Below are 53,399 nucleotides of genomic sequence, written 5' to 3'. Positions count from 1 at the left end.
AGGCATCAGGTGGAAAGATGGGAGAACACCTCCCACTCTCGTCACCCACAGAAGTCAACGGATGAGAAAAGAGTGAAAAAAACGTCTCCAGAAAGAGTAAATCAGAAACCGTTCAGTTCAGGCAAATCAGAAATTTCTATTTCGGTTTGAGAGCCAAATTGTAAAAACAATTGCTCATACAGTTGTCCCTGCAACCGAGAAAGAAAGCAGCTGCAGAGGGTTTGGTGGTTTTCTTAATGTGAAACCGAGCAGCAGAAGTGTGAACAAAAACCATGCAGAGCCCGAGATTTCGCATATTTACATGTAATTAGGAAACTCCTGGCAAGGTGTGTGTTACTAAGTATTCCCCCACCATCTCTGGGACCTCTCAGGCCAGCTTGCAAGAGTTGGGGTCTTTGGCACCTAACAACGCGTACGGTGACTCTGAAGTGCCATTTGGGGACCACCATCAGCTCAAGGCTGAGCCAGAACCTTGGTGGACACTTAGGGCACCTACCTCCCCCTTGGGCACGATGAGAATTAAGCACCCTGGGGACTTGGCTTCCCCATCCCAGCTCTTGCCCTCTTCCCATTTCGGTCCCTTCGAGGGACCCCGCCGGCGGGGCTGCCACCCATCTCCCACCGGGCTTCGCTTCCACCCCAGGACCATGTCACACACACACACACACCCCCCTACAAAGAGGGGCCTGTGCAGGAGCTGGGGCTCTACGCCGTGCCGTGAGGAATCATAAAGCTCCTTTTAAGCTGGCCAGCACAAAGCCGAGCCTGTTCGGCCGCAGGTCGGGGGCCGCCGCCGGCCCTCCCTGCCTCTGCCAGGCACTGAGTCATCCCCCCCGACAGGGCTGCCAGCCCCAGCACTGGCCAGAGGGCTGGGGCCAGCGGCCGAGAGAGGGGAAACCTGCCCTGCTAACCCCTGCGACAGCCAAAACGTGTGCCTCGAGCTGCTGCTTTTTCCCCCCGGAGTCACAAACAGGAAATATCATGGAAAAGACCCGGGTCTGCCAGGGAAAGGGGCAGCCACGTGGAAGGGGTCACGCGCAACCTCCCTCGGGCTTCTATCTTCTGCCACAGATCCCTCTCAAATCTCTTTTCGACATGAAGAAAGAAGCAAGGGTTTCTACCTGCTTCCTCTTACAAGGCAAGGGAGGGAAAGTGGAAGATACTTCCCAGCTTTCAACGCTCGCAACTTTTGCGGTGGGGGCTTCTCCCTCAAAGATTGGGCACCCAGAGTCAAAGACATCTCCACCGTTGTCTAAAGCGGCACAAATGCAAGAGACACGCAGTCTTCTGCCCACAGAGAGAAAAAAAAAAAATCATGTAAGAAGTAGGTCTTGGCACTTTTTCCAGTTTTTAAAGCACTTTTATGAATCCGAGTCCCTCTTTTTTTGACACTCTGAGCTGGCAGCAAAGCCATGCTCACAGGTCAGGAGCTTTACCGGTGCCCTAGGGATCAAAGTGTTGGTTTTCTTTAGCTCCCTTGAAAAGTACAGCCCGGTTCCGTAAGGGTGAATGCAGTGATCCATATCATTAGCAGACAGGGAGGAGAGCTAGAGATGCATATCGTGATTTCAGTCTACCATCTCTCAAGTCACAGCAATATAATAATTAAATAAAAGGCGGGATAAAGCTGGTCCTGCTCAGAGCCAGGGATATGAGGTGGGCTGGAGAAACATACTCCCAAGTCCCTTTACCCGTGACCCAGGTACAAACTTCCCTTAAAAAGGCCAGTTAGCACCAGCAGGAAAGAGGAGCAGCCAATTTAAAATTGAGGGAAATAGGAGACTTAGAGCCAAAAAAAGAAGAAAAAAAAAAAAAAAAGCAGCCCTCGAGCACCTCACCTGCACCCAGCTGTGCAAGTTCAACAGCTGGGAGCCCCGGGCAGTTGATGATGCTGTGAAGGCTGAGTCACACTCCCAAATGCATCCCAACTGGCTGCCTTCTCTTCGTAATTGCCTTTTTAGATTGAAGAATGAAAAACCGGGGCAGGGGGGGAGGGGGAAGTCAAGACAAACAGCTTAGAAGCCTGCGAGTTGAGAGAAAAATAACTTCAGCACAGGGAGGGGAAAAAAAAAAAAAAAAAGACTCAATGCAGGCAGAAGATTCATCCTCTCCATTTATTTTTTGTCTTCCCGACTCTGCTTTTTCTCTCTCCTTCTCTCTTGCAGGTTATTCAAGGCATACTGGCAGCAAAGCCTCAGCCAGGGTCACCCTGATGCCCTTCTGAGAACCTAGACCCAGGGCAAGTGCCAAGGACTGATTTGCGAATTGGCACCAGCGCTGGGCAGGCTGATGAAGGCTTCCCACACCTCCGCCTCGCGCTGAAGCCAAATTCACCCCCTTTCTGCCTCCACAAGACATCGTGGGCATCGTCCAACAAAGAAATTGTTTTTCGTCTGACACTCTGGCTAACCATACCGTGATCCCGCCTGGACTCACCCACGGGTCCTGTTCTTACAAGCATCACAGATTTTTAGAGTTGGACCTCCCTGGTCACAGCAGGTGGATCACCTCCAGCTTTTATACATGTGCTGAGCTGAACTGAGTGAGTGCATTTGCTCTCCAAGAAAATCCTGTGGTCTTGACCAGCAAGCAGAAGGCTCTGAAGGGATGAGCACAGAATCACATGGGGACGGAAGGGACCTCTGGAGATCATCTAGTCCAAACCCCCTGCCAAAGCAGGTCCACCTAGAGCAGGTCGCACAGGAACGTGTCCAGGTGGGTTTTGAATGTCTCCAGAGATGGAGACTCCACCACCTCCCTGGGCAGCCTCTTCCAGGGCTCTGCCACCCTCAAAGTCAAGAAGTTCCTCCTCATGTTTAGGTGGAACTTCTTCTATTCAAGTTTGTGCCCATTTCCTCTTGTCCTGTCCCTAGGCACCACTGAAAAAAGACCAACTCCATCCTCCTGACACCGTCCCTTTAAGTATTTATAAGCATTGATCAGATCCCCCCTCAGCCTTCTCTTCTCCAGACTAAAAAGACCCAAGTCCCTCAGCCTTTCGACTCCCTCAGCTCAGACTTAATCACTGCTTGAAATGGCTTTTCCACTTGGCTTCTCGTGCCAAGGTAGGCCAACGCAGGACATTTCAGCCATGCCAACCAAAACTCCAAAGGTATAAAGGGAAGGGGTCAGACTCTTAAAAAAAATTAAATTAAATTTAAAAAAAAAAAAAAAAAAGAAAAAAGGCAAAGCCCTGCAGCTACTGCTGACAAGTGGCGAGAAGAGGCTCCCCTCCCCTGCTGGGGCTGGCCGGTTGCCCCTGCAAAGGGGATGGCTACCTTGGGCACATTGGGACACCCTGGAGATGTTTGCTGCTCTGACTCAACCTTGCACACAGCAGCACCAGGCACTGCTTCTCCGACCAGTGACCACAGGGCAGCCCCGTGCCTCTGCCCACCCTCAGGTCCAGGGAACCAGGCCTTCACACACACCCCCACACACACACTTTTTTTTTTTTCCCCCCTTAACTGAATTAGCTGATTTTTGCAGGGATGCAGGCTGGAATGGGTCTCACTGATGAAGCTATTTTGAACCAGGCTTCCCTTTCGTTTCCAAGGGCCAGCAATTCCCTCCTCCCAGTAGGATGCTCTGCCCACACAGCCCACAATGAGCCTGAGCACCGAGGCACAATGGGGAGGAAGCTGCTGGGACGGCTGGGACTCCCAGCGTGACTCTTGGCTCAGCCACCCCTCCCCAGCTCCACTGTTTGCTCTGAGCCCTGGGGAATCCTGGCCCTGGCTGGGGACCTCCAACTGCAGGCGTGCCAGCAAGCCCTGCTTGAAGATCTCCTATAGCCCCTCCACCTCAGCCAGCCGGGAACGGTCTCCCCTGAAACACATCTGGCAAATCCAAGCTGGAGAGTTTCAGGCGGACTAAACCAGGATTTGCCGTTGAATAAACTCCTTCAAACAGCACTGACACATGTTGCTGGCCCTCGAGAGCAGAACAGCCAGCTGAAGCACCCCCTGATGCCCTCCCATCAGCCCTGAGCTGGGCTTAATTTGCCCAAGGTACAAATTAACCTCGCTGCAGTTCCTTCCCCCTCTGCAGCTTCTGGAAGTCACTGCGTCCTGCTCCCTGAGCCCTGGCATCCTTCTCTCCCAGGGCTCCTCTTGAATGGCATTTCCTTGCAAGGAAAAGCCCAGGCGAGCCATAGCCTTTCCCTCCCTTTAAACACACTCCTGTTTAACTTCATAACCCTGTTGGGGCTGGCTGTGCTCCACAGCAAAGCCACACGGGTATTCCCACCTCTGGGCAAGGCTTCACCTAAGAGGAATGATCCAGGAGATTTTGTAGGGTGGTCCGTGCTACTTAGAGGCAGGCACTTGCTGGGAGAGAGAGAGAGAGAGAGAGGGTGGTTTCTCAGCTGGTTTAAGCTTGCTCCAGGTGAGTACTTAGTAATCGAGTTTACATTTAGAAGTACTTGATTTTGGTGGCAATTTTTTCCTTTCCCCGGTAATAAAAAGTCAAGCCAACCCCGGCTGCTCAGGGGAGTAAATTTTAACACCTCTCCTTAGAAACGGGCTTACATATATATTAAATTCCAGGCGTACCATAAACAAGGACGTCAGATGGGAAACTGCTCAGGGAGCCACAAGGCACTGATGCCCTGCAAGTCTTCACCCAGCTGAGCCCCCTGGGAGGGCCTGACCTGCAGCCTTCACGCAGCACCGGCATGGAAGCTCTGCCAAGCATCAGTAACCGCTCCTGACAGCCTCACCCGAAGTCTTCGTCAAGAAGTCAGGACCAATTAGTGAGCTTACAGGCACCAGGACAGAGAGCGCTCCCCATGTTGGGTGCATGCAGTCTGCTTCCAAGGCATCTGCAAGCCATACACAAAGCGACTGAGCGACTGCAACCCTCCTGAGATGCTCCAGTAGGACCCTTCAGTAGGGAGACCCTGGCTCCATCACCTACCCCTAAAATCTGTACCTTGCCAGCAGGTAGTGGGGAAAGGACCTGCTGGTCAGCAGCCCTGGGTTTGGCTTCCTGCACAAGTGACCACGTTTTGCAGGCTAAAAGCCACCAACAGACAGGCTCAGCGGTAAGAAACCGCAACATTTCTGTCCAGGCACCGCAAGGGAGAATGAGTTGCCCAGGCTTGGCATTTGCAGAAGCCACCAAGGTGAAGAGATCAATCCTTACTCCAGAAAGCATGTTATCATCTAAGGAGGGAGACACCACCACCCTGCCTGGTCATCTCTCTTCAGGATACCCAGCTGGGAGCTTTCTCCCAGACATAAGTGTCCAAGAAAAGTCAGCCCGGGCCTCAGGGATGAACAAATCTGTTTTCCTGCATCCCACTCACCCAGAAAGTCATTCTGCCCAAAGGGAATATGGGACTCTCACCCAAAGTGACCAAAACTTCCTTCACACCCCATAACACCTCCTCCAACCCTGATACCAGGTGTTTTCCTTCTTCCCCTGCTTTCTCCCCGAATTCATGCAGTCTCAATCATACTCACTAGGACTGCCCAGGCACTCTCATGGGAGCAGGAAACTCCGTCTCAAGCAGAACTGAAAAGAAGCCGTTATATTCTCCGCAGGGGTGTGGAGTCTGATGGGACACATGTCCGATGTCTGCCTGACAGCAAAGCCTGACGTGTGACAGACCTCACCCTACTCTTTTCCAGAGCAGCCTGACTGGGATCCTTGGCCTACAGAGACCTTCCCGCTTAGCCCCTAGGACACGGGTGGCCCTGTTCACAGCCCAGCCTCCTTGAAATCCTCCTTTTGGGCAACGAGCAGAGTGGGATGGACCTCTTTCCAGCTCTGGTCCAGATGGGAGGGGGAGTCAGCAGTTCACCCACCATGAAGATGCACCCCATGCTGTTCTCATCTCCGGCTGGCTGGAGGTGGGAAGGAAGGACCGCAAGACAGTGCCTGTCAGCCAGAGACCCTATCCTTCCACGTCATGTTGACATTGGCAATCATCCTCAGCCTCCCCTTTTTCCTGCTTCCTTAATTTTCCTTTCTCTTTTAAAGATTTTTCTTCCCCTGCCCCTCTCATCCAGGACTCAGATCGCCTCCCTGACTCCTTGCCGGGTGGCAGAGGGGCCTCAGGGGGGTTGTTGAAGGTGATGGGGCAGAGGTGGCTTTTCCCTGCACAGAGGAGTGGTTTTGCAAGCCAGCCCTCGCTTGTGTTTCACAACAGGCCACCAGCAAACGGTGGAGAAAGCGCCTGCAATCCTGGCCCCGGGGAAGACAACGCAGTCAGTTTGGCTGCAGAAGGATCACAGGATATTTTAAAAAGAGCTTTGGTCATGCTCCAAAAGCGCATTGGAGGCTGAGGGAGAGGCTCCTGTTGACACAAACGGGTTTCGGATGAGGGTCGGTACAATTAACCTGTGTGCTTGGGAGCTGCTGCAAACCCAGCCCAGTCCTGCGGTTACTACCCTGCATGTAAGCCGTCCCCTAATAAAATAAAGACGACAAACTGGCCTCCTGTGTTTAATAATCTGTGATGACTAATGGATCGTCTGTGTTTGTTAATATCCCTCTCTTACACAGCCTCCTCTTTCTCTAGCTAGCTGCCCAGCCTGTCCTGCGTTACTGAAACCACAGCCAGCTTTCCTGCAGAAGGTGAATTCCTTTCGGAGTCGCATTTAATTTGCTGCAAGCTACCCCTTTAAATCCAGGCTTTTACATCCAGTGACTCCAGAGAATATGAGGAATGCCTCCACTGGTTTTTCACTGAGCCCATTTAGCCTTTTTTGGACAGAGGGAAGCATCCGAGAGGGAGGGCACATTTTTCCCTCTTTGAATCACAGAAGGGACACCACAGCTCATTCCTCATGTCCAGGCTGCTTAACCCTTCCCATATCCAAGCGGCTACTCCTCTGGTGGCATCAGAGCCTCTCGATACCACGTTGCCCGCTGGCCCCAAAGCCCAGGGAACGTATTAGGTACCCTGGGAAAAAAGAAAAAGACATGGGGTTTTCTATCCTCTCAGGGCTGTAGCCAAGACAGTTGCTCCCACCTTGATGCCATGATACAAACCACAGCCTGACACGCAGCCCCAACAGCTATATATATACACAAAAATATATTTATATATATAAAGCGCCCATCACCATATTGATAAACATTCTTTGGGACCACTCTGACAGAAAACTCAAGAGAGATTCTTTTCTCTCCAAAACAAGGAAAGAGCAGGTTTTGGGTTTTTTTTTTTTTTTTTGCTTCCCACTCATTTATCCGCTGCCACAACAGCTGGTCTCCATGGGCTTACTGTACAAGCCCTCCGGCTTAGCTCGGTTTTCAAGTGCACTAAATTTGCATCCACGCCACATGACCCAGGCATTAAGCCTGCCCACACGGCTGGCAAAGCGTTTGCTGGTGTAAGTTTGGCTGCAGGGACTAACCTTCTGATGATCACAACATGGCTAAGAGATTCCCCTGCCTTCTCCTCCTCCTCACGTTCCCACGGGATGATGCGGCACGCCAGATCGAGCTGGAGAGCAGAGGGAAGGGTCAGAGCACAGGCTGGGTTGTTTTTTTTTTCCCTCCCCTCTAGTGTTTGAAAGCAGGTTAAGTTATCCACGTAGGCAGAGCCAAGGATGAAAGCAAAGCAGATAACAGCTTCTCTCTGCCACCACCCAGAGAGCAACGAAAGCTGGTCATAGATGCTAGGGCTTTTAATATACCATCCTTAAGTTAAAACATTCCCCAAGATGAACTTCAGGTAAGCTGACCTTTAGATGCACTTCTTTAACTGAGATGGTGATGGAGATGCTCGTTTGGTAAAAGCCCTGCTCTTAGTAAAAAGAAAATCCCATGTAACAAAACACTGAAAACATCAAAATCTGACCGATGTGCCTGCCTGAAAGACTGCAAAGTGAAATTCCAAAGCAACAGTTTTACAGTGAAAGAAACAATTGATTTCAGATGCTACAAACCATGGGGACTTAGGGAAATATCACATCTCAGCAGAGCCACGTCAGTACCTGCACCTGCACTCCCAGCAGCGGAGAAGACCCAGTGAAGGAGCAGCATTGCCCACCCTGAGATAGGATCAGACCCGCTCCCCCGTCCCAGCAGCCTGTGCCGAGACACGGGGACCATCTGAGCGCTCAGGCTATACATCCACCTTCAGTAACACAGCATCCGTGCACCAGACCACTCAGCAGCGTAGGTTTCAGGACAGCAGAACATCTAATTTCTACCCAATTAGCCACGGCGATGGAGTTTATGCTGTCGTTGCGGGGGAGAACAGGCGGTACGGGGTCCAACATGCAGTTAGCGGGGCTCAGGGAGCTCCTGACATGGGACAAGGCTCTCCAGTCAGCCTGCCAAAAACATTTAACCAATCTGAACCAGAAAAGTGAGTTTGCATCGGTCATTAGTGCCTTGCGTCACGGGCTAGGATATTTCTTTTTTGATGTGGTTACCAGGAGCCCTGAAACCACAGCCCTGAAGCCCAGGGCACCCACATGGCCGAGGACAGGAGGCAGCACAGGATTCGCCACGTGACGAGCAGCTCCGTTACCCTCGCTTCATTCTGGAGAGCAGGGGTTTGAATTATGGCTATGCAAAGACCACACAGATGAACAGACAAACCTTGGCTCCTCCAACATGCTTCCAGAAAAGCAGAAGAGCCTGAGAAACTTAAAATGTGACAAGAAAAAAAAAAAAAAAGAGCATAAAAAAAAAAGACCTACATGGTTTAACAGTCCCCAGGATGCTAAGACAGCAGCTGCACGAGGGGACAGCAAAACATCTCTAAACCAAGAAGATGCACTTCTGCAGTTGTGATGGTTTCTGCATGTGGTGGAAAGGACAAGAATATTCCGTTTCCCTTGACAGCTTCGTCAGCCTACAGGTGTGCCAGGATTCACAGCCACTCCACCAGAAGTTTAACGTTCTCCTTGTCACCGTGCCCAGGGCCAGTACCCTGTTCTGCAGCACTGTTCAAGCACGCGCGGCAGAGACAGCCCCTACCTCCAGCAGCTCACAGGCTGAGAACAGATGGATCACGTTGTAAGGAATAAATTGGTCTCCTTCGGAGGAGAGCGGAGCATGGCAGGTGTTGACACAAGATTTCTTTGCCCAGAACTGAAATACTTTTGCCTCCGGGGAGAAGTGGGGTGGCTGCTTCTGTAGGGATCTTGGGCACAGCCACGGCTGGAGCAGCTGGTAGCAGTTCGTAGCAAGATACCACAACATCCCAAGGAACAGAGGACATCCCAGCCCAGACACCAGCCACGTTCAGCATTTGCCGAGAAGCACAGGTTCACATGTTCACCAAAGATCTTCTTAGGGCAGAAAATACACAGCAATTTACTTCTGACCTGTAACCGAGGCAGGGAACACATTCCTAGTGGGTCACTGGCCCCTAGGAAAAGCCCACGGAGCTCAGATGGGAATTTCCACCCATTCTACAAACCCGGTTTTCCAAATATATCACAGACTTCCACAGGTGAGCTATTGAAACAGGCCAAAGAGTGACAGACACTCTGTCCCCGTCAGTGAGGCTCAGGCACCCAATTACCTTGTGCTCCTTAGGAAATCCCAGCTCTCTCCTCTGAAGACACACTGAGACACTAATGTGTGCTAAAGGGGCTTTCCCAGCACTTTCCCCTTCAGGAGTAAAACAAGGTCTCCTTAGAATGTTGAGATGCAAGTAGCCAAGAGATTCATCCCTCTCCCGTTCCCACCACTTTTCAAGGATGGGCACAGAGCAACGGAGCTGAGAAAGAAACAAGGAAAATAAAAACAAATGGGCACAGTCCTTCTCCACATCAAACTGTGATATCCCTCGGTGGGTCTGGCTGGTCCGGAGGTGGAGGTGGCTGTGGTGGACAGCAGATATACATGGCCTAGGAAGGGGCAATGGATTCACTCAGCTCAATTATACTAAAAGATGCTGCCCAGCACAGTGGAAGCTATGCTGTTTTCCTACTGGAGAACCAGAGGAGGAAAGGTTATCGCCTCCAGTGTACTCAGAGATCTCCTCTGGAAGAGGAGAACCTGCTAGAAAATGGCAATAGCACTTCCAGCTCTTCCCAAGGGTTTCCGTGATTCCTTTGATACTAAATAAAGCGAGGCTGGGGCTCAACCTCTGGTCAAGGCAGAGATGTGGCTTCGCTGTGCCATGCTAGAGGAGGCAGGAGTCCCTCCTAAACCCGCACAGTGCTGCTGTGGCCCTAATTACCATTTCCTTAACTCATACACGAAGGCTACAGCCCTTTTTGCAGGCAGGTTTTATTGCCCTGGTGTGGGGGTGGGTTGAGGGAGCCAAACCTGGGGCAGTCGGGCACACAGCAGTCCCCTGAGCGGCCTGCTCCACGGTGCGACCTCCAGCCATGCCCCAGCCACATCTGGGGGAGCTTTGCTCGGCTTCACCGGGCTACAAACCAAGCCACGTGTCCAACCAGGCTGGAGACAAACTGGCCTTGTTTCCTTTAGCAGGACGTGCAGACCAGACCTTCCCCACATTCAGGCAAGGGAGATGAGCCAGTTCTCCACCCAGGTCGAACCCAAAAGGAAGGTGAGAAATGGGGAGAATAGAGGAAAAAATAAAATAAGAGTCTTCCTTCCAGTACCCTGAGATAGGCAGGAGATGTGGGCAGAGCGTGGCCATGCAAGGTGAGGCCAGACTTGCCAGGACAGAGCTGTCAGCTGTCCTGTACTGAGCCAGAAGAGCGACAGCCCATTGCTGAGGCACCAGTACCATTTAGCTTCCATCCAGTAAAGCCATTAATAAAACTGCTATTACAGCCAAAAGAAGGAGCACTTCCTGAGGAAGTGGGAATACACAGCTTGAAAACAGGTGAGTGGAGGAGGTAGGGACTTCCCAGTAAAAACAGCAGCTGTCTCCTGCCTCTTCAGGGGCTAGCACTAGCTAATCCTCCTCTGCTGCTCCCTTCTCTTTCGCTATGTTAAAATAAAGTTCCCCATTCCAGGTCAGCATCACACCCCTCAAACAAGGGCAAATGCCTCCCCAACAAGTCAATCAGAAATTAGACCAACATCAGACTCAGCCTGGTGCATCATTCACTCTTATTCTGGCCCATTCTGGGTGTGATTGAGGGTTTGGAGCTTTCTCGCTCTGAAATACACTGTTATTACCTCCAAGAGCTGGCATACCAGGAGGAGCAGCAGCATCTTTCTCAAAACCCTTCTCCCATACTGGCCACCTAGCTTTTCAGACAGAACACAACTGTACCCGATAACCTACAGCAGTTCTCAGAAAGTCCACCAAACTCCTCCAATCATGGCCACAGTGTCACAAGAGGTGTTAGCAGCAACACCTAAACCACCATTCTTACCGGGTAAAATAGAGCCTGAGCTCTATTTTACTCCCAGCCCCACAAACTGATGTTGTGGATAAACAGGGAGGCAGGAACAGGGGGCACGACTTAAACCTGTATCACTGCAAAGAGAAACATTTGACAAACGTTACCCCAAAAAGCTTCTTCAGTTTGAGCAGGGAGAGGGGGTACTCCCGAGCAGCATCAGGAAAAAGGCTCGGAACAAAAAGCCACCATCACACTTGGTCATGAGCTTTGTGGCTGATAACGCGCTCCAGGCTGCTGCAAGGGTCCAAGCACCCATCTGTGTCAAACCAGCTTCGTCTAAAGATGTGCATAGACATGCCCTTAAGGTGCATGTTACAACTTCTACAGTGATTGCAGCATTTTAGGGATGAAAAAATTACCCTAATTACTTTCCCCATGCCTGGCTCGTCTCCTCATCTTTCTCCTTTTTAACACCACCGAGAGCGGGACCAGGAGACCACCACAGTTTAAAAGCCATGAGATATTTTTCAGTACGGTGGAGCGAGGTTTGTCTGGGTCTTTTGGGAGGTGGAAGAGGATGCATCAAGAGGGAAGATGGCCTTGAGCCAGAGCAGATCCCTGGTCCAGACCACCAGGCAGCCACTGAGATCACACGGGTGACATCCCTCATACTGCAGAACTGAAGTGGTGTTGATGAATCCACACACATGACGGAGGGGAAGGTGGTATTCAGGCAGGGGCTGCCGACCAAGGTCCCCAAGGAGTTTAAGGTTGCTGAGACTCCAGAGGAAATCTCAAATCAGAGCCCCATCGCTCCCTTTGCTCCATGCAGCAGCAGATACCCACCCGTTGCAGATCCCAAAGGCGCCGTGGCTCTGCAGGAGTGAGTGCCAGCGAGGGATGCCTGCTCATCTGTCCTGCCATGGGGCGATCGGACCAACACAGACCCCTGGCAAGGCTTAGAAAAAAAGAAACAGTAAATCTGCAACCATTGGAACTAGTTGGCTCAGGAAAGCATTAATAGATGACAGATTAGACACGTCCTTAGTTTACCAAGAGCCCTGTTCTTCGTAGCAGTTTACAAGTGCCGGTGCTTCAAGCTGAAAGCGCCTCTTGTTTTGCAGGCAGTTGCTAGATAAGCTCAGTGACCCATAAATCCCCCGATGCACGTTGCTGAGACCATGCCCCTTGGCAGCATTATACAGCAGAAGGAAGTGCCGCTGCTTCCTCTGCTTTGCTAAGCCCCAGTCCCACCAAGAAGCCTTCCTCCACAGCTCCCGTGAATGGGCCGCACAGAAAATTAATTCCTCAAACACCTGTTACCTTCTCCCTGAGCAAATACCAGGCTGCTGATGGACAAGGGAAGGATACAAATATTTACAGACAAGGCAAAGGTGGGAGCTCTGCCAGACATTGTGCCTGTGGGTGCTGCCAGGGTGCCTGTGGCATGTGCCTGCTGCAGAAGACAGCCCCAGCAAATCCCGGATTCAGCAGCAAAGCATTTTTTTTTTCTTGGGCTGATTTCTAGGCACTTGGTTTAACAGCCGAGATGCTCACCCGGACACGGCTGAGGGTGGGGGAAGCAATCCTGTTAACCTGCTAAGCAATCGCAGGCCCTTGGTTGGATATGCAGGGTTCTCCAGGACATCAGCCTCACCACCACAACAGCCCACACCAGGCACTGGTGCCGTGATGAGCCTGCTGCCCAGCAGGAAAGGTTGGCACTGCTGCAGAGGAGACGAGCAGCCACAGGAACCCCCTACCCACCGCCTCCCAGACACCACCAAATGCCCAAAGCACCCTCCTTGGGTCAGTCTCTTCCTTGTCCAGCAAGTCCTGGAGCTAGAACATCCCCCTGCCCTTATGTGGGCCAGTGAGGAAAAAACAGGCTCCCACCGGGTCAAAGGAATGGGAGACAGTTTCTATATCCTAGGAATAATATATTTAAACATACCAGGGAACATTGCTGGGAAGTGGAACCGTGACTGTGAGGGTGGTGCTTGGTGTGGTTTCAGCCCACACGAAGTAGCTTCATTCTACAGAGATCCCAGATTTGTGAGATCTGTGTGGGCCAGACAGCACCTCCAGCAGGCGGCATGCACGTGGCTACCCTGCTCTGGAGGGTAGTTTTAATAACATATAGACTTGGCCAAACCCAGCCACAAAACACTCCTGCCTACCTTTAACTTACTTGCGGCAACCTAGCCCCCTGCATGCTCAATTCTTCATTTGGACACTTAAGGACGAGCACCCTGGGTCAGGTGGACTCTCTTCCATTCTAGTTTTTGTCAGCTCATTCGTGAATTCCTCTTTGATCTGACCTTTCCAGCCATCCAAAGCCTCAGGCCAGTTTCCTGGGGTTTCTCCTTTTTCCAAGGCTGGAAAGCAAGTTGCAGTGATGAGGGGAACGCTGGCCAGGGAAGCAGAGCCTGCCTTTGATGCTTAAGGGGGTGAATTTCACCCAGCCTTGCCTCAGCAAAGGACTATACTCCTCCCAAATTTACAGCAGGATCTTGTAGTATGAAAACAGACACATTAGAAAAAAAAAACTCCACCTGCTGCAGTGTCCTTGTCACAGTTGATCACCCTCCACTTTCTGCATTCCCCAGCCTAGCGCTACGCTGCAATCACCACCTCAGTGAAACATGCCAAGTTATTTTTCCAATTCCTGTCCTTACCAGCCCCAGGAAATCAGCCGTGATATTGCTTTCACATATCAGATTTCTGGCCTCGCTCATTCATGGCAACAAAAACCATATGGCAAGAACACATCCTGCATAGCCCAAGAGGCACAGGAGGCCAAACCGAGCAGCCAGGCAGGGGTGGACACAGGCCACGGGGAGGTTTGGGGCAGAGTAAAGGTTTTCTTTACCCTCTCCTCCCACCAAGCAACACATCCTGTGCTCCATATGGGCACCGAGTGGCTTGCACACGTACATTCCTCACCTGCAAACACGAAGGTCACAGGTGGGGACAAATCCACCTCTACCTGCTTGATGGGAGGGCTTAAGACACATTATTCCTGCAGCCAACGGGATCCTCGATTCATTCCAACACTGTGGGCAGCACTAGCTGTCTCTCTCCCCTCCACTTCCCCCACTGTGATCAACACTCATTCACCGTAGCGCTGCAAAACTCTTCTCCTTTAAGCATCCCTGCAATTCCAGGCCAAAGGGATAAACTTATTTTCTCTGGCCCAGCTCCGCAGAATTTTCTCCCGTAACCAGCACAGAGACTGTCTGCAGGCAGCTGGAACCCTGGCCAAGCCTCCTCCACTCTCCACCACTCAGCGCGTATCTGGCTACAGAGCCCTGCAGAGCTAAGAGCCCCAGAGGTTCATAGGGCTTGAAAAACACCCGCTCTGGGGACAATGGCTTCAAGCTGGGATCAGGACTCCTCCACGCAAGGTGCTACACAAACGCTAGGAAAGGCTGTTGCCTGTCTCCAGCAGCTTGCAGCAGACACAGCCGAGGGGGAGCTTTTTGTAAAGCCGGTGTAGTCATGATATATCTGTGGTACACAACACATCCAGGTTGAGGCTGTAGGGACAGAAAATGCCTCTTCCAAACCCACCGATCTGCCCAGGGCATTGACTCGTTGCCCAGTTCCTCACTGCACTGGGCAGAGTAGCTTGGACAACCTCTGCCTGCGTGTCAGTGTGTCCGTCCATCACAGCACTTTCCTAACCTCCTTGGGACCCCAAGGGAAACCATCTCTCAGCGCTGAAAAGTCACATTACTGTGCTGTTGAGGAGTGCTGAAACTGGGGGGTACCGCCACACCCCTGGCCGAATCTGTGGGGAACCAGCACCCCAATGTCAAGCACTGGCATCCTGTCCCCTCCTTGCCCCCATCTGGTGGACACCCACCTGCTCATCCCTACATTGCCTGCTTTGCTACGCCTCTGCAGAGCTGCACAACGGCTACTTAAACAAGGATGGTGTCATTTTAGCAGAGCTCAGAGTCACTCAATCAGCAAACATGGCTCCTTGCAGGACTGCCTTACCTTACGGCTTTGGTAGGCACAGAGTGTGCACACATTGGCATATCAGGGCAGACAGAGGGCGAGGGGTGCCCTCAAGGCTCCTCTTTCCTTGTCTCTGTTGCATTTTGGAAAGAATTGGTCCCTTTTCATACCTCCTGCAGTGTCCCAAAACCGATCTACCTCTCCAGCCCATGGGGGAGCTGCCAGAAGACCCCAGACCCATTGCTCCACCTTGCCTCTTACAGAGCATGAGGAGCAAGGAAGAGATGGGCCATCCACTTGGCCTGCTCCCCAAGCCCACGCTGCAGGCTTCTTATCTGCACAACCCACCTTACAGCAGGTTACCAAACACCAAGCAGGAATATTCAATAGCACGATGCTAACGTGTGATAACATAATTCCTACATCCTTCCCACCACGGGTGAAGCCGGAGGAGAAAAGAGAGGAAAAAGCTGTCACCACCTCCATCTTTCACCAAAGCAATCCATCGCTCACCAGCCATCACTCCGGGCACCTGTCCTCCCAGTGTCCTTGCTCCTTTTTTAGCTCCTCTGTAACCAAATAGAGCCAGGTGGTTTATTTACAAAGATTTCTCCACTAAGACACAGGGATGTTTGTCTCCCACAGAGCACTCCCTGTTTGCATTGTACCTCCCTCTGGTTGTGCGCACTGAGGAAGCGCTGGCAGTTGAAGGCTTGTGTACTCACACACCACACAGCTTCTACAATTAACCGGTTTCTGTAGACTGAATTACCCTGCCCGAGGAAAAGTTTTTCAGCCAAGCACCATCTTTCTTCCTTCAGCGCAGATTCTCCAGCTTGCAATTTCACTCAAGCAGGCAAACATTACGTGCAGGGCTCCAAGGACAGCAAACAAACATCGCATTTTCCTTCTTCCCCTCTACTCAAGGCTGAGCCACACGCAGCATCCAGGTGCCGCCTTACATTTTGTGTTTGGTTTAACGTGGTTCAAAGGATTTTCTAAGTTCACCCTCTCCAGAACCCCTCAAAGGGTCTGCCAAAGGAGGGCTCGTAGGTGGGCACATCCATAATGCAAAAGATGAGCAGACACACACCCCCATCAGTCCTTTTCTTGGAGCACTGGCTCCATTGGCATTGCCTCCTCCTGCAGAAGACCAACCTCTGGCTGTCCTTTTCGCCAATCCTTGCCACAGAGGAAGGAGACATTGTCCTGGAGTCTACTGTAAGAGAGGATTCATTCGCTCTCCCCTGAGCCTTAGCTTCTCCTTTTAACAAAAGGATGGCCTGGTCCCTCTAGAAAGTAAGAGGGAGACTCCATGCTGCACACAGTTGCCAGAATTGGTTGTCACTGACAACCGAATGGAAGATCAGGGAGATCATCTGTTTTCATTTACTGCCTTAAAGGCAATATTCCCCCCTTTTGTTTTTCCCTTTGCACACATGTAAGAGACAGGAAAGCCTTTTTCACATTGTCTTGTTGACATCATTAACTGGTTTTCGTGTCACCTGGCAAGTTTTACAGGCCATAGTACTAGAAGGACTGTGAGGACCAGGCAGCCTTAAAGAAACCCAGCCAGACTCTACACCAAAGGGCCAAATGGTGCCAGCCCAGCCCCAGAACACCAGCCCCCCACCAGGGCTGAAGCAGGCTTTCTGCAATAAATGAATGCAAAGCCTAAAAAGCCTAGTCTCACATCAGGGCAGAGAAAACCACACCATGTCAAGGTGAAGAAATCCAACACACACACACACACACACCCCGCCAGCGATCAACGGGAAAATAAAGCAGCAGAGAGGGTGGGACTTGACTTGTGCAAATATACCTAGGGAGGGCTGGTATAGAAAGGAGGAGGTGGCCCTCTGTAGTCAGTCATAAAAGGAAGATGTGATTCGGGTCGCTGCACGTTGACTCCAGACAGACGTCACAACCCACCACACTCAGGGCTAGGCAAACACGGCCGGAGAGCCCTATCGGTGTAAATCAGCCTTGCGTTCATGCAAGTCAACACAACGATGCCAGGTTACATCAGAAGACACTCTCCCAAACATGAGAAGAAACAGTGCAAGAGCGTTGTTTGAACTAAGATTGCATCATTCTGCACTGCATAAAAGCTGGGCTCTGGCAAGTCCACAAACAGCTGCCAAGGAAATCCTGGAGCAGCTTCAGGAAGGATCCAGGAGTTTAACCCCCACATCCAGAGCCTGGGATTTTGATGCTGTTCCCATCACACTGGGTGCCAAAGGTGCCTCAAATCCACCTACACCATCCCTATGGGCAACTCCCAAGAGGTATCCCCCGGGGGCCTCACTGCTGATTTAACAGCAGTGGCGTCAGGAACAACACAGGTCAGTTAAAGGAAGTACCACACCATGTTAAAAGCAACAACGATGGGTGTAGGATGAGAAGTTAAAAAGCAGAGCTCCCTTTCCTCTCCAGCCAGGACACCTCCCATAACGCCATGGTCTACACGGATACTCCAGAGTATCCTCTGGAGCCTTGAAACAGCAAGTTCAGCTTCATGAGTGTCAGCAAGAAAACTTGGCCCAGAAAACATCACCAAGCAGAGGTTAAAGCTCACTGAGTCAGACATGGCTTTCTCTGTTTCTGTTCAGCACCTAACACAACTCAGGACTGCAACAGTATGGACAGACAGGACAGCAACAGGACAGAACCAGACCTGAACTAGACAACTGACATACCTGTCTCCGGAAGAAGGGAAAGTCCTAATCCAGTGGTCCATCTACAGGTGATCAATAATCACTGGTGTGCACCACTGGTGGTCTGCTCATCTGGCCTCTGAAGCAGACCCCAGGGAAGAAGGACAAGTACTGGTGATGGGTTAGGCATTCATGCCTAGCAGCAACCAAGCAGTTCAACCTTTACACAACTTGGTGACATTAACAGCAACAGCTTGACAAAGCTGATTAACCCACCACAGGCTCAGCTGGTCTCAGCTCCTGAGGGAACTGGATCCTCTCACAGAGCCTGCAGTAGAAAGATGGCACCAACATGTCCTAGAAGATCTTCCTCAAATCTCACCTCTTCCCCATCTCATAAGGATAGGCCTGCTCTAAGCATCTAGGTATCTGCAGGAGCAGATGGCCAGCTGCTAGAGCTGCACGCACAGCCTGACCTGCTGTTCCCACCTCCAGCAAGAGCAGCCAGGACACATCTCAGACTGCCAGATGGGGAGCACAGACCCACCACAGCAGAGAGGCCTCCTACTCTAAGAGGTCCAAGGGAAGAAAAGGCAGAGACCTTCCTCTTCAAACAGTAGAGGGAAACAGGAGTAAGAGGAGCTGCAGAGTTAAAAGGAGAGGCAGATACTGTAAATTTGCTAAGTATCTTACTCCCAAGCGAAAATCCCTCCTGCTTCTCACATTAATCAGGGCACTTAAAACTAGTCCTAACCAGCTGCTCCCACTTCCTTTGTCCAGCTCTTCTTCAAACGCACAAGCAGCCCACTAAGAAACAGAGCAAATACGTGCAAAGATTCACAGACAAAAAAAATGAGACCTTTGGAAAACACCCCGTAGAAGCAAGCACCCCTCTCCCAGCACAGAGGCAGCTGTGCTTTACAGTAGGACAGTTTCCAATGTTTTCCTTCTCTGTGCAGACGAGGGATTTCCTGTCCTCCATGGCAACAACCTTGCATTTTCTGAAGGAGGCCGTGCCAATAATCTCCACAGCAGAATGTAAAATTTTAAAGTGGCACTGCCTGTTAGCTCAGGGCTTCAACTTGCTGATGTTTTCCACACCCATGGTCCAAAACCACTCTGCTGCCCTCCTTAAAAGGTTTGTGAGTGGGGGTAAATCTCCAGTGCTGCACTGCCCACACAAGGGGAGTTATTAGTTCCCCAAGCACCAGCGATGGAAATCTTTCTGAAGAAGTCACCAACCACCACAACCTCCCAGCAAGAGCTGACTACACACCTTCCAAAGGACAAGGTTTTTTCTAATAAGTAATGGTTCCCAGTTCAAAGTTGGTCCCCACCATGCAGACAGCCTTGGATTTAGATGGCCCAGGTCTCCCCACCACAAGTTTAGAAGTCATGACAGCCACGCTCCCCGAAAGGAAAGCACTTACTGGCCCAGTGCTAGCCCAACAGTTTCAAAACACAGCCACACTAAGCTAAGCCTCCCCTCTCCTCTCCACCCCCTCTGAGTTGCCCTTGCACAGGACTGTGTGCTTCTCCGCTCTAGGAGCACAGATTCAGTGCACTGACTTGGCAAAAAGCCCGTCTCCATTTTGGCCCATCTCCCTTTTGGCCCATCTCGTGCCATTTTAGTGAGTTACATCAGCTTGGCACAAGGCCACGCGAACATCAGGACCAGCCCAAGGGATGCAATAGGAACAAAACAGGAGGGGAAGTGAGGCCATCCCCTTTCAGTGGCAGCAAGCTCGTGATGAAACTACATCCGTTGCCATCTCAAATTTAACCAGACCAGTTAACTTTACTAGAACATCTCTGCTAACCTGCTCATTAACCTCTTATGCCTAAAGAGGTTTTGTTTAGCAAGGCCTTCAGGGAAGAGCTGTTCAAGAAACAGCTGGAAGCCCCTGACTAAATTATACCAAACCGAAGGTATATACCCTTCCCCACCCCGGCCTTTTAAAATCCCTGAGAGGGAGTTGAACAAAGTTGATCTAAGCTAAACCAGACACAATAAAGCAGTACCTTGTTTTCAAAGCAGGTAGTAGGTTAGCATTAAACTGGAACCTTAAACTTTTTTTTTTTTTTTTTTTATCCTTACTTTATACCAGTGAATCAGACTCTCGGGGCGTTTTCCCACACAGAACAGGCTTAGGAAAGTTTTTAAGTAACAGCAAAGCAACATTAAACACAGGAAGCATAAAGGGAATGAGAATCCCTTAACTGATGGGGAAGACTTCTACAGCCTTCCCCACTGCTCTCTACCTTTGAGTGCTGACAAGAAGCTAAAGCATCAGCAGGGAAGCACTCACAACGTGTTCCCACCTGGCCAGGACTCCACTACCCTCTCTTGCAGAAAGTGACCTTGCAATTCCACTGCCAAGGAAAATGGACCCACGGAAGAGAGCACTAAAAGTCCTTTAAACCGACACGTTTCACTGCATTGGAGGGGAGGCAGAACAGTCATGCTAGCAGTTACCACGTCTCCACAGAAGAGCAGCAAACCGCAGCCAAGGGACAGCCAAACTAAAATTACAAGCGCTCATTTGACCGCTTCCAACAGCAGCGGATTGAGACAGCAGGAACCCTGGAGTGGAATTTCAGATCCAAGTAAAATTTCTGGCTCTGACAAAAACTCCCTGTGGAACAACAGGCAAGTCACCTTTTCCACACTCTACCTAAATCCCTTCCGCTGTAAAATAGGAACTGTTCTTGCTTGTCTGTTCAAGTTACAAAGCAGTCCTAGCAGGGGTTATTTTTAGCACACAAGGACGAAAACCCAGCTGAGCTGGACTCTGATCTCAGCTGGGCCTTCTCATTACCTTCGTAATATAAAAAGTAAACAAAAAGCAAGGCTGAGCCCACACCAGAGCTCGGCCACTGAAAAGCGTTTTGATAGCAGAGGAACCACAGTTTTCAGAAAACAGTGAGCTGCAGCTCCAAAGTTGGGGCCAGGCAACAATCTAAGGGATTAAAATGCATCATCTGTCCCTGTATTCACTCACTAGTAACCAGCGAGCTGCAAACAGACAGATTTCGAATCCATTTCGGATATTGCACTGTCACCAAGTGATGATGCAGGTGCTTCTTAAGATCACAAGTTGAAATAACTCATCACTGTGCTCTCAGACATAGCAGCAAGTGCTGGGATAGCAGCAAACTACCGAAAGCTACATCCAAGAATGGGAACTCTGCAGGACTCTTTGCTTCACAGCAGAAACAAGCAGCTCCCCCCAATCTTGAGAGAGACTGCAAGTGCCAGAAACTATGAATACCTGCTGAGAAAACCCTCCCGGCTCCAGGTTTTAAGACATTCACATTTGTCGCTATCAGAAGTGTAGCACAAGGGTACAAAACTGCTCAGGGCCTCAGACCAGAGCTCCCCTACAGAACGTGCAGTCACAAGGAAACAAGATGGAATGGAGAGAAGCTGAATAAATTTCGAGCATGTTAAAAAAAAAAAAAACACCTAGTCATGATGAATCTCTAATTAAAACATCAGTAATCATCTCAAGATAAGTCAGACTGCAGCTGAATTTCTGCCCCAAGTCAGGCCAGGGCATTTAGCAGAGTTTCTCAGGCTTGTGAAGCTGGTCATAGCTGCAGAACCATTGTGGGAAGCACAGATCAGGCAACAACTAGCACAAAGAGTCCATGCTCATAGCTCTTCCTGGCTTTTTGTATCCCAGAGGCACAGGAACTATTCTCTGCTTGGTTCACTAGCCATAAGAATCCATGATGTGTTTTCCTAGAACCAAGAGTACTTCATAAGCCAGGGTAAAACCAGCTCTTTTTTGAAGTACATGCAACCCCTAATCATTCCCTTTCTATGGCTACAAAATCCTGTTCTATTGCACCACCTGAAATCACCATCTTGTGCAACCAGACACATTTATGAGCCTCTCTTATGTGACCAGGTTGGTTCCCATCTGCACTTTTCTGATATCCAGATACTGCCAACTCCCTAAGTACAATCACCACCTGTTCCACCCACCCCAAAGATGCTCTCATTTTAGTATGCCTGACCTGCTGCAAACGCCACACCAAGCCTGCAGCCTTCCGCATCCAGCTGTCCTGCTGCTGGTTTCTCCTGGGTTTGCACTGTGAGCCATATTCACTGCCCTGTGCCCATCTTAACTATTAGCTCTGCTCCACTGGAAACAGCCGGCCAGACACCTGCAGCCCCCAAGGACTTGGTTCTAGCCCACCTTGCCTGCACCACCTCAACAGCCACCATTGCTTCTCTGTAGCGGCATCCGCCTTCATCAACACCACTACAGCTGGGTGCCTAACTAACCTTAATAAACTTGACCAAACATTAGTTTTCCCTGACCTCATTCAAATGGACAAAGAGCTGCCATTTGATGTGAAGGGCCACACACCACAGTTACCACCACAGTGATGGGGCTGGTGCCTGTTCTCAAAAGCCAATTTGCAACCCATAAACATGAGCAACAAGCTTAATAAGGGTAAACTGCTTTAGAGATGTGATCTGTAAATGTACACTAGGGTCAATCTTTGTTTGGGATGTCTATGAAACTCTGCTCTCGCCCCCTTCCCAACCAGCCTTTTAAACCAAGTCTCAGCAATATTTCTAAAAAAAAAAAAAAACAAACACACCACAAAAGTTATTTTCATAGTGATGATAACCTGCCTTATCACACCAACTTGCCTACACGGATCTTTGTTCTGCTGAGGCTTTATTCAAGGCCCTGCTAAGAGGGAAGTCAGTTCCAGTCTCCAGTCATATTACATTAGTTAAAGAAATATTTCTGTCCTTCCTTGCGAGCAGACTGCTCACATATGCAGCTAATTTCTCTCCTATATCAACATACATCCAGCTGCCAGGTAAGGAACCGGGGTATGCAGCAGCCTTTCCAGTACTTCATTATGACTCAGACTGAGTGTAAACGTGTACAATTAGTTACGAGCAGCTGTCCCAGCCTGCCACCCACTGGCCTCCAGGAACACGATCTGGGCTGTGACTAGGGTTTTCCAAGTCAACGTTTCAGACATTGAAGCTGACTGCAATGCACTCTGCTGGCACAGCTGACACAAGACAGCTCCCTTCAGAGCAAGCGTTATCAACGGACTGCTTTATAGCTACCATTTCTTGCTGTTACTGTCAATAACGATAACTACAACATCAGTATAAAGCCATAATTACCTCCACCCAAAGTCATTTGCATACTTTTAATCTGATCAGATTAAAGTATTAATCTGAGTCAAACTATGTCAAGAATTCAGAGTGCAAACATCTCATGAATAAAAGCTCTTAAAGAATATTTTTAGAAAAAAAAAGTGTATCACAACTTCAAACACACTGTTACTGGCACTGCATGAAGCCCACAGTTATCTAGAGTACTTCTGGAGTAGGGACGTAAAGCGTCATTTGTCATTTTGACACTAGCTGTAGCCCCTCTGGGGAAAGTAAGGAAGGCCTTTGAACTGAGTTGAAGTAGTTTAGGATAAACATAGTCAGAGCTCAGCTTCCTCAGACTCAGCCCAAAGGCAGTTAGGTAGAGGTTGCAAGCTCCTTGCTACTGACTTTGATTCACAAAGACCACCCGGCTACTGGAACTAGATTCAGAAAAATCTCAGCATCTAACAATTTTACTGTGAAACAGTGCAAGCAAGATGCTACTTCCCCTATGTCACAGGCAATAGGTGCAAGAAGTGCACGAAGCAACCATGGCTTCTGAGAGCCACAGCACACTAGGAGAAACTCGTCCTGGCACAGCTGGCACACCCAGCAGGGCTTAGGGTCCTCAGCCTGCTCTTCTTGGAATGAAGCAGTCAGAAGTGAGGGCAAGAGGCACAGTGTGCCTTTTATGAAAAGCCAAATCTTTGCCAGCATGAATTGTCCAGTTTAGGACCACTAGCTGCCCCAGGACAAGTAGCTATATATTATATATAATATATTAAACAACATCTGTCATAGGTGGCAGCAATGCTACCTACCAGCTCTCTTCTATATAGGGACCCCATATCCACACACAGTGTATTTATGCAGCTGCTGTGGGAACTGAGCTATTTGGGCACAAGCAAGCATGAACTCCAAAAACCTTAAATCAACCTCAAGCTGAAATTGTTCCTGTCAAACAAAGGTAAAAGGAGACCAAATTCAGACATTTCTCAGCTGGACCACTGCAGGATGGTGTGGCTGGTAAGAGCTGCTCATGGGGTACCAAAAAGAAAAAGCAATAGGTCATGGAAAAGCACATTATTGAACAGCCCTTAGATGCTGCCACTGAGCTGCCCATTCTCAAGGCTTCTCTGGTTGAAGCTGCTTCAGGCAGTCTGCCCAGAGCACAGCCACAGAGCCTACTTCCAGCAGGATTGGACATTTAGTCACAAGTAGTTATGCAAGGCTCAGATACTCTTCTTACTCAGGAAGTTGCCTTTAGGAGAGTATGGCTTGCTGACCTATTCCCACATGATGACAGCCAACCTGTAGAAAGGTGACCTTGGGTGACCAGGCTGAGCTGCCTCAGCTACAGCAGCGTAGGCTCAGTTGGCCATACTCAGTTTAAAGAGGTTTATCTTACAGAAGACTGGCAAGGGCTGTGCTTCCAGAAGCCTTGAAGTTTTAAACTGCCTCTCATTGCTAGCAGGAGGTGTAAAGACTGACAAAATATGAAGCACTGTAAAGTAGTCTGAAGGAGTCTGAGCCATCTATACATATCGATGCTTTCAAAAAGCCTGGTTTCCCTTGTGTGCAGCATCTAGGAAGTAAAAGTTTAAGAGCTACTCACACAGCAACACAACCCGAAGTCCCCACATTTCGTGCCAACACTCATTCCAAGAACAATGCTATTGAGTCAAATATTTCTCTCTAGTGCTCCGAATGAAGAGCTCCAGGTGATAGCCTGGAGTTCTGACAGTTCTGTGCCTGAAACCTCGGTTTGTCATTTTACACCCCACACAAAGGCTTGCCATTCAACAGCTTGTTGTATCAGACATCTTTATTTGCTGTATTGCCCAAGTGTACAAATACTGAATGTAGTTATAGAAATTCAAAATATATTGTAGTAGAAATCTGTCTGGGAAGTGGAATGTTAAGATATTTACTTTATAAAATTACTACATAAGTCATTCCCACTTGCAAGTTTTAAATATATCAGGGCTATGAAGAGACAGATTACTTTATGATCCTGCAAAAAAGGAGTTCTTCTCAGAAAACATTTTCTGCTAGATGAAGTCAGTCAACAGCAAATTGATTTCTTACTTTTGACTCATTTTGAGTTATCAACCAACAGGATGTTAGCTACATCCAGACAATTCATACACAATTCGGCTCTCATTTATACCAAGAAAGTCAATGTATCACTATCAACACATTTAAGTATTAGTCAAACAGAATCTCAGTGACAATATTTATTTTAAACTAATGAAGTCAAGCCAATAAGTTGCCCCTGGCCATTGAGTGCAATTGATGCTTTTTTTTTTTTTTTTCACATTTTCAGAATAAGGCGCCTTAGTTCTTGAACAAGTCAATACAGCTTTGCAGGAGAGTGACATTGTTCTGGAAAGGAAGAGAATTAGTTTCAGATGAGTATGACTGACAATTGAAATCCTGCCTTCCACAATGAAGTAGCTTCCAAAGTAGTAAGTCCATCCCAGGATTTTGTAGCCTGTGACAATGCTGAAGAGCTTATACTGCAAAGACAAGCATTCAAGCAATAATGCACCAAAACCAGATCATACAGTCTGTGATCTGCCTCTTCCTGCAGGCCTGCAACCATGACTCAGTTTGTGGGAAGGAGAGGGGCAAGAGAGAGGTACATTTTTTAAGTGGGTCAAACTGAGCAGTATTGTCAAACTTTTTATATATCATGTTCAAGCTCAGCACTTCAGTAGCTACCTGTGATGAAGTCCAGGACTCTAAGGGAGTGGTAAATTAGACCTTCATTCTCCAAGAGAAGCTGAAGATGCACAGTTACCTCTTCCTGAGTCTCCTGCTTTGTTCTCTACACTAAATTAACAGGCCCTGTAACTTGTGTACACTTTCCTGGATTAAGCTGGAAGTACATGGTGTGGTCTCTGCAGCCTACTTCAAGGCTGCTCAGTAAAGCTTGGCAGAAGCTGCTACAAAGCTGGTGTCCCCCTTCTCTGACAAACCAAGTGAGAAGGGTTGACAGCTACATCACAAGCTGCAGGATGCACTCTCACAGCACTCAGGAATACTTGAGGCACCAGCTGCCTCCAGATGCAGGAGGGGTCAAACCCCACAGATGAGGCTGCCTGACAGGAGCTGTTGTGTACTGCCTGCAAAACAGACTTCTCACTTGCAGTGCCACAGGCTGGTGTCCTAGGAGTGACAGACTGGAAACCTACTTTCTGCACAGGACAGATAAGGACTATCAGTATTTGTTCTTTGTATGCACTACACCTACAACCTTTCCTTCCCCTCTTCAGATCTCAGCTAAAGAGCTTGGCTGTTCTATTTTACACTTCCTAGTTTTAAAGGAAACCCAGCAAATCCTCCAAGTTACAGTACTCGCTTCTCTCAAGCTATGCCTGTTAAATTCCAAAAAGAACACACCTTTGCATGTTTTATTTCCAGTTCTGCCATTTCAATTAGGTTTTTGCGGAATGCTGCTATTCTCTTCTGTTTGAAGCTCATCAGTTCTGCAGAGAAGAAAGAAGAAAGGTAAGACAGACTTACAAAGTGTGACTGAAGTTTCAGTAGTGCCCCTTATGTTTCACAAGTTCTGTTGTACAGCTCTAATTACAGTATTTGACCACAAAAAGGTTCAGGAGTTAAGTCTTGTTGTTTCTAGCCAGAGATGCATTCATCACATGTAACTGGCATCTTGGTGATGAAACAGACAGCTTGTCTAAGACAGAAAGGTTTTGTAAGACGACAACTGGAATAAGCCAGAAGCCACACAAGCTCTATGAGAACACAGAACATTTAAAACCCAAGAACATTAAAGGAGTAGCACATGTACCATGAAAGCATGTTTCCTCTGTTTTATGTTGCCCAAAGACATCTACTAAGAACCAGTGTTTGAAGCTCTGTATGAGGCACTCAGCTGTACTGGGACAGAGCAAAAGCCTGTTTGCGCCATTCTAATTGAGATCAAAAGCCTGAGTAGTTACCTTCAGGCGGAGGCTGAGAATAAGAGTTCAGTCTGGAAAGAAAATACTAGGGGCTCATAAATAAGGTTGATCTAGTACTGTCATTGCTCTGCTTCAGACAATCATTCTTAAAAACATTTAGCTGCATTAACTTTACAGGCATCTGTACCGCCCTTGGGGTGTCCAGACTACTTGCTTCAGGAGAGTGTTCAGAAGCCTTCAGTAGCTGAACATCAGATCAAGACCTGGACTGCGTTAGGATCTCCCTTCAGCATAAATACAAAGTTTTACCTTGTTTTGCAGATTCTGAAATCTTTTCAAACTTCTGACAACAATCCTGTTGATGTGCCTCAGCCAGCCTGACATCCTTGCTCTTTAGCCTTGCTTTATCTAGAGCTTTGTTGGAGTTTTCATAGTCAACAAGAGCCCTTGTACGTCTGTACAGAAGATCCTGAAAGTAGACAGGAATAGTGCAAAGCCTTAAAAGGACTACTTCCCCAACTGAGGTTACAACTACCTTAGCAGCAGGAAGTTTCACTTTTTTCAGCATCAATTCTGCTGCTTCATCAGTGCAGTGGCAAGTTTTCAGGACAGCCACTTGTGCCCTAGGCAAGGAAGACAGAGGGATACTCTAAGGCACCACTTCTTCCCTTAAAGTAGCTTTATTCTTCTCTAAGGTGGGCCTCTCTACTAAGAAGGAATGGCACTTTCTGAACTCCCTCAGCCTACTTCTAGTAAAGGATACACTGTCATTTACTTTGCTGAAGATCTGACAGTTTGACTGAAGCATTAGACTAAGCTAGACATGAAAACCAGCACAGGTCTCAGCAGCAATTCCTTCCTAATCCAGCAGCAGTATGGTCCTGATATCTAAACAGCTATACACCACAGAGGGAGCTTGTAGTGAGTGTTCCAGGGTACCTGACGTTAGAGGTATGACACTAGATGAAGAGGCCCATCAGGTCATATCTAGATACCATTTCTCAGCACAGTCATCCCCTTGCTAAGTCAAATATTGATTAGAAAAAGAGTTGCTGGCAAGGCTTTTGTAGTCATATCAATCTATCAAATCCCACTTGGTAGTCCAGACCCCAATAGCCTTCACCTGTTACTGCATATTCATAGTAAAGTAGTTCAGTAGTTAAGATTTACTTCGGGATTTTTAATTAGCCATCATTGGTTTCTCTGACAAGTCATGAGCACTCAGGCAAGCAATGGGTTAGAATGCTGCTGCAGACTCAAATTCTGTTTACTCTAACTTATCTACGGAAATTTTTACAATTTCTCTCTACATGCCAAAGAAAAACTGGTCAGAGATCCTAATCAGCCCTTCTGTAGGTGGGCTGGACTGCAGCTAGCCAATATATAGTTTCTCAATTCTGCTGTGGTTTAGGAGTGCCAGGTTTCTTAGGCAAAACAAGGGCCCACCTTCCTGTCTTCTTAAAGTAGAAAGAATACCATTAGTGAACGATGATGCCCATAATAAAACCAAGCTTCGAAAAGAAAGCTGTTCTCACCTTAGCAGCTTCTATATTGAGCATGTAGTACCTCAACAGTTCAGAGAGCTTTAAGTCTTCATCAGATGAAACTCTACTCTCTACCTTCTGCAGAAGAGATCAGAGAGCTGGTATGTAACAGAAAACAGCAACATCCAGATCCAGAGATCCTTCTCCCCGCCCACAAAGCTTCTCTTACCCTGAGTTTCTCAAAGAGCTCAGCAACTTTCAACAAGTACCTGGGGGAAAAAAAAAAGTGTATAAGTTTATCAAACTAAGAAAGTATCTAAATGCCAGGAAACCAAGAAGCTGCGGGTTGGAGTTCACTCCTGCATACAGACCCAGCCAGGGGCTTGAAAAAAGAACTCAGGTTTAGGCAAAGACATGTACAAAAGGTTCAATGCAAGAGATGCTGGATTCCACCCTAACAGACTAGTACAGTTGAGCAGCAAGATACCATTTTAAAGTAACAACACTGACCTCTAGAGCATAAAGGTCTTGTGGAGAATTCCCCTACTAATTCGCCCAAGCGATAAACTGTCTTTTTTATTCAGCTACGTATTGTTTCAACAGGATCTGGTTAAATTCAGAGCAAAGTTTAGAGAGGTGGAAGAATTCCCCTCAGAAAAGGTGTCTAGGTTTGCATAGCTTAAAAAAAACATACTATTCTGGAACTTCAAAAGGTCCAGAAAGTAATACAGGCCTAGTGTAAGTTGTGGTTGTATTTAACAACACACTAGAATACTGATGCATAACAGCTTTCTCCCATATTCTCCGGGAGACTGATCTGAAAAAAATTCAAGGAGACTTCCGTTTAGAAGGAGCTTTGATGACCAGCACAATTCAGCTGTAGGGCACAACTAGCAAGTTATCAGCTATTTAAGAGACAGGCGCAATTAATAGTTTTGGGTCTGCCACACCAGGAGTATCAGAGGATAGAAAGTTTCCATGCTACTTGCTTGCAATTCAAGACACTCAAACCAGCAATGACTCAATCCCCTGGATTTTACAGAAGGAACTTGATATTCCCAGACTCAGGACATGTCATAAACAAACAGTTATAATTGCTTACTTTTTGATAACTGTAGGTTCTTCTAATGCCAGGCTGTTCAAGCAAGCTGAAGTATAAATATAGTCATCTGCAACATCTGCAAGAGCAAGACAAGGTTTTCAGAATGAAATCAGCAAGACTGCGAGGTCTTTAGAAAGGTCTTTGAAAAGATTCACTTTTATGAGATCTTGTCATCTTATCTGCTTTTGCACATGCATCCTTGATTCTGTTGTAGTAGTTCACAAGAAAAGTCTTCTCTTGCTCAAAAAAGTCTTCTACTTCCTGAAAGAGAGTACGACCCATTCAGTCAGCTACATTACTGCAGAACACAAGCTCTTCTCTCTTTTGGGAAAGGCCAAAGGAAGAACCATAGCCACCCGAGCATTATGCCCATTATCTCTATTGAAGAGCAGAGTTCAAGACAAGATCCTGAGGCAAGGGTTTGACAAAACAAGCTGTTTGGCAAGTTTCTTTTTCACGATGAAGCAAAGATGGACTTGACACTCAACTATTCAACGCTGCAGGTTGAAGCAATCAGTAAGTTGGTATCAGACAGCCCTTAGGGCTACCAACGGTTGGAATTTTATTTCCCAGGTCTGCTGCAACACAGTAGCCAAGCAGTTTACAAGCTTACTTCACATCCACACCAAGTATTATGTGTACTGTAACATTCCATGACATGGTGTTTAGGACAGCAAGTCTATTAGAAAGAGCTACCATGGAAACACGACAGGAAAAGCTGAAGCTGGACCAGTTACAGGAGTCTCTTATTTGATCTCTTCTAGCACAAGCTAAAACCTATGAATCATGTTAGTTCAGAGCTCCAGTGTAGACAAAAGCCACAAGTGCATTTGCTGAAGGTGTAATAGGTGTAATTCCTTCCTCCCCACCAGGATCTTGTGTTAAGGCAACTCTTGTGCCTTCACTAGAAGCTTTGAATGTACACTTATTTTTTAAACAGCCTATAGCTTCAATGTCTTATTTCTACAGAAGTCAAAATTAACATAGTCTACTCTGCCCAGCTTGGGACAGCAGTAACAAGGAAGGTTAGCATTAGTAACTGAGCCTCATGCACATCAAGCCTGAGGCAGGCATAAGTAATGTCCCTGGAGCAGGAAGTGAGAAACAATCAAGATTAGGCTAAGTAAGAGGTAAACCAACTACTTTACCTTGACTCCAGAGAAGAGGACTTCATCAGCACTCTTTACCACACTTTTTAAAAAGCCACCAAACATCTCTTTTGTGTTTTTCCTCCGGACACTCAGCTGCAACAGAGAGGCCAAGACAGCTTTAAAGTTATCCCGTGGGGGGAAGTGACCATTTTAACAAAGTATAGTAACATCATTTGTATCTAGTACATGACAGAGCAGGCCAATTTCCACGCTCTCAATAGTAGCCGCATAAGCTGTATAAAGATGGATCACATAACAAATGGCTTGACTAGAAGTTGTTCAGCTATTCTGTGCCACAGTTTCTTTCCCCATTCCCAGAAACAGCTCGGTTTCTCCTTTCCAGAGCTTGGATCAGCATCTATCACTCATAATTAGGTATGACAAAACAGATGCAGTACTAACTTTAATACACCTCCATTCTTCTATTTTATGACCATGCAACACAGCTCAGGTACACCTGAACCATGCTTGTTCCTAAGATAAAGACATACAAAGTTGGCTTCCTAATCAACTTGGTTACAATTAAGAAACACTGAGATTTGTACCAGAAAAAGGTCTAAAAGGTCAGGCTTTCATCCTTTAATCATCTCACACAAGTACTGGCAGTATCTGTGTGCTGATGCTGCACGTAGATTTACATAACACTGGCCATACCCAGGAAAAGTGACAGCACTCCAAATATCTTGCCTCGCTCAGAAAGTAGAAAAAAAAAAAAGACTTACATCCTGGTCATACTCCAAGAAAACATGAAAGTTGCGATCTTTGCTGAGCACAGGATGAGAAGAGATCCGCTGAAGGAAGATTTCATGTGACGATACAGTCTTCTTGAAGACAGCGAGGTATTCACTGAAGGGAAAGAACAGACTGAGATCCTCTCTTGTACTGCCTTCTTCAATACACAAAGAATTGCTTTAAGTTTATCCAGTGAAAATATTAAACAACATGCTTCTGAAATAGCTAGCTAGTGATAGAGAAGCTATTTTCAATCTCTTTAGCTAGGATCCTTTCCAGTTTGAGAGAAGTTTTTGGCAACACCCCAGCTCCAAGATTTTAAGGATTATGCAGCAGCAGACACCCTTCAAAACAGCCACACTCAAGATCAGTTATGACCAAATAAGTTGCTCTCCCAGGAGGCTTCTTTAAGTGCAGCTTTTGGCAGTAGACTCATTCTACTTACGCTTCCAGCTCTTGCTTCATTTTGGCAAACTCTTCTTTTGTCATGGACACTTCTCCTTCCCCTAGCTTCTGCATCTTCTCTCTGGGACCATCAAAGTCAGGCTTTGAAGGTGCTGGAGGTATCTAGCCAAGGAATTGGTTAGTGATAGATGCTAGCAAACAAAGTTTTCCAAAATTACATCTAGCCTTCTCCAGAAGGAGGTCCTTTTGCCTAGTCATGGCAAGCCAGCAAGGCTCTGCACCTGGGAATTCTAGAGGCATGTTGTATCTAGGCCCCTGTTTGCCTAGGAACCAAGGGGAACAGCCATTATAATCCAACCCCGTAGCCAGCCATCTTCTGTGGCCCACAGGGCCTCCTAAAGAATCGGAATAGCAAAGACTATAGTGCTTCACTGTGTCCTCTTCAGGTAGATATTAATACCACCATAGAGTCAGGAACCTCAGAGGATTGAGTTTTTTTTACTGCTCCAGGCTATATAGAAAGTTAACAGAGCCGTACCACTCAAGTTGTTTGGGAATTAAGGCAAAAGGAAGCATAGGGAATACCTGAGTCATGAAGCACTAGTAACATTGGTAAAGCATGGCCTTTACTGGTATGCACTTTAAATCTTTTGTATAGAGTTACATTTTTTAGGAAATACTTACAATGAGTCCTGCATACTCTTCAGTTTCAGTAAGCGTATCATGCAGCCACACAAAGTCTTCATGCTGCCTTGTAACTGAAAACTCAGGGCTTTGAAAAGCTGGCAGTGTAGTCTGGAAGAGAAGATATAGAAGCCCTACTGTTTTGTAAATTAGTGCTTTTAGAAACAGTTCTGTCCATTTCCAAAGGAAGCTATTTTGCCTAGTAAGAGCCTCGCCTACTCCCTTTTAGCTGAGCTGGCACTCATTCGAGAGCCTTAGTAGTAAGGAGGTTATTTAAAGAAAAGGCACTGTTGTGGAGCAGCATTAATGCAGCTTATTTTGTGAAGTTTGACAGTAGCTGGTTTCCCCACCCCTACCCCCCAGCCTCTCTGGTATCAAGCTAGGATTCCTTAGCAAAGCCAATCTAGTGTTTCAGCTACCTTGTCTCTATTTAGAGAGTGTTCAAGTCCTAGGAAACCTGAAGCTTCTGCATATATATATACACACACACACACACCCCCCCTCAGGCCTTTAAGTGGACAAGCTCCATCTAATTAGACTTCCTTCATTGCCAAGCCCATCTTTACAGATAAGTGTATTACAAATACATAAATGACTTGCATAGCACTTAGGAAGACCACTTTCTACCCCAAGACCTTACCTTAGTATGCACAGTGAACTTCACTCTGTCCTTTTCACTTAGGGCATCAGGTATATCAATTTGGAGAGAAGGATCAACATTCAGGTCTACAGATACAGACCTCAGCTGCAACAGAATTCACAGAATAAGCCTTGGTCAAGCATCAGGTAGGTTTAGTGAAGCTAGACTGGTCATCAGCTGTCAACAAGAACCCCATTACAGTAAACCACTGCCTCCAGGAACAGCACATATGGACAAGCATGACAGCCCTGACACTACCCACACATCACTGTGACAAGCCTTCCCTTCCAAACACAGGAAACTAAAAAGGCTTGTTAGCTTAAAAATCTGAAGAACCAATTGTTAGAGTTCACACTAGAGGCATTTGGGAAGTTTTCTCTCAAAAGAGCATCCTCCTTCTAGTACTTGTCCAGCTTATTTACTTGAAGTGCATCAAGCCAAAGCCTATTATGCCATTTAGAAGATAGTAACAATCCTAATAGTTCTCTTCATTATCCTGTGCCTCCACAATATGTGGCAGAACAGCTCTTATGAACTGGGCTTTGTGACCTGTTTTCTCATCCTTACATCAGGGAGCGAGAAGAGTTAAGTGCTTTTATCTATTGCAAATAGCAAGTCATAGGCAAGAGCCAATACTTCAGACAGGCCTTAAACCGAGACAGCATCTTCCTTTAGGGACTTATTTCTTCATTCCAAGACCCTACACCCAGAATATAGTTTCAACCATACTTAAACTTCTCTAGAGCAGTGGAATAGCCTTCTCAGTTGAAGATGCTCTAGGCTACACACCACTGACATCCTCAAGCCATAGTCCTACCGAAATTCCTCACAAGGACAGCACCTGCTGACTCAGAGCAGATGGGGCCTTGATGCTCAGCATATCACGCTCTTCTGGGAAGCCAGGGAAGTGGCCAGGCTGCACCAAGGAGCGGTAAGATTCAGGATAGCCACCAGCTCGTTTCTCCCACAGGTTTACAATTTGAACTTCCTTTATCAAGTCATACTCCACTGCATGTACCCAGCCATTGACGACAAACAGTTTCAGTTCCCTACATGACCTCAGAAGCAAGCAAAAAAGTTTAGGCATAACCAGTATGGATTACTAAGATTAATGCATACATCCAGTTCTTACATCAAATAGAATCATGTATTTCCATACCAAGGAATAGACTTTTACAAGCTATTAGGCACTAGTGATCATCAGCTTCAGTCACCCGTATTCCAGAAGCATGCAGGAACCTTAGCCTGTCACATTATGGTGGTTCCTGTGCTATGAAACCTGTCTTCTAAAAGGCCATCCCTTCAGTGCTGCAGCCTAACAAATTATTTTTCTTTTCTGCATAAGGGAGAAACTGCCAGAGACCAAGGTCACAACACACGAAGTTTGCCAAAGAGTGACCATCAGAGCCAGGCTGTATCCCAAGGTTATCCTTTAGAGATAATTCTGAAGGCCTTCCCAGGAAAGCAAGCTACACAACTGGGCCACAACTGTTTTACCACCCTGCAGCATACTACCACACAGACCAGGCCAGCCAGGAGCCTGCCCCAACCACCTGCTAAGCACAAGAAGTTTCAGCCCTGAAGCCCACAGAAGCTGGTGCCAGACAGCATCTGAGCAACCCTGTCATACCACAGATAGCTTGAATGCTGCCTTAAGCTTCTGTAAAGCCACATAAGAACTGTTGAGAGGTTGCCCTTTACAAAGCTTTGGAAACTCCCTCCCCCTAGTCTGGCCATCTGTGTACTGCAGTTCAGATCTGGTAGATGACAAGTCTCTCCGGCTGCCTGCAGAGGACACAGCTGTCAGGCTATAGCACACTTTTGCCTCTACCCAGCCTGTCCCTGCCTAGACTCCCACTACCACTGATGGTTCCTGCTATCATCTATGACCAAGCTCTAATATGTAAGTGAGGGACACCCCAGTCACTGTACCCTCATCCTTCCAGCCACGCTAAAAAGACTATCTGCTGCATACTCACAGTTAGCTACAGTTAGAAGGATGTAGGCAAGAGATACATCTTTTTAAGCCTTAGGACTATGGAAAGACCTTGTATGCAGCACATTGAGCTTCCCATAGGAAGCTTCTACAGGACAGAAGGCCTTTATCCCATTGTGGGTATTGCCATGGCAGCAAGCAAGGACATCGAGCTTACAGAGCATGCCCTGGAACACAGCTCCCAGCAGTCCCAGCACTGCTCACATCCAAATGGATGTGGTGGGATTCCAAACACTACAGGGACTCCAACAGTCCAGTCGCTTCTCTCCAGTCACTTTATGGGACATTTATATTCCCCTACAGGCACATGACTCTGATACTTACTTGGAAGGCACAGACCAAACAGCACAAAGGTGCATAGTTTGGAGGTCACCGACACTGGTTTAGGCAGAAGCTGCCCCATTCAAGCACTGGAGAAAAGATAGGTAGAAGGCCACCATTCAGTCATGAGTTTCACTGGGAGCACAGCTCACTGTTAGCTGCTAAGTGAATGAAAGGCAAGTCGGGCAGTGTTTCCCAGCCAGATAACATTTGCAGCCAAAGCAGTGAGATGCAGACCCCAGTGTTTTGCATCCTGCTTACTTATCTTCACTGTCCAAACAGGATCAGCAGTGCTAACAATATGAACTGCTGAGTCTGGAAAGTATGATAAGCCAAAGGAAACCGCTTCCTCTCAGCTAAACTAAGGAAAGGATTACACAAATCAGCCAGTCCTGAATTTGTGAACTTTCTTATTAAGCGTTGTGAAGAAAGTAACCCATGATCAGACACCGCCCACACACCCCCTCCATGCCTAGTAGTTGCCTGCACAAGAGATGTGCAGGTATGGACACAAGATGGTACTGCTTTGTCAGATTAAAGCAGTTCATGTATCACAGGCATTTCTCCCTTGCCCTAGCACCATAAATTGCAGAGGCAATGGGGCAAGAACACATAACCTACAGCTTCAGCAATCCCCAGGAATGCTGCTGCAGGACAGCTTACTGCCCCAGAAGGGCCTTATTTGTACAGAGGCAACTGGGAGTCAGCAGCAATGCTCAGCTGTGCACTCCAGAGCAGCATGTACTATAAACATGGCTCAAAGTGTGAGACCAGCCCAGAAACAGGACAAGAGTCAAGAACACCCCTATATACAGTGGTGGGATTCTGCCCCTCAGGAAGACGGGAAGCCACTTGCTAAAAAAAAAAAAAAAAAAATAATCTTTTACTTCTCCTACCCTAAACATCTGCTACAGCAGTGTACATGACCCAGACTATACTTAAAGGCCACTGCAGGCTCAAACATCAAGCATATCACTGTGTGAAGGCAGCACAGGATTATCGCCTCTACCCTTCAGGAGTCTGGTCTTTCCTAAGGACCTGGAGCCATATGAAACAGAGGATTATAAAATGACTGGTCTGCTCTAGTCCTGTGAAGGTCACTGTAGGCTCCTAAGTCCAGGCCAGAGACCTTTAGAATTACACAATCACAGCAGCAAGGCTCAGACTACAAAGAAAGCATTCACACCGTCTGACTTGAGGAGGACAGAGTGCTTTGTTTCCCTACAGAAAGTGCTGGGGCAGCATTTCTCCAGTGAACTGGAAGCAAGAAGCCCCCCTCTTATTACCACATGTTTATAACCCAGTGCACCTAAAGCAGATGTTTCACACCAGTCTCCGATCGATACAAACACCTGCTCCTACAGTAATAGCAGTTCATCGTTCAGGACCCTTCATTCCACCATCCCTCCTACATCCACCCGACAAGCAGGAATGAAGACCAACTTGCTTATGGTCACATGAAGGCTGTGAAAAGGAATTAAACTTTCATGTCCAGGCCCCAGGCTTGTTCCTTTATCACAGCAGGCACCCAACATAAAGCCTTCCCAGCAAACCACCCCATCTTAGCTCTCAGGCCTGCCATGCCTGGAAGCTTCTTCATATCCAGAGGCATTTCTCTGCTAGGACATCATTGCTTCTTCCCTGCACTCCAGGCAGTGGGCAAGAGAACTGAAGTTTCCCCATCCCAGTTACCAGAAACCAGTCTGCCACCTCATACCCTCAAGGGGATATAATCCATGCTCAGCACCTAATAAGAGATTATTCCTTACTCGTAGCACATGCCCAAAGAGGTACAGAGGATGATGACTCCTGGGGCCCAGCAAACTATTTCCCCACTGTGCTGCTGCAATCTGAATCACTCACCCAAATCCAGCACAGTGCCCCCACTTTCACCTCTCATTTCCCTTTCTCAGAAACAACTTAGAGGCTTCTGGTTTGCAACAACTACAGCAACTGTTACAACTGCTCTGATGCCTTCCACTTCTAGGCTCATGCCTCTTTAGTGACTTTATTGGGATCCTTGGGGTTTCTTGATCATTCAAGAAAAACTTCTCCCTGTTCAGTAAAGATACTGACCACCAGAACTGTCTGACCTCCAAATTAGAACAAGACATCAAGCAAAGCCCTCCAGAATAGCAGTCATCCTATTGATTAACATTTCTAGGCTTCAGGACCAGAAGACTAAAATAGATATTATGTTACTAATTAGGACACTATGATAATCACCTGATCAGGAAGCCCAAGAGAAGAGACAGAGAACATTACTGTGACCAATCCAGATCGAGTTTTGCAGCACTTGTTTTTCCCTATTGCTTAGAGATTTAAAAAAAAAAAAAAACCTCACACAGAGTTGGATCATTTAAGTACAATCTAGCAACAACCATCAGCTGCCCAGGCTTCAGCTTGACACGAGGTTCTGATCAGGCCTCACCCAACACAAACACATCATGCTCACAGGCACCCAGTAGAAGAAGTGCCCTCAGCCACTGAAGCTGCTTAGTTCTGTTGATTTGCCTGAACTGCTGCATTTAAAGTTACCTCCCCTGCAGTTTTAGCATCAGTTCTAGATGAGTCCATGTTACTTCTGCATTCTAACAAAAGAATCTGCCAGTGCAAGCAACTGTGTACAACAGTTGCTAGCGAAATAAGAATCCATATTAGTTCTCAAAGTCAGATTAATCCAGGGGTCTTCCACATTGCTGGGCTCCCAGAAGGAACAAGGAGACCTTCCACAAGGGGTTACATGTCACAGAGCGTTCTGCTTATTGTCAGCTACCTTATAAAAACCCTCTCCTCTTACTAATCACCTCCCTGCTGTCATTCAAGAAACAGCCATAAACAAGACTTCAATAGTAATTACATCTGCCACTACCCAGCATCCATTACTTTTTACAAAGTAGTCTTTCTAATTAAACCAGCTTAAGTGCTCTCCGGAGAGCAGTAAAAGATCATAATGTTTTCTGGCAGTTCATATACAGAGTCCTCAGCTCGAGAGGGCCTTGTTTTGACACCCAGGAGTTAACCAGTTTCAGAGTATCTGGCCAGCAGATATTAGTGCCATTAGTTGCCGGAACTACATTTCAGTCATATTCAGCACAAGTAGCTTAAGCTTCCCTTTAATCAAGACACTAAAAATATGTCTGAAAGTACACTGCACGCATGCAGCAGCGAAGAGCCCATGCAGCAGATGTGAAGCTTTGATTTTGCAGCCTTTGTGACAGACTTGCTGTTAGCTCTCTGATATTCAGCAGAATCAGTTCTGAAGCAGTCCAAGTTACATATAACGAGGAAAACAGAAGGAGTCTTCTTCCACACAGTCTTCATGTTGCTACTTACGCTATAGGAAATGCCTTCCCAAATTTGTGACTTTGGACTGTGGAACTCCAGTGATGCATTGGTTTCATTATTTCACTTAAAACAAAGACAAAGAGGGAATAACAGCTCAATTTAGTCTCATTGAAATGGCATTCCTCACCAAGCGCAGAGCTTGCCAAGCAAGCAGAAGGCAGCCTCTCTAGCCAGAGCACCTGTTGCCACTGGTTGTGCAAAAAGCTGGCCTGATGACTTTGCTCTCCTGTCAGAAGGATCTCTGCATCACTCCCTGCAGAAACCAAGCAGTCACACACCTCCTCACAGAGGGAGGGAGCTGTGGGAAGGACACTATCAACATTCAAGGATCCCATATTCCGAGCCAAAGCCCCTCCAGCTCACTTTGCTCCACCTAGCAGCACACAGGACACCTCCACCCGATCCACTGCTTCCTCAGAAGAGGAGTCGAGCAACAGCTTTGGCAGTGCAGGCCAAATCCACCCTGCTGCAGCAGTCTGTGCTAATGCAGCCAATGGCTAAGCGCTTTTAGCCCATGTGCCATCTGTAACATGAAGCATGCCCAGCTAAAATGGAAATTGTGCAACAGAAGCAAACCCCTAAGCCCCAGTCTGTATCTAGAAGAATGTTTTGCTGACCTCCTGCAGTGAGGCCAGAGCTGGTGGTGGGGAGTCTCAGCAATACAGCCTCACCACACTTTCTTCACCTCCCATGGATTTGAAATCGCATCATTAGCCCAAAGTGGGCCAGCTTCATGGACGCTATATGTCCTTGACAGTACATTATCTTTATCCAGCAGCTTTCGCCTTGCAAACAGGTCATCTCCCTGCTTGCTTTTGGTCCCAGCAGCATACAGAAGCAGTTTGCTGGCAAAGCATAAGCGAGATCTAATAGGCCCTCATTCTTTCCAGATCATGTAGCAGAAGTTGTCCAGCACCAAGAACTACTGTTCAGGACTGATAACAGCAAGTCCCAGGCTATAACATACCATTTTGTCTTCCACTGACTGTTCTGAGAAAGAGGGACTATAATACACACTCTCAGTATTTTGATCCAGAACAGTTTAACTGCAGACTGGAGCCTTTAAAATACTGTCAAGCCACTGACATTAAGAAATACCAGGGTATTTGCACAAGCTCAGCTTGGCAGTCCCACTACTCGCTTCACTTTCTGAAGTGTCTTTTCCTCCCCAGGACAGATTACACCATCTTTCCCACTGCACTTCCAATCGCCCTTATCCTACCCTCCCTTCCTCTTCCTACATATCCTAATCCTCTCCTGCTTTGTCACCTCAGGGTCAGTTTTTAGTTTATACTTACCAGTGATTCCTATTCAAGGTTAATAACTAATGCAGCTTCCTTTATAGGCATAGGCTTTATCTACTGGCCACACACCAGTTCCATGTTGCTGTTTCCTTACCTAAACAGGAACAGACAAGATAGGAGTATTTCTATCCTCCTCCCTGTTGCTGGAACCCAAAGACAGCCCTACTACCTGAAACAAGCTAGTTAATCTTTGGCCATTGAGTATTAGAGTTTAAAGCTACTCCAGCCCTCACCGTGGGAACATGTTCCCCTCCCCCCAATATTCCTGTCTGCTAAATTGGAAAGGGCACAGAAACACACAGTTACCAATTGATGCAAAACAGCTGATGTTTTACCTTCCCCTCCACCCATCACCTACAGGCCCTGCAAGCCTATAAAGACTTTCACTCAGTATCTGAAGTGGCAGATACTTTAATACCAAGTTTCACATGCAGAAGAAAAAGGTTAAAGCACCAGCTAGTTCACAACTCAAAGCAAGTAACTAGAAAACATCTGTTCAATAAACTTTTGCCAGTTCTACTGGGCCAAGACCGTTTTAAAAAGATTCATATGCAAGAGAAGCAGATGAAAGGAAGTTATCTAAAAAAATTATTCAAGGGAGGTGTATTTCTAGCCCTCTAGTCAGCTAATATACATCTTCTGAAAGGCTGCAGAAAATACAGAGAAGATAACCCTTAAGCACACAACAGCTTAAAACACAAGTCATCTTCCTGCAAGTTCGGTTTAGTCACAATGCAAAACTACATTCAGATATAAGAGTATGAAAGTGAACTAGAGAGCTCACAGACTGTTACATGGCTGTCCTACCTTCTATTTGGGGTGTGTTGGGTATAGTTATTAAACCAGGTAGACCAGGCAGATTAATCTAGGCAGCTTGCCCAGTATGAAAAATAATTCCAAGCACTATCTACATACACACAGAGTAACTACTTCACAGCGTCCCTGTTTTAGCATTTAATTTGCATTTCCTCTGAGAAGTTGAGCATCCTAATTTCAGGAAACACTCCATGCTCCCTCAAAGCCAAGATGTAAGCCTCCTTAGCACTCAAAGCTTCAATGTAACACGGCACTACTACAGAGAAACGAAAACCAATTCAGCGACCGATGTGACAAAGGAAAGAGAAGTCACAGCTGAATTGACAGCTGACAGGCTAATTAACACAAGCCCCACAACCAGGAAGGCTGGTCACAGACACACAAGGCAGCCGACCCACTGAGCAAGTTTAAGTGCCTCTAGCAGAAGTGCCTACAGCGCTTCATGGCTAGGACCTAGCCACAGGTCCTGACGAGCAGGCCCCACTCCTGTAGCTCTCAGGCCCTGCTTGTCACCCCTCTCCTGCCACAAACCAGGCGCTCCCCTCACAGCCACCTCTGCCTTGTGGCAGCACAGAGCGCTCCCCATCTCCTCCTTCTCGCCCGGTTTTCTTCCTTTCCTCCCCCCCCCCCCCCCCCGTCTCTTTATCTTCCTCTAGGCACCTCTTCCTTCAGTCGAAGCTCACCCGAGGGGACTGCACCCTGATCACCTCCCCTCAGAGGACCTTGGGTGCAGGGGGAACCCATGCAGGGGCTGCTAAGAAAACTAATATTTAAGAAAACTAATATTTAAAAAATAAAATTAAAAAAAAAAAAACTGAACGGAACAAAAATAAAAACCTGTCGCTGCCCCGGTACTGGGGAGCTCCCTCACAGCCGGCAGGGCCAGCCCGGGGCTGAGCGCGGCCCTCAGCCCAGTGGGGCACGGCTGCACGCCCACACCTCGCCTCAACCGGGCCCGGGCCGCCGCCCTCACCTTGCTCTGCGCGTCCTCCCGGAGCAAAGCCATGTCGCCCAGCCACGGCCAGTCGCTCACCGCCCTCTCCGCCGCCAATGCCTCATATAAGCCCGGGGCGGGGCCGTGGCCACCTCCCGCCGCCAGCGACACACCCCCGCCCTGCACGACGCAGGCCCTCGGGGCGGCGGCCATCTTGGGTGAGGGCAGGGTGCCGCGTGCCCTCATCCAAGATGGTGGCGCAACGCTTTATTGTTGCTCTTTTTCCTTACTTTGAAAGACTTAAGTTATTCTCTTTAGATTTTTTCAAGTAACGGTCAAAAAAAAAAAAAAAAGGCGAAAAGGAGAAGGCATGCCACTCCCCCCGCCCTCTCACGGCCAAGCTCCCTCCGGCCCCCGGCGCGGGGGGAGAACTACAGATCCCGTCAGGCGGTGGGGCCGGGCCGCGCCTGCGCAGAGGCGGTGGCGGTGGCGGTGGCGGGAAGCGCGGCGCTGAGGTAATGGTGGCCGCGGGTCTCCCTCTCTGGGGCTGCTGGCGGTGAGCGGCATGGCCATGGGATCGGGCCGGCGGTGGGCGCCTCGGTGGGCACCTGCGGCTTGTGGGGGGTTGTGGTGGGGGTGGTGGGGGTGAAAGGGTGTTCCCTCAGCGCCGGGCCTGGGTTAGCTGAGGGAGAGCAGCAGCCTGCCCCAGTAGCCGGGCCCGCAGCTCCCTCTTCCAAACCTCCCTCAAGCCTAACCTTGTGCCGACCCCAGCCCCCGGGTCTGTAACCTCTCTGCCGGCTGAGACGGTGGGGCAGGCCGGCGTCGAGCAGGGCTTCTTGTCCAGGGCGGCTTCTCCCAGAGAGAGCTGGGGAGGGAAGCCCTGCACAAGTGTAGGCTCCCCAGCCATGTCTGGAGTTTTCAGGCACCTGGTGCCTATGGAGAAGGGTTGGCTGCCTGCTGGCGGGCACTTGCTGGTCACCGAGATTAGGTCAGCTCTTTCACAGATTGCTTTGCCAAAAAACGCTGACTTTGTGTTACAATCCTGTTTCCCGCTAATTCCCTTCCCAGTGCTGAAGCTGCTTGTCCCTTTGATCCGTTGTAGCTCTGTGGGCTTGTGCTTTAAATTGGGTTGCTAAATTTATTTTTTTATTATTTTTTTTAAATCTCTTTTTTTCTCCCCATGCTCTTAGCTTCCCAAAAGATGGAGATGTATTTTTAACCCAGTTAGTTTCAATTTAGCTTACAAACTACAAGGAACCAAGGAAGAGAGGTTGAGGGGCAGGGAATGGGCAAGTGTGCAAAGTCCTAAAATTGCTATAGCTGTCAAAGATCTGCATTATTAAGCTGTAACCAGAAAAAGAATAAAGTGGTCATTCCGACCAAGAAGATAGGTTACTGTTGTCTTTCTGCATCAAATAGTAGTACTTCTGGAATACTGTGTCCGGCTTTGGAGTCCTCAACACAGGAAGGACATGGACCTGTTGGAACGGGTCCAGCGGAGGGCCACAGAGATGATCAGAGGGATGGAGCACCTCCCCTATGAAGACAGGCTGAGAGAGCTGGGGTTGTTCAGCCTGGAGAAGAGAAGGCTCCGGGGAGACCTCATGGCAGCCTTCCAATATCTGAAGGGAGCCTACAGGAGAGCTGGAGAGGGACTCTTTGTCAGGAGATGTAGTGACAGGACAAGGGGTAATGGTTTTAAATTGGAAGAGGGGAGATTTAGATGAGATATTAGGAGGAGATTCTTTACTGTGAGGGTGGTGAAGCAGTGGAACAGGTTGCCCAGGGAAGTTGTGGATTCCCCATCCCTGGAAGTGTTTAAGGCCAGGCTGGATGGGGTTTTGAGCAACCTGGTCTGGTGGGAGGTGTCCCTGCCCATGGCAGGGGGGTTGGAACTCGATGATCTTTAAGGTCCCTTCTAATCATTCTATGATTCTATGATTCTTCCCAGATAAAAGCCTGTGATGTTGACTTAAAAGTATACCTTCAACAGGGGATTTGCTGTCCTCAGATTGGGGACGCAGGGTAGCAGATGTGTAACTATGTTTAGTAGTGCTCTTTCTTATTATCTCTGAAGTGAACTAGTGCTTTTGCTTGCTTGGTGGGTGGCTGTGGAGAAAAAGCCATACTGATTTTCTGAAACCACAGTTGGAGGAAGGTTTTTATGGATGTCAGCACTTTTTTAAGCAACCCTTTTTCATTTCCCTCGTTTAGGCCACTCATTCCTATCCTGGAAAAACTTCTTCAGTTGTGTTAATGCAGTTGTTGTTGGAGCTGCAAAGTCAACTAGCTTGGGAAACTTAAGAGAAGTCCTCCCTTTTATTTTTTTTTCCCCAGGTTATTTTATTTGTGTTCAGTTCTCCAGTGTGGCTCATCACGCAATACTTGACACAATTCTACCAGTCTTCAAATACAAACTGTTTCAGAGAGAAAGGAGACACTTCCGCTGAGAGAAACATCAATTAAATTCTGTTCTTTATGTACAAGACTAGATCCAGACCACTCCAACTCCATTTCTTTCTTGTAAAGGTAAGTTATTTACACAGAAATGCCACTGTGGTTTATTGAAAAACGCATGATTCTTTATTCTGCTAGATACAAGCGTTCTTTATTTCTTAGCAATCCTAGAACCTCTTTCTTTTTGTAGAACAGCACAGCAGCTGACAAACTCTCCCCTTCCTGGTGGTTCAGTTTATAGAGTGCACATTTCCACAAATATTACTCCAGAACAATATAGGCTGTTAATTTAAAATTCATACTAGATGTTACTGAAACGCTGCATCATTGTTATTACAAATTGGGTCTAGGGGTCGTAATATTGAATATTTTAATAGCCACATGATTTGAAAGACTCGTCTGGTATAAATTTATTCCTTCAAAAATATTGAGGGGGCAGCTTACTACAAGTGAATTTTATGCTGAATCAGGTATCATCTTGCTTCCTGCAGCTGACACAAAGCCAGAATAAACTTTTTCTTTTGTGCTCTGGCTAATGTAATAAATACACACTCATTGAGCCAGTATTTATTCTGTTCCAATTAATACAGTTGAGTTAGCATATTAATGGTCATCAAAGAATAGCCTGAGAAATTACAAGCTTGATTACTATTATATTGGAATAAGAGGGGTTTTTTCCTGTTTTATTTTAAATCACAGCTTCAGCAGTTCTATTAGGAGGTACGCCCCAAGAGAGGAGAGATTAATTTTTCTGCACTGCATTTTATGATCAAAAAATACAGTGAAGCAATTTGCTTATGGTATTAAAGTCAGACCTTTACATATCTCTTTGCAGCTTTTGTTGGGTTTTGATAACTCCTGCAACAAACCAACACCTGTTGTAATGTGCTAACATCGCTCATTATTTCTTTCTCAGCAAGGGGCAGATTCTGTCAGGTAACCTATCCCTTTCCAACACTGAAAAATCTATTAAAAAATGGGATTATTTTCTGAGCAGAATGGGTTGCTGTAAATGCTAGCATAGCAGCTTTGCAAAAGTGAGCTGCTTTATGATAGTCAAGTGACAAAACATGGAGAACTTCTTAAAAATAAATTTATTAGAACAATTGGTGGTAAGAGAGAAGACAAAATTCACTAACTGAAAACCCAAGGAGAACTGAAAAATTGAAACATGTATACTTCATAAAAAGTGCCTCCTTATGATGTTACAAATTTCTAGCAAGCTGTCAAAACAGCTTTTTGACATCATACAAGAAATGAGAGGTAACATAAACTTTGATTATGTTTCACCTAAATTTGTGAAACTTCCTCACGTGTCCAAGAAATTAAGCGGGACAGAACTTAAGTTACAGAACACAGGCAGTCCAATTTCTTTCTGCTGTGTAACCTGTCTAAAGTAGGTTGTTCTATTTTTTGGCAGAACTTGCATACTTTTGTGGCACTAAAATGGTTGAAATTGTCTGGTTTGTCCTTTCATAACGCATCTGACTGCGCTTTTCTCATGTGCAGGCAGGAGAGTAGTTTTGAAAGGAATCTGAAGGTCAGAGGATCCTCAGAGCGAGAGTCATGTCCATTCTTGCTGGTGAACACTGAAAAATGAGAAAACAAATGCAACTCCACTTAGCCCAGTTCTGCTGGATAAAGAAAGCAGGTTTAGATTAGATTAGATTTGATATGAAGTATAAAGTAATTAAAAAGCAGGAGCGACACATTCAAAGTATCTTAAATGGTGAGGTTTCCGTTGTAAAGTAGCTTGCTTTATGTCTAATCAGACTGTAAAAAGTCAGTAACAGAATTGACCAGTTGGTGCTTCCATTATTTTTCTCCATTACTCTCTTGCGGAGCATGAAGCAGTTTTAAAATCATCAACTATTTTGATTGATAGACAGTGTAATTATAGGAAACCCTTACTAAAGATTGTGTGAGACCATCTAACAACAGTGTGGCATATCTGGCTGTAGGGCACCTGGTACTGGGTCAGAAATCCCACTGCTATATGACACAAAGTTCTGATCCAGCCTAATTGTGTTTTCCTGCTTCAGATTTGCTTCTTAGATTTCCAGGTTAATTTTGTATCAGGTTACATGCTGTCAGGTTACAGAACAGTTATTATTTGCCCAAACCATACAAAGTCAGCGTGAAAATATAAAGCCAGGGAAGAAAAAAAGCAGTGTTTCTGTCTACTCCGGATTAAACATCTACAGCTGGAGGGTTTTGTCCTTCACAGAAGAAGAAAAATATTTATTGGAACCAGAGTCCAAGGTCTCAGCCTCTTGTTCCAAGATGCCTTGATCTCCTCAGCTGCAGCCGAGACAGCCCCGTTTTTGCAAACTGTTCTGTGTGACAGATGCCTGCACCCACACGTTGGTGTCACTGCCGTTGTGCCTGAGCGCAGGGTCTGGCCATACAAAATAACTCCTCCTGCTGCGTGTTTGTTTTCTGTGGCGCCTACAGTTTGGGCAGTGTATGAAGTGCCGTGTAAGAAGTGTGGGGAAAGAAAAGAGTGACGTTAAAGTGTTTTCAGGAACAAAATACTGATATTACTTGGCAAGGTCTGGCTGTATTCTTTGTTTGCAAGGTGGATGGAAGGGACCTTTGTAATGGTAAGCAGATAACTTTCAGTAGGAGAATAGGGCCTCAATTCTGCAAGTATTTAGTGTTGATCTAAACGCCACTATTCAAGTGTTTACATTTTATACACGTGCGTAAACTTTCCCAGGATTTGGCACTGCAGTTGCAATGCAGTTTGGAAAGCTGTGCTATGAACAATAACTCTGGTATACTGCTTTTGCTTTTAAACTGCTTAAGTGTCTTAGAACACAACTATGTTTGAAGCTCAGTTTAGAAAAATACTTCTATATTTTACTCTGATCTTTAAAAGATTTATTTGAATCTGAAGGTACTTGCAGTATATCTGGCTTCTCCTTGGCTTTTCCAGTCTTGGGTCTCCCAATTTCGGCGTGTGTATACTGCCACTGTCAGCTTTCTCATATGTCTACAAAAGAAAAATGTGTTTTTATTCTCCAAAAAGGTACTTTGTCCCCACAATCCTCTTAAGCTGGGCATCCGCTATAAACTTACTTGGTTTTAATACCTTATAACAATGGATTTGCTGCATTCTCTTCTACATAGCCGTTTAGTATTTCCCCCTCCCTCTTTTGGGTGAGTGTGTGTTGCAGAACAGTTTTTTCTGTCCCCTTTCATGACGGTTCTGATCCTGTTGCTGTAAGAGCGTCCTCCGCTGCAGCGTTTGCTACTTTTCACATCTTTATGTGTTTGCCCTGTTCTCACATTTTGTGCACCAGCACCCGTTCTTTTCAGGACCATTTCTTCTCTTCGTTTCTTATTGGTTCTTTCTCCTATTGTATTCTTTATCTAAGGGAACTTTGGTGGCATAAGCTGTATGAAGGCACTTTATGACCACATCAGTTCTTTGTTTGGCAAAGGGCAAAAAGAGGTTGACGGTAGAGTTTTATGACTCTGGAAATCACAAATTTCTTTTTCCACAGGGGGGAAATATGGTAACCGACAGGCTGTTCCTAACAGAAGAAAGAAAATTCTAAGTACTCACAAATGCTTCTTGTCAGAATGAAATTCCTACAGCTGCTGTCCAGGAAACCTGGGAAACTGGGAATGCTTTTTCAAATACCTTTTTACCAAAACCAATCCCCGTATTTGTGTCTGGCCACCTCCGCTTGTCTTTATAGTAAGAAGAAAAAAGCAAACAGTTATGAACAAGTTGACCAAGAAAAATACAAGAACTTGGTCTACTCTGTTACATCTTACAAAACCAGTGCCCAAACACCAGAGACAATACTTGAAGAAGACAATTTGTTGTATGGGCCACCTGATAAACACAGACCTCCAGTTAAAGCTGAAACAAAAACTCCCAAGAACTGCGTTCCTTTAATAAACCCCAACAAGAGAATTCCCCTTCTCAGCAGTGAGTCAAACCTCCCCATGAAAATCCCGTTACAAAAAACAAAAATGCCCAGTGTTACTCGTATTCTTCAGCAGACCATGTCTCCGCAGCAAGCCTTTTATCTAGAAAGGTGGAAGCAGAAAATGATACAGGAACTTGGAAAAGATGGTTTTGAAGAGTATACTAAAAGTAAGTCTAATCACAGTGTGTTTACAAAGTAGAAACAATAGCCTGGATAGCTGGCTGGGATGTGCTAGCCCAGCTGCAGTTATCTGGCCCTACAAGTCAAGCGTTTTGGAAAGCCATTAAGTTGTTTCCTTTTCAAGGGGCAAGAGTGTATTATGAGCGCACCTCAGTTAATCTAAGCTCTGACCTTTGTTCTAGGACCACTAAAACGGATTCAGAAACGTGTGAGAAGTGAGAATTAGACTGTAGACGTTCTTTGCCCTATCCTGTCTGCCTCTCCTTTATTTCTTGATTTGCTAGTATCTTTTTACACATACCTACTTTCCTGCTGAGGTTACTGAGCCTGTTTGCAGATATGAAGCTACTTTGTAACGAGATAGAAATAAGCATTCTGAAATCGTATCATCTTGGGTGGTTAAAAAACTAGCATCTTGCTGTTTATGTTGGGGTTCTTCAGTAACTATTTAGCGCACACAGCCTCTTCTATGAAATTGCCGTGCATTTAGAGGTTTTCATTTCACAAGACCTACAAAGGTGACTTCCCTCAAACTGTAGGACTGAAGGGGGTCTGGGAGGACCTCGGGGATAGTAGGTAGCCTCTTGTAGCAGGTTAATAAATACCCGAGCGCTCCTTCCAAGGATTATTGTGCTATTTAAAGTTGAATATCCTGCGTCTGTGCTTTTTGAGTTAATAAACACTTCAGTGAATAAGGTGGCATAACAAACCTAAGGTAACTATTTAAATTTATCTTTCTTGGAATCGTTTCTGAGATAAGCCCTTACTCTATAACTATGACCACCCATTTCAGGAGGAGATTAGTTCCATTCAAATGAACCAATGCAGCGGAAGAAGCAAAGGCAGCAAAAGCAGCCTAGAATAACATTTTTTTATTCATAGAAATTCACAAATGCCTTTGAATAAACAATAAATTTAAAATCATATTTTGTTTCTTAGCGAGACCAGAAAAGTAAAGTAAGCAATGATGTAAGATAGAGTAATTTCACTGTTGACGCTTGATTTATTTTTCTGTCTCGTTCCCTTCTCCCCACATCCTCAAGCTTTCAGTACAAAAACCGGGGCTGGTTTAAGAGCCATGTTGTGTAATATCTAGAATACATGCTCATCAGGTATTATAAGTAGTGTCTAAAATGTGGGGATTTCCCATTTTTCTTAGATCTTTTCCTCCAAGGAGAGCTCTTCCACACAGCTTTGGAATCTATATTTCTGTCTGAAGAGACGGCAACTGAGGAGCAGAGAGAAGATGCTGCTATTTCCGGCTTCTTAGCAAGCGTGCAGCATGTCTTAGAAGATGTCAGCGAGGTGAAAGCCCTGGAAAGTGCCGTTCACCATGAGACTCTTCAGTATCTGGGCCTGGTGGACTGCGTGGCTAAGTATCGGTGAGGTACTGGTTCTCTAAGAACCCTGGTCACGGCAGCGTTGGCGTGGTGCTCCGTGGTGCGTGGGAGCCCCTGTCCCAGGCAGGAGCAGGCGTGTTGGTGAGCTGTTGAGGGGAAGCCGGAAGCGTCTCTAGGAGGGGCCAAATAGATGAATCAGAGGTGAACCCGATGGCAGAAGTGCTGTTGTTCCCTGTGGAGAATTCCTTACTGGAGCGGGGTATGAGCAGGGCAGGGTTAGGTGCTCCTCAGCAGTTGCCGGGAACTGCAGCAGATACTAGTTAAGTCTTGATTTTTGAGTTCTAAACTACCAGGGTGGAAGAGACTTACTTAGCCATAATAATGAGCAACATGACGTCAGGGTGAAACAGGCTGAGAGTGATACAACTTTTTGCTGTCCCATCCTTTGTTTCTCACTATGACTAAACTGAAGTTGTCCTATCTTCTTCTCTTATGTAGAGGCCAGTTGTGTGTGATTGACTGGAAAACTTCAGAGAAACCAAAGCCGTTTCTGAAGAATACTTTTGACAACCCATTACAGGTTGCAGCATATATTGGAGCCATAAATCATGATGCCAATTACGACTTCCAGGTCAGTAGGCCTGCTACCTGTCAAGGCAAGCAGCAGCGCCCACGTTATTTACATTTCTCCCTACCTTAAATCACTCTAAGTAATTTACTTAGAGTGTTTGGAAGCTCTGCAGTGTTTTCTCAGAGGAAAGCAGTGCAGTGTCAATCACTTCATCAGAAGACAGTGGAATAATGCTTTTAAAGACTCCAAATGCAATTCCAGCCAGGTCTGCTTGGCGGGAAGGATTGTTATTTCAATACAAAGCATTGAAGGGGTAAAATATAAAGCAGAAGAGAGCAGGGTAATTCATGGGTTCTTCAGAGGATATATAATATTCTAGTATATTTTAGAGGTTAGTAACACAAGCACTAAACAGACATGGTCCTTATAGAGTGAAATACAGGCAGTAAGTCTAGAACTCTGCTATTAGGCTTCTGTCCCCTACCGCTTTCTCTGTACGGGGGGTTGGATTAGAGTTGTTTGTCAAGTATGAGAGATGTCAGAACCCACCGAAGTAACCATTTCCACTCTCACTGATGCTGGGGAATGGCATCAGTCCAGTTATATGACCCCAAGGCAAAACCTCATCGGTCACTGGGAATTTTACCAGCATCTGCAAGGTTTAAATAGACCCTGTCACTCTGATACTCAGAGTTTGAGTCCTCCAGTTTTCACCAAAGCCAGTCAGAGCTTTGAACTTTCAGCATTTGAATATTAGTCTCCAAGTATTTTATGGTAAATCACTGCTCTTTTTGTTCCCCATCTCTTATTTAAGGTACTTACATGTTAAAGATGATGTTTTACAGTGAGGTTTAGCGTTCAGAATTGCTGATTAAAGTTGCCTGTTAACATTGGATTTCTGACAGCCTTCTGTTTCTGACTGTAGGTTAGCTGTGGACTCATTGTGGTTGCCTATAAGAACGGCTCCCCTGCGCATCCCCATTTCATGGATCCCGACCTGTGCTCGCGGTACTGGAATAAGTGGCTTTTGCGCCTTGAAGAGTACATGGACAAAAACTGACCCAAACTAAGCTACGCCGAAGCACGTGGTGTGAGCACAGAGCCAAAGCAAGAATCCTTTGTTTAAATCTTCCCTTTGAATACATATTCTTTTTTGAGTAACTTTGGCTAATTTCTTCATATGGGGGGGTTTCCCCTCCCTCAAAAAAAAGAAAGACAATTGGACTGGGGCATGTATATTTCCTTACGTTGTAGGTGACTTAAGTGAACCTGGCTGGACAGAGTCAACTTAATTAATCTCTGGTTTTCCTCACAGAGTTTATACAACCTGTGGTTGGCAGGAAAGTTTTCCAATCAAATCATCCTTTTGTCATTTTTGAAAAAAAAAAAAAAACCCCATTGCAGAACTGAGACTTTGAAAATGAAGTTGGTGAACTGAAGCAGAACGGCGTCTGCGTAGTTTGAGCTGAGAGAAATGCAAACGATAAACAAATGAATATAGTAGGCTGGGTTTCAGTCAGCTTAGTTCTTGCTCATCTCAAAGGTATCTATTAACAGGCTTGTTACTATTTGTGGTTTTTCGTACGGCAACAACTGGAAAAACAGTGTTGGGAATTATAACCAAAGTTCTCATAGGCACTTATTTAAAATACTAAGGGAAAGCGATCACCGTCTCCGGTGCCAGATTATAGCGTTGGCCAGTGCCAGGGAGCTTCTTTATCAAAGCAGGCTTGTCACTTTGAAGTCGGGCCTTCTGAGAAACGAAGAGCTGTTGGTTGGGTTTTGTCAGTTGGGTTCGTTTGTTTTTTTTTTTCAAATAAGTTTGTGAATAGATGTTCTGAAACAGAAGAGTTATTTCTGAAGTTTGTTTCTCTGTCTATAGATTCAGCTTTTATGAATAAGCCTTGATGATGTCAGGCGGTATCGCTTTGTGTGTTCTACACCTGGACAGCTTTTTTCCTCATTCTCTTTGTTTACTCCAAATTGTATGTACGAGTTTTTGTAATAACACTGCAGATTACAAATAAAAATACGACCAACCCATAAGCTTCAAGAAAATCAGCCAGAACCATACCCAAAAAACCCCACTGGGCGGGCTCGCTGCTGAAGAAACTTAAACCTCTGTAGCGCTTAATCTCTGCTCCTCCAGAGCACTGAGCTGTGGAAACCTCTGCAATGAAACTGATAGTGGTACTTGCTTATTCAAACCTGGCCTGGTGATGGCATGATTACTCTCTGCTTAATTAGATTTCTATCTAAAAAGACCAACCGTGGCGACTGAGAAACTGGGTTCGGAGATGACTAACCACGGCGACGCTGCGTGAGCGCTCAGAAGTTCTACCTGTTTTACCAGTATCTTCCCACATCACAGAATTTTAGCAAGTGGGTGGTTCAACGTCAACACGGTCAATTTTCTGTGAAAGATCACTCCGTGGGTACGTGGTGGGCATAAGCGAGAGGCAAGATGCCCCTGGGCAGAAGCAAGAGAAGATAAAACGTGCTGAATTCCCTGCATCGATTGGAATTGGATACATCGAGAGAGCGTGGAAGAGTTGGGCAATGTCTGGGTGGGATCGCCACCTTCATCAGTGCCTCATCCAGCCGATAGATGTCTGAAGCTTGTAAGATTTCAGCCTCATCCAGCCACCTAGGAAGTAAGGACAGGCCTGGAGCCCCCACACCCAGTGCGGGCACCTCTTGGTTTCACCCTGTTCATTTGTTTAACAAAAGCTTTGTGCCAGGAAGGCCGCCGCCCTCACAGTCTCAGATGGGTCTGTGCCATCAGAGAGGCAGGAGAAGGCAGGCAGCCTTCAAAGGGGGTAGCGGTGGAAGATCCTGGTGTCTGGCAGTTCTGAGGCTCTGGCTGCCGCCAGCGTCCGTCCCCGTGTGAGCTCTGGAGCGTTCCTGTAGTACCACTTTTCTCCCATTAACGGAACTGGCAGACGGCCCTTGCCAGTGTCACGCAAACTCAAACCCACTTTGTGACCAGTTTAAACTAACTTGTCAGAGTGTTAAATTGACATGCCCAAGGCATCTGCTACAGGGTGTATCTGTGCTCTGGAGA

The 53,399-nt window shown here is 46.8% G+C and overlaps 2 protein-coding genes across 3 annotated transcripts; one reads left to right on the top strand and one right to left on the bottom strand.

The window, feature by feature from the left end:
• Positions 1-24,809: 24,809 nt before the first annotated feature.
• On the bottom strand, positions 24,810-42,063 carry SNX5 (sorting nexin 5). Its single transcript, XM_074161797.1, has 13 exons — positions 41,883-42,063; positions 33,125-33,229; positions 32,485-32,595; positions 31,841-31,962; positions 31,386-31,509; positions 30,661-30,756; positions 29,668-29,773; positions 29,513-29,588; positions 28,640-28,679; positions 28,462-28,548; positions 27,236-27,395; positions 26,406-26,491; positions 24,810-25,385 (listed from the first exon to the last, which is right to left on the bottom strand). The coding sequence occupies exons 1-13, from the start codon at positions 42,054-42,056 to the stop codon at positions 25,338-25,340; spliced, it is 1,335 nt and encodes a 444-aa protein (XP_074017898.1). The 5' UTR covers positions 42,057-42,063; the 3' UTR covers positions 24,810-25,337.
• Positions 42,064-42,316: 253 nt separating this feature from the next.
• On the top strand, positions 42,317-52,373 carry MGME1 (mitochondrial genome maintenance exonuclease 1). Of its 2 annotated transcripts, none has more exons than XM_074168678.1 (6): positions 42,317-42,358; positions 44,181-44,372; positions 47,810-48,411; positions 49,584-49,806; positions 50,263-50,395; positions 51,261-52,373. In XM_074168678.1, exons 3-6 carry the CDS (start codon positions 47,874-47,876, stop codon positions 51,393-51,395), a joined length of 1,029 nt encoding a protein of 342 aa, XP_074024779.1. In that variant the 5' UTR covers positions 42,317-42,358; positions 44,181-44,372; positions 47,810-47,873; the 3' UTR covers positions 51,396-52,373. The 2 variants fall into 2 exon arrangements, with proteins under 2 accessions (XP_074024779.1, XP_074024780.1); XM_074168679.1 differs by having other exon boundaries at positions 42,329-42,399.
• Positions 52,374-53,399: the final 1,026 nt, after the last annotated feature.

Source organism: Numenius arquata, chromosome 2 (assembly GCF_964106895.1).
Source record: "Numenius arquata chromosome 2, bNumArq3.hap1.1, whole genome shotgun sequence".
Classification (NCBI taxonomy): Eukaryota; Metazoa; Chordata; class Aves; order Charadriiformes; family Scolopacidae; genus Numenius; species Numenius arquata.
Note: the sequence above shows the minus strand (reverse complement) of the source record. Positions and strands in the feature narration are given on the sequence as shown.

Excerpts from the sequence above, each read along its gene's own strand:
- MGME1 (XM_074168678.1), top strand. The coding sequence starts at position 47,874 with ATGCTTCTTGTCAGAATGAAATTCCTACAGCTGCTGTCCAGGAAACCT. Across the intron at positions 49,807-50,262 it reads GACTGCGTGGCTAAGTATCG|AGGCCAGTTGTGTGTGATTG; the intron begins GTGAGGTACTGG and ends TCTCTTATGTAG. Across the intron at positions 50,396-51,260 it reads ATGCCAATTACGACTTCCAG|GTTAGCTGTGGACTCATTGT; the intron begins GTCAGTAGGCCT and ends TTCTGACTGTAG.
- SNX5 (XM_074161797.1), bottom strand. The coding sequence starts at position 42,056 with ATGGCCGCCGCCCCGAGGGCCTGCGTCGTGCAGGGCGGGGGTGTGTCG. Across the intron at positions 32,596-33,124 it reads AGTTCACTGTGCATACTAAG|ACTACACTGCCAGCTTTTCA; the intron begins GTAAGGTCTTGG and ends CTTCTCTTCCAG. Across the intron at positions 28,549-28,639 it reads AGCTCTTTGAGAAACTCAGG|AAGGTAGAGAGTAGAGTTTC; the intron begins GTAAGAGAAGCT and ends TCTCTTCTGCAG.